This window comes from Dipodomys merriami, unplaced genomic scaffold (genome assembly GCF_024711535.1).
Source record: "Dipodomys merriami isolate MVZ:Mamm:240054 unplaced genomic scaffold, mDipMer1.0.p SCAF_3, whole genome shotgun sequence".
NCBI classification, from domain to species: Eukaryota; Metazoa; Chordata; class Mammalia; order Rodentia; family Heteromyidae; genus Dipodomys; species Dipodomys merriami.
Window position 1 is genome coordinate 25,774,101 of NW_027204492.1, and position 72,089 is coordinate 25,846,189.

Here is a 72,089-nt window from a genome sequence, read left to right on the forward strand (position 1 = left end):
AGGTGAAAAATAGCAGAAATCACATTTGTTATTAGAGGGACTATAAAATGATATTGCTAATTTGAAAAGTAGAATTTTTATATGACGTAGTATTGTATCCCAGGTAGGCATATTTAAAAGTGAAAATACAACGTGCTGTCAGTAACTGAGGCCTGTAGTCTTAGCTACTGAGGATATGGAGGATCGTGATTCAAAAGCAGCCCAGGCAGAAAAATCAAAGACACTCCATCTCTAATCATCATCATCATCATCAACAACAACAGAAAACATGCATGGAGGTGCAACTTTTCTCATGGGAAAAGAAGCAAAGCAAGAATATGGCCCTAAATTCATGCCCTATTATCAGCACGTGCGCATACACACACAAACACACACACACACACACACACACACACACACACACACACACACACACACACACACACACACACACACAAAACCAAATCCTATTCTTATTTCCTCTTCAGAAAAGTTTCTCTTTAAGTCTTTAGCCCACTTATTTATTAGGCAGTTGTTTCTTTGAGGATTTGTTGTTGGGAGATTTAAAATCAAGATCTCTAACAACAACAGATGCTGGACAGAAGGGAACCCTACTGCATTGTTGGTGGGAGTATAAACTTGTTTAACCACTTTGGAAATTGTATAGAGATTCCTCAAAAGGCTCCACATAGAGCTCCCCTATAACATAGCGATCTCACTTTTGGGCATTTACCCAAATGATCACAAACAAGACCATACTAAAGCTACCAGCACAACTATGTTTATGGCAGAATTATTTACCATAGTTAAGAAATGGAACCAACCCAGATGTCCCTCAGTAGATGAATGGATCAAGAAAATGTGGTATACATACACAATGGAATTCTATGCCTCCATCAGAAAGAATGACATTGCCCCATTTGTTAGGAAATGGAAAGACTTGGAAAAAAATATATTAAGTGAAGTAAGCCAGGTCCAAAAAAACATAGGTCCTATGGTTTCCCTTATTTGCAATAATTAGTATATGTCTGAGACAAGCAGAAAAGCTCAGATAAGTTGATGCTAACCAAAATGAACCCCAAGATATATACACAAGTGGTTTTTTCTTTCTTGTTATTGCTTCTAATATATAAGGTGCCACATGATTTTGTGGTTGCTTTGTATATATCCCTCCCCCCCCCCACCCCGGTATAGCCCCTGTTTTCACTGTATTTGATGTCGGTATAATTTGAGGAGGGGAAGGGAAAAAAACAAATTGTTTAAACCAGGATACAGTTGGACCAATTGCAACAACGATATGTACAAGATGCTATGTCGAAAAATTTTTACAAAAACGTTACAACTTGGGCGAGGAGGGGGGATTGTAGTTGTGGAGATGGGAGGGAAGGGATGGTAAGGGAAAATCAAAGGAAGAGACAACAATGCTTGATAAGAAATGTACTCATTACCTTGCTCATGCAACTGTAACCCCACCTCTGTACAGTATTCTCACAATAAAAACTTATTTAAAAAAACAAATCCTAAAACATGTATTTGAACTAAAATGAATAAATGAATGTTCACAATAGTATCTAAATCTAAATATATATATGCTGATGATTAGATAAATAAAATATAGTGTAAATATATACTTACAATAGAAATGCTCACAACGTTCAGCAGAATAATATAAGATTATCCTTATATTATATTATATTATATTATATGCTAAAGCATGGATAAAATTTGAAAATATTATTTTCATTTTTAAAAATGGTAGCAAACCTATTCATTAAAAATGCATTATATTCCTGTGCATCTACCCACAAGCCAGATTACCATAAAGTCACATGCACATCCATGTTAATTGCTGCACTATTCACAAGGGCTAAGTTATAGAAAAGCCCAGGTGCCCTATAATTGATGAGTGAATCAAAAAATGTGGCATCTATGCATAATGGAATTTCACACAGACATTAGAATTAGTAATATTTATGTCATTTGCAGGGAAATTGATGGACCTAGAACAAATCATGTTAAGTGAGGTAAGCTAAATTCAGAGAGAGAAAGGGTACGTGTTTTCTCTCACATGAGGCAGCTGGATCAAAAATACACAGGGGCATGATAAATTATAAGGTTTCTAGGCATTCACACACAATGAGGCCAAAGGAGAATACTCTAAGGCGAGGAATACAAAGGCACATGCCTATGTGCCTCTGATAATACAAAATAATGATTAGCTAGGTGCCTGTAGTTCACGCCTGTAATCCTAGCTACTGAGGAGGCTGAAATCTGAGGATCACGGTATCAAGCCATCCCGGGCAAGGAAAGACACTGCGAGACTCTTATCTCCATTTAACCACAGAAAAAGCTGGGAAGTATGTTTCTATGGGCCTGGTTTATTTCACTAAATATGATTTTTTCCAATTCTTTCAATTTCCTAACAAATGGGGTGATGTTCTTTCTGATGGAGGCATAGAATTCCATTGTGTGTATGTATATATATATGTACATGTATATATATATATATATATCACAATTTCTTTTTTAAATTTTTATGATTTTTATGGTGAAAATACTGTACAGAGGGGTTACAGTTACATAAGCATTGTTGCCTCCTCCTTTGTTTTCCCCTATAATCCCTTCTCTCCCATCTTCACAACTACACTTCACCCCCAACACCCACTCCCCCCACCCCCCCACCCTGCCTAAATGGTAATGTTCATTGTTCAACAGTGTCTTGTACATCTCATTGTTACAATGGGTCTACCTGTTTCCCTATTTAAGCATTTTGTTTTTTTCCCTTCCCCTCCCCAAATTATACGGACATCAAATACAGTGAAAATAGGGGTTATGCCATGGGGGAGGTACATACAAAGCAATAAAAAAAATCACATGGTACACTATAAATATGTTAGAAACAATAGCAGGAAAGAAAAAACCACTTGTGTCCCTATCTTGGGGTTCATTTCGCTTAACGTCATCTTATCTAGTCATATGTTCATAGCTTTTGACCTTTTCCGCTTGTCCCAGACATATACTAGTTATTGCAAGTAGGGGAAATCATAGAACCTATGTTTCTTTGGGCCTGGCTTACTTCACTTAATATAATTTTTTCCAAGTCTTTCCATTTCCTAACACATAGGGCAATGTCATTCTTTCTGATGAAGGCATAGAATTCCCATTTCTTGATCCATTCTTCTACTGAAGAGCTAAGTCCAAGGAAACATAGGTCCCACAGTCTCTCTTATATTGAATAACTGTTATACGTCTAGGATAGTCTTACCAGACAAGAAGAAAAGGTCAAAAGCTATGCACATATGACCATATATGAGGGTGCTAAGTGAAATGAGCCCTAAAGTAGGGACAGAAGAGATTTTTTCTATGTTGCTGTTGTTTTTAAAGTGCTTATAATGTATTATGTGATTTCTTTTGTTTCTTTTGTATGCTCTTTCCCCATGGTATAACCCCTGTTTTCACTCTATTTGATTCCAGTGCCCTGCATCTTGTTTATACATTGTTCTAATTTGGGGAGGGGAAGGTAAATAACAAAATGCTGAAACAAGGATACAGGTTGACTCATTGTAACAATGAGATATACAAGACACTATGTTAAAAACGAACTTTACAACTTGAGGTTGGGGGAGGAAGGAGCTGAAGAGGTGGGGAAAGGAAGAGATGGTAGGAGGAAAAACAAAGTAAGGGATAACAATGCTCGATAGGAAATGTACTCATTATCTTACACATGTAACTGTAACCCCTGTGTACAGTATCTTTACAATAGAAAATATTGTTTTATAAAAAAAAAGCTGGGAAGTGGTACCTGTGGCTCAAGTGGTAGAACACTATCCTTGAGCAAAAAGGAGCTCAGGAAAACATCTAAGCCCAGAGTTTGGTGCCCTGGAAGGGCAAATCAAAACAAACAATCCATATATATCAAAATAAACTTCAGGAAAGGGAAAATGAGTATTTCTTCTTCATGGTTGTTTTTGTTATTGTATCATTTTGTCTTGTTTGCACATTTATTTGTATTTGCGAGGGTAAGGGGAGGCACATAAATGGAGATACAAAGTATGAACAAATGCAGCAGTGGTATTCACTAGATGCTATGTTCAAAATGAAGTATACAACTTGTGGATGGGGACTGGAAGAAAAAATTGTGAGAGAGGGAGGAAAGAGGTAATGTTATACAAAAAGAAATTCACTCAGTACATGATGTATATAACTGTAACCCCTCTGTACATCACCATTACAATAAAAATAAAAATTCAAAAATCTATTATGTGATTTTAATTATGTGAAATATCTGGAATAGTCAAACCCAGGAAGACAAAATATATCTTAGTGGTTCTTTATGTGCAGGTGTGGAGGAGTATAAGTAGTAGTGATTTCTCATCTGTAAACAAGATCTTTTAGAGGATGTTCAAAATATCTAAAATTAAATAATGTTGATGGCTTTATAACTACATCAATATATAAAAGCCACAGATTTTATCCTTCAAAAAGTAAAACCTGGAAGAAGATGTCATGTGAGAATAGAATTGAACATGCCAATTATATCTCATTGTTGAATTTAAATCTAATAAAGTAGGTTAAAAGACAAAACTAGAGATAAAACTAGAAGAGTTAAAAACTGGGTTTGTGTAAATGTTGATTGACAGCATCTTGTTGCATTAGGAGCTTTGCATTCTTACAGACATTTCCAGGTTATGTAAAAAAAAAAAAAAACTATTAAGGTCCTCTTAATCTAGTATCTGACCTATACCAATTTTTTTCTCCAAGGAATAGACTCCAGGAAGGCTTCTTTTTTCTGCTTCACAACAACCACAAATGATAGATTCTCTCTTAAATTCAAAATCTCCTTGATGATCTGCAATAAATAATGTCATATTAATATTTCTATGACCAATTTAGGATGCGGCTTATGATAATGAAGTGATCACTAAATTAATTTTTACATTGGTTAAATTCATACTGGGATTGGTTAACTTTCTAGGGATTAATATCGCATGGCTTTCTTAATGTTACAGCAGAAATTTTGATTCATATTCTCACCCCTCCTTTGCAGTCAATACAACTTTACAGTTCAACTATGACTATTCACAGAAATATATAGATGCTGAAAAATCTCTTAGAAAAGCACAGACTATGTTAAATACTAATTGTTCCCTGGAAATTTACCAAAAATATTATTAAAGAAACCACCTACAATCAGATAGAAAACAGTTACCACTATTTAAACCATCTTTGAGGTTGTATTACATAAAGATTGTATGTTGCCTTGGGCTTTAATAGACACATACCAATTTAAAAGTAGACCAATTTGTTTATAATCACCAAGTTTTTGTCTATTGAACTTTTTCTTACTCATTTTTCAAAGACTAATTCAACTGTCAACCTCTCCATAAAGTGCCTGTTCAAGTTAATTTCTATTCATTCTCTTCTGTTGTTGTCTCCTTTTGAGAAATTGGAGCTCCTCAGGGGCTAACACAGTTCACTGTATGCATAGCACCCAGATGCTGTCTGTGTTAGCTCATGATTAGTTAATGTTTGTTGAGTGTAGGATTGCAATCTTAGTCAAGGGGACTGTTAGGCTACAAAAAAAATTCACCCAAAGGAATTCAAACATTTTCTGAGGATTTTATTTCTCCTTTAGCTTCCATAAAGACAAACCTTCCACGTAGGAAGATAATTGAGTTGCATATTTGGCATGCTTTGAATTTACTAATGGGTTTAACTCTCCTTGCCTGATAGCCTAACAGAAACGTTAAACTGTGCATTCATTAGATTTTAATAAATAATAGCTTCTATTCTATGAATTAAGTACTTTTCACTTAGGTTCCACTTATTCTCTTAATATTCACTTTATTAAATTGGTTTGATATTTTTTATGACTCCAACTTCATAAATAAGAAAATTGAAGTGGAGAGATCATTAACCAGTTTCACAAAATCACAAGTAAAGAACAGTTGTGGGGCTGGAAGTATCATCTGCTTGTACAAGATTATGGCCAATAAATATATTCTCTGATAGTCTAAAAGTGTCTAAGAAATTAATAGTAAATTCTGGCTGACATTTGAGCTTTGAGGTGAGGGTTGTGGTGGTTCTTATTTCCAGAGACTAAAAGGTAGTCAGCTCAAGCTAGGGCTGTTAGCTCACGCCTGTAATTCTAGCTACTCAGGAGGCTGAGGTCTGAGGTTCATGGTTCAAAGCCAGCCTGGGCAGGAAAGTCAGTGAGACTCTTATCTCCAATAAACCACTAGAAAACTGGAAGTGGTGCAGTGGCTCAAATGGTAGAGTACTAACCTTGAGCTAAAAAGCTGAAAGACAGCACCTAGGTCCAAAGTTCAAGCCTCACGACCAACAACAACAACAAAAAAAGTGTAGTCACCTCAGAAAGACATGCTATTCCCTGGGTTGCCAGGGCATTCGTTATAAAGTTAACAATTTACTCTTGAAATATCCACTCATTGTTAGTTTTCAGATTTATTTGATTTCCAACTTGTGTAATGTATTCACCTACAAATCAGACCAACATAGCCACTAGGAGAATAAAGTATTCTGGATGCCCATTTATCAGTTGCTATTTTTCCTGATGAATTTCCCCTTATGTTAGCATATAGGCCTATTTCTTGATCCAAGTAAGATGTTTTCCATGTAGCTATGCCACCAGCGTCTTCTGAAAAATAAAGTATTCTAATCTAAGGTCAAAAAATAAAGAAAACTTACCTTCCGATCAGTAAAATATTGAAAGCTTGGGACTGAAGAGCTAAAGTAACTCATTTTAAGATTAAGCCCCCTGAGCTGTGCTGCCCTCAGAATAACACCCAAAGAGAGCTGTGCTGCCAAAGAGAAAAATAGCTCTCAGGAAAACCACAGGTTGCCACCAACCGTACCCACCCTTAAGGAACAGAACAGTTGCCTAGGTGTTCCATCAGAAAAAGGGAAGTGAAGTCAGGGTGGACTTAAACCCCTTTAACTTGTGAACTTGCTTGTGTGGAAACTCCTCAAACTTACTTGTGTGGAAACCCCCTAAACTTACTTGTGTGGAAACCCCCTAAACTTGTTTGTTTGATACTATAAAAGCTGTGCTGATTTTGATCTCAGGGCCTCTTAGCTACACCGGTTACCTAGTGCACAGAGGACCAAGCTCGAGCTTGCAATAAACTACTGTTTGCTGTTTGCATTGATTGTGGTCTCTGGTGGTCTAAGAGGGGGCGTCCGAAAATCGGGTCCTTCATATGGGGCTCGTCCGGGATAGCCCCCCAGACGCCTGATCAGCGAGTTGTCCAGCCCGCCGGTAAGAGGGGATGCAGCTGCTTTATGTTGAGTGTTTTGTGTCTGACTTGCAAGTGGGATTTTGGAGCTGGCAAGAAACATTGGCAGATGCGCTATAAAATAGCCAGCGGTCGGGTGGAAGACATTCCCCGGACACTTGGGGAAGCCCTCCCCAGTGGGGACTCACCAGACTCCGCCCTCTTTTGGGCTGTGACTCGTCTGGCCTCGGTCACTGGGTCTAGGGTGGGTTAGCCACCTCCCAGGTGGGGACCCGCCATCCTCTGCTGTTGAACAGGGACTCATCTGGCCTCTGCCACCAGGCAGGGACTCACCAGCCTCTGCAGTCCTTTGGGATGGGGACTCCTCCAGCCTCTGCCACAGCAGCTTAGGGGTGGATTCGAGCTCGAGCTCAACGTGTGTGCTGTCTTTGCATCACTTGTAGTTGCCATTTTAATTTGGCACCTCTCTTTCTTTCCTTTCCTTGTTCATTTTACTTTCATTTTCAGACCTGAAAGGGGTGGCCAGAGGCTTCTTTCACCCAGCTGCTCTCCCATTTTAATCCTTTTTGAATTTCAGGATGACATTAGGGGTTGACTTATTCTCTAGAAGAGGAGGGGGAATCCAGAACCTGAAGGATCTGGCAATAACTTGAAAGGGGCCTGCAGGGAGAACTTGCAGCTGGATGAATCTGCCACTGACCACCTGCAAGTGGCACCAACAAGATCTTAGCCTCGGGCCTTGGCCCAGGAGGTCTGAGTATGGGGGGGGGGAGACTGTCAGTCTGAGGGGACAGCCACTAGGGACTTTTTCCCTTGCCCCAAGATGACTGGGAGTTCTCTTCCACCTTGGAAGGCCCCTGGGTCAACGTTTGCAGGAATCTAAAAAAAAAAAATCCTCTGGTGGTGAGATGTAGCTCCATTCACTGAGATCTGATTTTGTCTTTGTGGCCACTTGTCTGTCTTGTTTACTTTTGTGTGGCTTCTGTTCTATTTTTTGAGGTGGGGAAGTTTTGGGTGAGGGTGGCCAGCTCACTCAGCAGACTCTGGATTCAGCTTGCTGAGTGAGAATGGAGCAGAGTTCTGGTAGGGTTGAACTGGGGGCCCATTAGTCCCCAACTCAGCCTTTGGTTGTTGTCTAGTTTTGTTTTAGAATTGGTGCCAGTTTTAAGTGTGGATTCTTGGTTTTTGTGTTTATTTATATTTTTGTTATTTATTTGAACACCTCTGGGGGAATAAAAGTTCCAGCCTCTGGCTGGGCTCAGCCACAGACCTGCTATGTCCCCCTCCCTGTGAGGCGTAGAAAGTTGCTGGACTAGTCTGGTTCCCTTCAAGCCTCATGCTGCATTTTCTCCTTGTGGAGGCTGCTGGTGGGGAGGATGTGGAAGGCTGTGTGCCTGGTTTGGATTTTTCAGCTAGTCCTGACAATGTAACAATTTGTAAAGTGCTTTTGTCTAAAATTGGATAAAAAATCAGACCAGTTTAGTTTCAGGTGACCCCCTCCCCCAGCCCTCCACCAGAAGGGATTCAAAAGACTGATTGGTAAAATGCCTTGCTAAACAAACAAGCTCTGGGAAAATGAAGCTTAACAAAGGTACTTAGTTAAAAAAAATACTGTCTTAAATTTTTGTTTAAAAATTTTAAAAATGTATGTACAACTGATTTTGATTTTTTCACACTTTAGGATCTGTGTGTTTTGTACGTGTTTGTAAACATGTTCAAGATAAAAATTGTCAACATGCTGTAAAAATTGGGTGAGTTTAAATTTAAAATGTAAAAGTTTATGAGGTTTAGACATTACCAAAATTTTTAAAGAACTTTCACATTGTTTTAAATGGCTTTTTAAGGATTCTTTAACTTGAAGATTAGAAAATCTGGTACTTTAAAATCTAATATTTTAAAATACATTGGCAGTTTGGGATTTAGTTCCCTTGGCTAAAATTTAGGGATAAATATTAAAAATTTAAATGTAAAGGTCAGCTTAGCATTGTCAAAAAACATTACCTATTTTGTTTGTCTAAAACTGTATTTTATTCAAGAACCAAAAAAAAAAAGAGGAAAAATCTTAGAAGCCAACAGAAGACCTGTCTTTGGGGGTGAGGGGTGAACGGGCAGAAGTGCGGTTCAGCTGGTCATGCATGGTGGGACAGACCCTGGGAGGAGTCCACACATGGTAAAAGAGGGCAAGCTGGCACAAATGCAGTTCATCTAACCCTAAAGAGTCAGATTGGGTGCATGCCCACTCCATTGGAGGAGTCAAGTGGCCCATCTTTGTTCTGTCCCTTTTCCCTGCAGATAGACACTGGAAACATGACGGTAAAAATTAAGTGATGTGATAATGTGATTAGTATTGCTAAAACTGTCCCTTGTATGTGTTAAAATTAAAATTAAAAAGGACTTAAAAAAAGGGTTAAAAAGTTTATTTGTATAATGTGACCTGCTTTCAATGATGTTCTACAATTAGGATGTTTTAAAAAGTTATAAAGGTGTTAAGCCTAGCTTCTTGGTACATTGATGGTGATTGTAATTCTTGCATTAAGGAAAAATCATCATTTGAGTTTAAAAGTTTCAATGTGTATTTAAAACAAGCAGCCAAGAGACAATGAGTGACACTTGACCTCAAGATTTTAAGGGATTAAAAAAAAATAAAACTAAAAACTAAAGTATAAAATATTAAAAAGAGATTAATAACAGGCTTAAAATTAAAAATGGATTTTTAAATATAAAGTTTAAAAATAAAATTGTTTTTAACATTTGCCTTAAAATGCACAAAGGAAAAATTAGGATTACGAAAATAATTGCTATTCTAGTTTGCTCCTATAAGTTTTTTTTTTTTTTTTAACAGTTTCCAGCAAGCCCAGAGCAAAGCACAGAGGATTCTTACAAGTTTGTCAGATGTAACTTTGGCATACTTGAAAGCTACTTCTATGTTAACCACCTTGTTGCTTTTAATTGGAGTAAAGTGGCCTTTTATGAGACTCATAGATCTGCAAACTGGTTTGGAGCCAGCCAGGGCAGACAAAGGTCGCTGTGAGACTGTCACCTCTACACAGCCAGCGGAAGGCTGAAAGAGCAAGCAGAGTTGCTTTGGGACTCAAAGTGGCAGAGTGCTAGCCTTGAGCTGGAGAGCTGAGGGACAGCACTCAGGCCCCGAGTTCAAGTCCAGTGACCAGCTAAGGGAAATGCCAAAGAGGCATTTATCCCAATGTGGAGAAGACACTCCTGGGACTAAAGCAATGGTGGAGCATCCAGAGGCAGTAAGCTACTGCTTGGATGGCAGAAATAATGTCAGATCCTAGAGTCATTTGTTCGAGGCCCTTCAAAAATTGGTCAGAGCCAGGAGGTCATGGGAAGGTGGTTTGTAAACATGCCTAATGTCCATGACTATCTACCTTGTAGGGACAGGACCTTTTCAGTAATCTGTGATAGTACTAAAAAGCTAAAGTTATAAAATATGGGGGATAGTTTAAATCCCAACCACTGTATGTGCTAAAAGCTCTAATTGGCAGTAAGTTTTGAGCTGACACCAGCTCCATGAAATTTATCTGTTCAGAAAAAAAAAATGGAAACCTGAGAGTGTGTTTCTATTGACATTTATCTGAAGGCCTGTACAGGTAACTTAGGCATTGTTAAGGTCACTAGAGATCACATTCCTAAGCCATCCAGAAAAATGTTTTTACAAACCAGAGTGCTAAACAAGCTACACTGCTGTAACTGGAGAAAAGATTTATGCATTTGTCAAAAGTTAAAATATTGTTCTTGATGACATCTACCCCTGGTAGCCTCTTTGTAAAATAGATTATGGGTTCCTGGCTAGTAGGATCAACACCCCTGAGTCAGCCAAAAGAAGTTACAAAAGATGAATCACCACCCATCTTCCCCTTCTAAGAACAAGGGACCAGAGTCATTAAAAAAATGTGGCAAAATAGACAGAAGGAAAAGGCATGGAAAATAGTAGTACAGGCCTGAGCCCTCTATATCTGCTTAGAAAATCTTAGCCTTATTAAAAGAACTATGTAGTTTTAAAAGTTGTCATCTTGGTAAATTGTCCTGGGCTATTATTATCTAAACAGTCTTAAAATCCAATGGGATCAAAGCCTGCCAAGCCTATGCAATGTATCTTTAACCAGTCTGTGTAGAGATTTGCAGCCTAGCACCAGTGTGACAGTCCCTTAGAGCCACTGAGAAACCCTGATGCTTCTGCTGCTGCTGCTGCTGCACACCCTAATAGGTAAAGTTTGAAAACAGCCTGATAGTCACCTGGAGGAAATCTACATCATCACCCAGATCACCTTCACCGTGGTAAAAGTAGACTGAACTCCTGTCTGGTTCCATCACCTGAGACTGCATCCCCATTAAAAGCTGTTAAAACTAAGATCTTGTGGGACATTCTTTTGGATGATATCCAGAAACCCCCTCTATTCCCACAGTAGATATTGGGGACAAGGACATCACTGGCTTTCTTGCCTAGGCACTTCAGTGCATAGTGACTGGAAATCCACTATATAGGCACAGCCTACTTTGGCACTGGTATGGAATTAATCTGCATGTGTTATCAATGCAGGCAGTAAAAAATGAGACCCAGCCCTGCTCTTAGACTTAAAATCTAGCAAGCTTCTGCATTTCAGTGGTGCCTTGAGGCTGTTCTGAGATAACTTGGTTCCATACACAAACAAACAAACAAACAAAAAAGGGCAGTTTTAAACTCTAGCCACAAAAAAGCTCAAGGAATTGTAAAGAAGAGGAAGGTAGTAAAGAAAACCTTGAAAAAGGAATTGGGAAAAAATTGGTATCCTCTGGATAAAAAAGGATTTAAAAAGTAAAAATTGTCTTAAAATGTTAATAAAAAAAGGAAGACAAACCTCAGGAAGTTTAAGTATGTAACAAATGGTACGAATATGTTTTCAAAACTGGAGCTTACAAGTACAGCTGGTAAATTAAGTTAGCTGTGATATATGGAGTCAGGACTGGTAAAAAGACTGTGCCAATTTAGGGGACCATGATTGGTCCCCGATGCTCTAGAAGAGGAGGGACTGAAGAGCTAAAATAACTCATTTTAAGATTAAGCCCCCTAAGCTGTGCTGCCCTCAGAGTAACCTCCAAAGAGAGCTGTGCTGCCAAAGAGAAAAATAGCTCTCAGGAAAACCACAGGTTGCCACCAACCCTACCCACCCTTAAGGAACAGACCAGTTGCCTAGGTGTTCCATCAGAAAAAGGGAAGTGCAGTCAGGGCGGACTTAAACTTGTGAACTTGCTTGTGTGGAAACTCCCCAAACTTACTTGTGTGGAAACCCCCTAAACTTACTTGTGTGAAACCCCCCTAAACTTGTTTGTTTTATACTATAAAAGCTGTCTTAATTTTGAGCTTGGGATCAAGCTCGAGCTTGCAATAAACAACTCGTTTGTGGTCTAAGAGGGAGCGCCTGAAAATCGGGTACTTCAGGACTTCATTAATAATAATTGACACTAGGAGCTTCCCCTTTTTCTTCGTTGTCTCTTTTACCTCTTCTTATTGTGTCTGTTACAAATATTTGCCTTTATTCACCCATTTTGCTTAAGAAATTATTATATGATTCTCGTCTCATATGCAGGTTCTTAACCTGTGTTTCTGGTTCATATAGCTGAGTCACTTTAATAGCTTGAGGCTATACCTTTTTCCCTCAAAGGGGCATTTACTTCACTAGTAGATTGTTTTTGTTGTTCATGGGGCTTGAACTCAAGGCCTGGGTGCTGTTGCTAATGCTCTACCACTTTTAGCCACAGCTTCACTTTATTTTTTCTGGTGGTTAATTGGAGATAAGAGTCTCATGGACTTTTCTGATGAGCTGGATTTGAACTGTGATCCGGAATAGTTCTCCTGAATAGCTAGGATCACAGGCATGAGCCACCAGCACCCAGCTTATTAATAGTTTTGAATAGTGATATTTTTACTTATGCAAAGAGAATGTCCTCAGGGACAATTAGTGGAAAAAACATTTAGAGCTGAATTTCAGACGTTAGCATATTCTTCAACTAAAGTGACTTTGGTTTATAAAACCAGTTTTATGTTCTATGTCTCCTTGTTATGTGAAGTGGTAAAGTTAATGTTTTAATTAACAGGGAAACTATCCTTGCAAAAGTGGCAGTGACATTCAACCTACAGATTGCAGGACTTCGGCTCCCTTCTGGGGTATTCTGTATTTCGAGAAATTCATTTAAACTTAAAAAATTAAAGCTTTCTTTGGTTTCAATTATAATTCTAAAGATTGTATTTTCTCACTGACAAGGCATGTTAACATTTTATTTTCAGTATTTTTAAAAATAAAACTATCATAAGGATAGTTATATATCCAGTTAGATATGAAGGTTTATTCAATTATTTTAATGTTTCCAAGTATATATGAAGTTTCTTCACATTTCCACCTCACAATTGGCTTCTTAGTCTTCTGTATGACTATTATACTTTGGAGTTAATTTAAAGTAGAAATTATCAAGGTTACTTTGTGTATCTTTGAAATGAAAATTGGTATCTAAATTTAGCTCAGGCTAATATCTAATCAACTTTGGCTATGGTATTTTTAATGTTTTATTGAGTTATGATTACACTCAGTAAAATGCACAGATCTTAAATGTATACTTTGATTAGTTTTGACAAATGTCTACACCTGAATCCAATACCCCAATCAAGATGTACAGTATTGCCATCACCATAAAACGTTCATGTGTTTTTTTTTGGTTTTTTTGTTTTTTTAAATTTTTTTATTGTAAAGATACTATACAGAGGGTTACAGTTATATGAGTGAGGTAATGAGTACACTTCCTCTTGAGCATTGTTACCCCCTCCATTGTTTTCCCCCCACCATCCCCTCCCTCCCTCCCTTCCCCAAGGTTCTTTTTTTTTTTTTTTGATTGTGATTAAGTGATTACTTAATTTCCGGTAATTCACAATATTGTGGAATAATGATGCTCGTTTAAAGTCACAAGTTCATTCTAACTTTCCTGGAGCAAATTGTCTATCACAGTCTGTAATATATAACGGTGCTCACATGTTATATACCATATATGTGATCAGCAGCATGGGGATATTTGGTAGTGGTTCAACCAGATGAGTGGGAGTTCTTTGTTTCTTAAGTCCTGTTAGTTTTGTCATATCACCTAACATTTTGGATTTATCATCCACTTATCAGGGAGACCATGTACTGTTTGTCTCTTCGTTCTTGGCTTACCTCGCTCAACATGATTCCTTCTAGCTCCATCCATTTCCCTGCAAATGCCATTATTTTGTCATTTCTAATGGCTGCATAATATTCCATTGTGTATAGATACCACAATTTTTGGATCCATTCATCTGTGGTGGGGCATCTAGGTTGTTTCCATATCCTAGCTATTGCGAACAGTGCTGCAATAAACATGGAGGTGCACGTGTCCTTGTATATTGGTTCCTGTTGTTCAGGGTAGATGCCTAGAAGTGGTATGACTGGGTCGTAAGGGAGGTCAATCTTTAGCTTTCTAAGGACCCTCCAGACTGCTTTCCAAAGTGGTTGTATGAGTGTACATTCCCACCAGCAGTGTAATAGCGTTCCTCGTTCTCCACATCCCCTCCAGCATTTGTCGTTGGCTGATTTGTGGATGTGGGACATTCTGACTGGGGTAAGGTGGTATCTCAGGGTTGTCTTTATTTGCATTTCCTTCACCACCAGGGATGATGAACATTTCCTCATGTGTTTCTTTGCCATTTTTATTTCTTCATTTGAGAAGTCCCTCTTTAGTTCCCTTGCCCATTTAGTAATTGGTTTGTTAGGTTTGGGAGGGATTAGTTTCTTGAGTTCCCTGTATATACAGGATGTTAACCCCTTGTCTGATATATTGCTGGTAAATATTTTTTCCCAATTAGTTGGTTGTCTTTCTAGCTTGGTTGTGATAGCTTTATCTGTGCAGAAGCTTTTTATTTTAAGGTAGTCCCATTTGTTGAGTCTCTCTCCAATTTGTTGTGACCCTGGGACTCTGTTCAGGAAGTTCCTTCCTGTGCCTATTAGTTCAAGTGTCTCTCCTACTCTGTCCTGCAGTAATTTCAGAGATTCAGGTTTAATGTTAAGGTCTTTAATCCATTTTGAGTTGATGTTGGTGCATGGTGATAGGCTGGGGTCCACTTTTAGTTTTCTGCATGTGGCTGCCCAGTTTTCCCAGCACCAGCGGTTGAAGAGGCTGTGTTCTTTCCATTGTATGTCTTTGGCTCCTTTGTCGAATATCAGCTGGCTGTAGGCCTGTGGATTTATTTCTGGATCTTCTATTCTGTTCCATTGGTCTTCGGGTCTGTTTTTGTGCCAGTACCATGCTGTCTTTGTTATTATAGCTCTGTAGTAGAGTTTGAAGTTCGGCATGGATAGCCTTCCCATATTGTCTTTATCCCCTAGAATTGTTTTGGCTATTCTAGGTCTTTTGTTGTTCCATATGAATTTTTGGACTGTTTTCTGTATTTCATTGATGTACGTCATTGGGATTTTAATAGGAATTGCGTTGAATTTGTATATTAGTTTTGGAAGTATAACCATCTTTACTATATTAAGTCGGCCTATCCAAGAGCATGGGAGGTCTTTCCATTTCCTAGTGTCTTCTGCAATTTCTTTCTTTAACTTTTTATAGTTCTCATTAAATAGTTCTTTTACATCTTTGGTTAGGTTAATTCCTAAATATTTTATTTTTCGGGAGGTTATTGTGAATGGGGTTGCTCCCTTTATTTCCCTCTCTTCCTGTACATTATCAGTGTATAGGAAGGCAACTGATTTTTGTGGGTTTATTTTGTATCCTGCTATTTTGCCGAATTGATTTATGATTTCTAAGAGTTTGAGGATGGAGTTTTTGGGATCGTGGAGGTATAGTATCATGCCGTCTGCAAAAAGGGATAGCTTAACTTCTTCTTTCCCTATGCGGATCCCTTGCCTTATTGCCCTGGCTAAGGGTTCTAGGACTATATTGAAGAGGAGTGGAGACAGTGGGCATCCTTGTCTTGTTCCTGATTTTAGGAGAATTGGTTGTAGCTTTTCCCCATTAAGTATAATATTGGCTATTGGTCTGTCATAAATGGCTTTTACTGTTTTTAGAAATGTTCCTTCTATTCCTATTTTCTCCAGAGCTTTTAGCATGAATGAATGTTGAATTTTGTCAAAGGCCTTTTCTGCATCTGTGGTGATAATCATGTGATTCTTGACCTTGGCTCTGTTGATATGTTGGATTACATTTATTGACTTACATATGTTAAACCATCCCTGTGTCTCTGGGATGAAGCCTACCTGGTTATAGTGAATTATTTTTTTTTATGTGTTTCTGGATTCTGTTAGCTAGAATCTTGTTAAGGATCTTTGCATCTGTGTTCATCAAGGAGATTGGCCTGTAATTCTCCTTTTTGGTTGGGTCTTTGCCTGGTTTGGGGATGAGTGTGATATTGGCTTCGTAGAATGAGTTTGGGATAGCTCCCTCCTTCTCTGTTTCTCTGAAGAGCTTGAGGAGTATGGGTATTAGTTCTTGTTTAAAGGTCTTATAGAATTCTGCTGTGAATCCATCTGGTCCTGGGCTTTTTTTTTGTTGGAAGACTTTTGATAGCTTCCTGTATCTCATTATAGGATATTGGCTTATTTAATTGGTTAACTTCTTCTTTGCTCAGTTTGGGTAACTTGTATTTCTCTGAAAATGCATCCATTTCTGCCTGATTTTCTTCCTTTAGAGAGTATAGCTTTTGAAAGTAGTCTGTTAGAATTGTTTGGATATCTTGAGTACGTGTTGTGATGTTTCCCGTGGCATCCCTAATCCTATTAATATGGGTTTCCTCTCTTCTTTTTTTAATTAATCTAGCCAATGGGCCATCAATTTTGTTTATTTTTTCAAAGAACCAGCTTTTTGTTTGGTTTATTTTGGTTATGGTTTTCTGATTTTCTAATTGGTTAATCTCTGCTTTTAATTTGGTTATCTGGCTTCGTCTAGTAGCTTTAGGTCCCATTTTTTCTTGTTTTTCTAGCTGTTTTAATTGCAACATGAGATTATTTACTTGGTCTGTCTCCATTCTCTTGATGTGGGCACTGAGGGCAATAAATTTGCCCCTCAGGACTGCTTTTGCTGTGTCCCACAAGTTTCTTTGTGAGGTGTTTTCATTTTCATTGAGTTGAAGGAAATGGTTTATTTCTTCTCTGATCTCTTCTGTTATCCAGGCATTGTTAAAGAGCGTGCTGTTCAATTTCCATGTATTAGAGAAATTTCTGCGGTATGCTTTGTTATTGAGAGCTAGCTTGATTCCACTGTGGTCAGATAGGATACAGGGGATTATGTCGATCCCTTTGTATTTGCTTAAGTTCCTTGCATGAACTATGATATGGTCTATTTTGGAGAAAGTTCCGTGAGCTGCTGAGAAGAATGTGTACTGTGTTGTTTTAGGGTGAAATACTCGGTAGATGTCAGTTAATTCCGCTTGAAGTATGGTCTCTCTTAATTCGGTAGCTTCTTTGTCAATCCTCTGGTTGGTAGACCTGTCCTTTGGTGAGAGTGGTGTGTTAAAGTCTCCTAGTATTATCGTATTGGGATCTATTTTATTCTGTAAGTTTGAGAGCATTTGTTTGACATATCTGGGTGCACCAATATTTGGGGCATATAAGTTGATGATGGTTATATCCTCCTCTTGGATTGTTCCCTTTATTAATATGTAGTGTCCATCCTTGTCTTTCTGTACTGATTTTAATGAAAAGTTTATTTTGTCAGATATCTGGATAGCTACACCTGCTTTCTTACTGGGGGCGTTTGATTGGTAGATCCTTTTCCACCCCTTCACTCTGAGTTTGTTTGTATGTTTGGCTGAGAGGTGGGTCTCCTGAAGGCAACAGATGGATGGGTCTTGTTTTCTGATCCAGTCCTCAGTTTGTTATCTTTTAATTGGCGAATTCAGCCCATTTATATTAAGAGAAAGTATAGAGAGATGCATTGTTGTGCCTGCCATTCCGTTTTCCTAAGTTTTTCTTCTTTCCTTTCCTCCTGTGCTTGCTCAGTTAGACTTTGAGTAACGCCTGTTTGGGGCAGGCCCCAGTTCCTGGTTGCTTTCTTCAGGTTGTGTCCCCCCTCTTAGAATTCTTTGTAATGCTGGCTTAATGTTTCTGTATTCATTTAGTTTTTCTTTGCTATTAAAAGTTTTCAGTTCTCCATCAAATGTGAATGCTAGCTTTGCCGCGTATATCAGTCTGGGTTGGCAGTTATTGGCTCTCAGGGCTTGTATGGTGCTTTCCCAGGCTTTTCTTGCATTCATTGTTTGTGTGGAGAGATCTGCAGTAATTCTTACTTTTTTCCCATTGTAGTATAGCTCCTTCTTCATTTTTGCTGCATGGAGGATTGTTTCCTTATTATTCAGATCTATCATTTTTACTATAATGTGTCTAGAAGTGTTTCTCCTGGGGTCTTGCTTGTTGGGTGTTCGATAAGCTTTTGTGATGTAGTTAAGATGGTCATTTTTGAGGTGGGGAAAATTTTCATTGATTATATTGTTAAATAGGTGTTGCATTCCCTTGCTCTGGAATTCCTCACCTTCGTCCACTCCAATTATGCGAAGGTTAAATTTTTTAGCATTATCTGCTTGCTCTTGAATATCCCTTTGGTTTAATTTGAGTGATTTTTCCATATCTGTCACTTTTTGGTCCAGTTGGTGTATTCTGTCTTCTGTATCTGACCCTCTACCTTCCATTTCATTCACTCTGTTGACTGTGGCTTCTATTGTGGTTTGCAGGGAGGAAATGGATCCCTTCATGGATTCAATGTTGGTTCTCAGAGTACTGATCTCACCTCTCAATGAGGTATGCATTACCTCTAAGTTGGCGTTTATCTCACTTCTTACTGAGGTTTGTGCAGCTTCTATTTTTGCATGCATCTCTCGTTTGATACCCTGTATCTCTTTGGATAGTTCATCCTTGTGGTCTTTCAATTTCTGATCAATTTCTCACTTTATTTCTTGAGTCATTGCCTCCAGCAACCCTTGGATGTAGCTTTTGTCTTCCATTCCTGCTTTGCTCCCACTGGGGCTCTCCCCTGCGTGGCTGCTGGCTTTTGAGGTGAGCTTGCTGTCCTGGGTGGTGGTAAACCTTGTGATTTTTCTCTGTGATTTTCGCATGGAGGTTCAGGAGACTGCTCTTCAATTTTGTTTTGGTGTGTCTGTCTTTGCTTGGTTGCTGATTCTGTATTGGTAGAGAGTCTGTGCCTGATCTGGGTTCTGTTGGGAGCCTATTTCCAGCTGCTGTTCTGACTTACTTAGGATTCTCAGCTCTCTGCTGTAGATTGCTGGCAGTTCCCGCCTTTGGAAGGGTTGAGCAGCCTAGACTGCTTGTGTTTGCTCCTACGGGTGCTCTTGTGAAGAACAGATGCTCTGGATGCACTCTCCCAAATACTGGAGTCTGCTATGGGCTCCTGATGTGTTTTTGTTTGTTTGTTTTTGGGCTGGTTGTGGGCTTGAACTCTAGGTTTGGGTGCTGTCCCTCAGCTTTTCAGCTCAAGGCTGGCACCCTACCATTTGAGCCACAGCACCACTTCTGACCCTTTTTGCTTTTGTGATGCTGAGGAATCAGATCCAGAGCCTCATACATCCAAGACTATCACTCTATTGCTGAGCCACCTTAACAGTCTGAGCTCCTGCTTACTATCAGGTGCTGGCAGCCTGTGTTGCCCAATTCCCAGTCTAGGGTATATGGGTGGAGTTTTGGTGGGGTTTGGGCTTCTCTTGTCCTGGGCCTCCAGGTCTTTTGTTGTCACAGGCATGCTTCCCGGGGAGTGTTGTTTCCTGGTTTTCTCCCCTCTGTTGAGGCGTATGCTCAGCTTTTTACTTCAATTGGGAGGAGTTGGTTGTGTTGTTCAGGCACCGGATCCCTGGGCCTGGTTCCGGCCCAAGCCTGGAGCGCGCTTGTTAGGCCTGTGCTGATGTGTGTACCACCTAGGTTATGCAGCCTGGGGGACACAGTTCAAATTTCTTCTACTATTGGTAGTCTTGACCCAGAGGCTCTGTTCCTGGCTTGGGCATTTAAGCTCCCTTCCAGGGGTGCTCTTGCTCTAGCCTGGCCAGCTGAGTGTGCTCCACGGGCTGGTGGAGCTCTCAAACAGTTCCTAGTTTTAGTGGGTCCTGTGGTCCGGGTGTTGGGGTAGGGAGTCTAGGTCAGGGTCTGGGGATTCCCTCCCCTGTGGGGTACTCACGCTGGAGCTGGTTGTTTCTGTGTGGTGTAGGTCATCAGTTGTTGTTGCAATCTGGGCTGGGTTGGGCGGTGGTGGCTCTGTGTGATTCTTTTCTGTCTCTGCCTCTGTCGAAGCTGTCGGGTCAAAAGTGTCCACGCTCAGGCAGCTTCTTCGCGGTACCTCTGGGGCCCAAGCGGCCCAGCCAGGTCGCTGCAATCGCGATCGGGCGGGCGGGTGGTCTGCTAACAGGTCCCTTTGTCGCTCTGCTGGTGCTGAGCGGCTTTGGCGGGATGGAGCGTCTCTGCTTGGGTGGAGAGTGGGGGGGGGGTGGGATCCTCGTGGAGACTCCCGGCTGGTAGGTTTCTCTGTTCCTGGCGATCCGCTGTTCTGCAAACCAGTACCTGGTGATCTGAAAGCGGCCCCCTGTGTCTCTGCTGTGACTCTGGGGCTCCCGCAGCCCCCGCCGGGCCGGCTGGCCGGCGGCTTGTCGCACTGCCGCGCGGCCAATAAAGGTTGGGGGAGGGGTCTTCGCTTTACTCTGTTCTGAAATTCTTCTTTTCCTCTCTTTCTTTTTTTGTTATTCTCCACCTCTGGTTTTTCTTTGAGTGTTCGTCTTTTTGTTGTTGTCGGTCTCTTGGGGAGATTAAGCTTGGAACTCGAACTCTCTTTTTGGTTGGAGAGAGCTGTGGAGTTTCCCTACTGCTCCATCGCCATCTTGGTCCCCCCTCAGTTCATGTGTTTTTAATCTATACTTCATCACTTCCAAAAGGAGACTACTTTTATGATTTGTGTCTCTAAAGATGTTTCCCCTATGATATAACTTCAAGGAATGAAATTGTACAGTTATGACTGTTTTGGTTCTATCATTTTTAACATAGCATAACATTTTCACACTCAACTGTTGAGTAGTAGCAAATGTATAATTGCAAGAGAGTTGTATATCCATTCTCATGATTGGTGTGTATTTTTCAAAATAATTCTATTATACCTAAAATGACTATGAATGTTTTTGTCTATATATGCACGTATCCATATATTTGTGCATATATACATACATGCATGTTTATACACATATTTAACACATCTGAATAAAATATTCATAGCTAAATACATAGATGTGCATATAAACATAGCCACATATATCTATGTATTTTGTTTATATGCATATACATATATATTTATATTTATATATACATGTAGGGCATATGGGAAGAAAAGATGACACTGAGAGAGAGTAGAGTGGGCTGAGCCCAATTTACCTTACATTCGGTGTGTAACCAGCCCGTGAAAGCTTAGGTGCATGATAGGGTGTGACCTTGACAGTGATTGGTTCTTCTTCTTCCCCTGCCATGCCATCCATCCTTTGTCCTTTTTGGCTTTAAAAAGGGCTGCTCTGGAGTTTTCTTCCTGCTTAATTTGGCTCCCTGCTGTGTCTGACTGTCTCCCGGGCTGAGGGAGGCTGGGGAACGGGCAAGTGCCGCACTAACCTTTCCTCAGACCCCATCCGTCTTTCGTGGGACAGACGAAGACCCAACATATACAGATCACTTGGAATGCTTTATGTTTCTTAGGAAAATAAGAGGAACTAATGTATCATGAAGTAGTTATGTGTTCACCCTCACCCATAAAGTCACAAAAATTTGCACTACTACTGTAAACATGATACATCAAGTAACCTCATATTTTTTCCAATATTTGGTAGTGTAAATTTTTTAAATGTTAGCCTCCCTGGTGTGTATATCAATACATCACCACAGATTTAACTTAAAAGCAGGCAAAAATGCTTGATAAGAAATGTTCTCATTACCTTGCTCATGTAATTGTCACCCCTCTGTATGGTATTTTCCATATATATATATATATGGAAACTATATATATATATATATAGTTTCTATAGAGAAATTCACTGTATTTGACAGCTGGTTTGTATCATTGAAAGCATGCATCATTTACTAATTTTTTGCACAGAATGTAACTGATACTAAAATTATAGAATATGAAGAACACTGGAACAGACAATGTTTTGAAGGCAATCAACATTCTTAAAAAACATCTAAAATAATATAAGATTGAAACCTGGAAATAAAGGAGTTATCCATATTAAACATAGCACCATGAGCACACGCACATGCTCCTTCATTCCTTGGCAAACAGCTGAAGTGGTAATAGGATCATTTTATAAAATTATCAAAAGTTATTGAGTTTTGGAAGTGAGATCCTAAAGAATTTCTTGCACAGAGAATGTCACTGAATAGGAAATAATTTGCCTACATTTTTGTTACTTATTTGAAAGAATAAAAAGTTGATTTGCTTTTAAGCTGGTAATTTTCCTTTTCAATTCAGGTGAATCTGACAAGGACACCAAGTTTCTCATATATTTTGCTCTTTGACTCTTCACAAAACCTTGTCATTTCCAAGGTTCTATTTAGGCAAAATCATGACATCAAACTCAGCATTAGAAACTTACTCATAAAAGTAGGGTAAAAACAAAGGAGGAGGTAACAATACTTGATAGGAAATGTACTCATTACCTAACTCATGTAACTGTAGTCCCTCTGTACAATATCTTTACAATAAAAATATATTTAAAAGGTACAAACTAATCTTGTATTTGTTATTATAATCACCACAGGTGTATGCTAAATTCCTGCAAAGTGTCAGAAAAACAACCCTAAGAGAAATGACTAGTGTTTACAATCTTACAACATCTTAAAGAATTTCTCTTTTGATCCTAACACTAAATGCTAAATTGTATGGATTTTCAACTCTTTTCCTTCCTGGTATTTTATAGAAATAAGATGCCCTATATTTACTTTAATAAATTTGGATAAGAAGAAGTAAACTCATTTGAGAATGTAAGACTCAAGGCAAAAATGTGTACAATAGTCCCCAGAAGAAACTGAAGAATTATAGTTGTGGAGGTGGGAGGGAAGAGAGAGTAAGGAAAAAACAAAGGAAGAGGTAACAATGCATGATAGGAAATGTACTCATGATATTGCTCACATAACTGTAACCCCTCTGTACTGTATTTTTACAATGAAAATCATATTACAAAAAAGAAAATGGTATTTACACTCAATAACTGGAAATTTGTTCATGGGTGGGATAAAGTCCACATGTGCACATAGCTATCAGTGTGTGCACAAACATGCAAAGATAAAAAATAAAATGTAATACAGTGAGACATCTACAGAGTTGAGTGGACTAAACTGCTCATCCCAAAAAAAATATTCATAGAAAAGGTAAGTTTATAGCCAGGTTTTGTGTGATGTAAAATATGAACATTGCTAAGGAAGTTCTCCCTGGACTCTCTCCTACAATAGTGATAAATGAACTATTGAGAATATTTCTAGGGAGAAGATAAATATCGACTCTTAGAATATGAAGAAATGAGATAGCCTTATCTGTAGGAAGCAAGACCAATAATTGTAACTCCATATCAAAAATCCAAGAGGAGCCAAGCACCTGTGACTCACAGGTGAGCCTGTAATCCTAGCTACTCAAAAGACTGAGATCTGAGGAGTGTGGTTTAAAGACAGCCCAGGAAGACTAATCTGAGAGATTGTTATCTCTAATTAACCAGACAAAAACTGGGAAGGGAGGTGTGGCTTAAGTGACAGAATGCCAACCTTGAAAGAAGAAGCTGAGCCAGAGGGAGAGGTATGAGATCAAGCTCCAGTACTGACAGGAAAATACTAAATCCAATGAGATATACATCAAGCTTTAATTCAAATAATAATCAGTAATAGAAAATTATGATCTATAAAATTCAAAAAGAGCCCCCTCAAGCCCTAAAATCCTTTTTTCTGTTACTAAAATATTTCAGTGAATTACAGGGTATTAAAACTCATCACCACTTACAATTATACAACTTGTCTCTCCTCTGATCTATCATATGATTTCTCATTATGTGATAATCTGATCTACAGGTGGATTTACACTAAGTAATTACTACTTTTAGATATTAAGAGGTGATCAAATACATTAATAACACATAACTTTACAATTCAGAAATTTTATATTATTTAACATCACATAAATATTAAATAATTTTAGTAGCATAATGGATAATTCAAAATATAATCTAATCTTGACAACAGCACATTATTCTGAAGATTCATTATTTGATTTTGTGAATACTAGTGGATTTGATATTTTTGAGCTTATGTCAAATCCTTTTAGTAAAGTGAAGAGCTCCTTGTGACTTTCTTACTCTTACAATTAGCTGTCCCTCAAGCAAAAATATTCCACCAATAAATATTAGTTTCACAGAAAATCCTACATATGTCCAAATAGAAATTAAAATTATTCTTATGAAATTATACGATAAAGAAATTAGACTATCAAGGAAATAATTCCAACATGTATAACTGGAAAGGAGATTTGTGTAATAGGCTTCCCTCATGTAATCTGGTGGCTTTTGTATAAACTATGATTTAGACAAATATTACTTAGTGTTCTTTACTCTTTCATGTTCATCATCAAGCTGATTGGTTTGTTTGACAAAAATGAAAAATTCTTTTAACATATGGCAAAAGAGTAAAAGAGAATGGATTACTAATGAAAGGTCCAATGTTTCTGAAGACATTATAGAGCAGGATAAATTTTCTGTCAGGGAAGATGGTGCCAGTATAATAGGAGTTTCAAATATTAGGGAAAATAGGAATATTCTGACATACACACATTCTAAAAATGAGTTTCAAAATACTAAGCTGTATTTATATTAATTTATCTAAGCACAAAGGCTTTATTTTGACCAAATCATTTATTAAATGAATATGTACTAATTGCATTTGAAGTTTTTCACTAGATACTAAACAATGAGCAATACATATACAATTCCTTTTATTAGGAAGCTTAATTTTAAAATACAGAAATGAAAATTAACAAAAATTATAGCCACAGACATAATGCATATATTACACAGGCATGGATATATGTGTGTGATATTGACACTTAGGAACTACAAATATACTCATGGATGGAACAAGCTGGATGGAACCTGTATGTGTAGGCAATTAGTGTGTGTGCACACATTGTGTATATGCATATATGTATGTATGAATGAAGGATGTTGCTAATACTTGTTGCCATGTATTGTACATTATACACCATGTACTTGGTACATTCTTAAACAATTATTTCACTTATTTCATCTACACAGTAACTCACTGAAGGGGATGCAAATCATCTTTCTTCTACAGATGAAGAAATCAAGTTCAGAAATACAGAGTATCTTTTGTAACAGTGAAGTTAAACTCTTAAACATGACATTAGGATTTGTTAGGATGGTGGCCAGATAAAAGATGCTCTACATAAAAACTATGCAATTCGGAATTGAGCTGTTGTACATACTTAAATGATTTTGTTAAGCAGGCTCTAGGAGAGTTGTTGTGGCTTGTAGCACATTACTAACAATACTGTCAAAGGGCAGATGTTGTTACTTACATGTTGCAAGTAAATATTTCCTGAACTTAAACACAGAACAAAGCACAGTCTAAGGTAAATCCCTTTATTGAAATTCTAGAACCTTATATTATAAACCTAATTTTTCACATTATCACCTTGTCTGACATTCATTTCACATTTTGAAAGAGATATTGAGGAGAAAAGCAGAAAAATAGGCCAGATTATTCTTCCCTAAATATTTTCGGTTTGTAATCACATATGCCTAAGGGAAATTGGAAAAAATATTGTTCCTTAGCTTTCTAGTCCTGTTGTAATCCTTCAAGAAATCTTGTTCTTGTCCATATTTCCATTTCAGCTGCTTCTGGGTGAGTGAAAGGAAGAGGTAACAAAGTAAAGAAAATATCAACCCTATTTAGTCAGGGTTGAGTTGACAGATGGAATACAATTGGACATTTCTCTCTTCATTTCCCACCCCAGGGAAGAGCATCTTTAGCTCTATTTCTGCAAATGAGAATGAAGGAATTTCATAGCAGGCCAAACATGGAGCCAATTGATTGTTGGTGGTACACAAAAGTAAAGTGGAGATTTGGGTTTTGGTCTATTATCCAAATTTATTAACTGACATCTTTTTAGCTTTCATTTTCTGATTGTCTTGTTTTTAATTAATTGAAATCATTGTTAACCTCTACAGAGGGATCCATTAAAAACTGGGTAAATTCTCTGATGAGATGAATAGGGAAATACTTAGATTACAAGTTTCAGGAATGAAAAATGGTTTCTATTATCTGTCATGTATTTTATAAAAGAAAACCAACCTGACATACATCAAACAAAATATAAGTCAAGGGAACAAAAGGCCTCCACAGCCAAGAGCGAAGTAATGATTGTTTACTAAAACACATGAAAAATACCCCTGAAATAAATCAAGGGAGTTAGAATTTCACACCCAATATTTCCAAGGCTGGAAACCCATTTATATTTACATAAAATGAGGAAACAGGAAAATCAGTTTTGCTGGAATAATCATCATTGGGAAAAGTATTGACTACATGTGGGAATTTTCACAAATAAATTTCCATATGGAATAGACAACAATGAGTCCAGGGTCATAAAATTATATGGGGCACAAACTTTATATTGTGCACCTGTGCAAACCAAGTTACTATGCTTCACATTACACATTAAATGATAATTATTCCTGAAAAAATGAAATTACTTGTCCAGAATTGAACAGCCTATAAAGTTAAATTTCAGACCCCAAATCCAGATAGTGATTCTAAGGTTAGTACTTTTCCCATATCACTGCTTTATGTTTGAATTTTCTACCAAACTATGCAAAAATGAAGAAGAAATTTTTATTTTTTTATTTTTTTAAATTTTTATTCCCACTGATGCCTGTATGTCTGGTTTTCTTTTTAGAACAAGTTATCCAGTGAATCACCAATACATTGCAAATATGACACAGGAAGCTTAAAAAGGCTCAATTAAATAATGTTCTTCTTTGAAGTGTACATCTTATACATAGAACATCATGCTTCTGAATGTGTTCACTATCCAGCTAGCATCACATTTCTTTCTATCGTAGCCTGAAAATATTTCAGATAATATATAAATAAGTAAATTAATAACCTATAATTTTTCAAGATATATTTTATAGCAGTAAAATGTAATATAGTTTTTCAAGAAATTTATAGTCAATATTTATTCAATTCTTAAAGATTAGACACATACTAAAATTACGTAAAAACTTTTAGTTAATTCTTATTTAACATTGTTCAGCTCATATTGATAAATATGCAATCAGACACAAAAATTATTTCAGTCAACTTTTACATACACACACACACACACACACACACACACACACACACACACACACACACACATACGAGTAGTTTCTTAAGGTTCTTTAATTGAGCCAGGTGCTGGTGGCTCACCCCTGTAAATCTAGCTACTCTGGAAACAGAACTGAGTATCGTGGCTCAAAATCAGTCCATACAGGAAAGTCTATGAGTCTCTTATCTCCAATTTGCTACCAAAAATCCCATAAGTGGAGCTGTGGTTCAAGGGGTAGACAGCTATCCTTGAGAAATAGAAAGTCAGGGACAATGCCAAGGCCCAATACTGGCACAAAAAATTAAGATTTTATTTACCTGTCTAGCTATTTTCATTTGTAAAAGAATATTTTATGATGTTTGTACAATGATAAAATCACTTAAAATGGATTGTTCCAACATACCCTAATTGTTAACCAACGTATGATTTCATATAAAACAATTTAAAACTATTTACTTTTATTTTCAACTTCCATTCCTATTTTGCTAAACCATTATATTAAAAAGTTAATAAATGATGTAAAACATACATATAACACAAAAGTAATGGTAAAGAAAATGATATAAATACTACAGCTCAGAATAAAGTCATCAATGCAATATTACAACAGGAGACTATATGTGACCTAGAAAATGTGACTTTACAAGTAAGATGATTTTTCAGGAAGCAGATTAATATGATGGAGAAATGGAGATGATTTTCTGTGAATTATTTTAAACAATGTACTCAATTGGTATACCTCAATAATGATCCATTATGAAGTTTTATATACTACATGTCTCTTCACTGATAAGGTAATATGTTTACTTTCATCCTTCAGCTCAGAGGAGGCAAAGGTGCAACTTTCTTCGGTCGTCCTGAATCCAGGTTCATCCAACACCAGCCACCTCTGTCATGCCGCCTAAGTTCGATCCCAAAGAAATCAAAGTCGTGTACCTGAGGTGCACCGCTGGCGAGGTCGGCGCCACTTCCGCCCTGGCCCCCAAAATCGGCCTCTGGGTTTGTCTACAAAAAAAGTTGGTGATGACATCACCAAGGCGACAGGTGACTGGAAGAGTCTGAGGATTACAGTTAAGCTGACCATTCAGAACAGACAGGCCCAGATAGAGGTGGTACCTTCTGCCCCTGCCTTGATCATCAAAGCCCTAAAGGAGCCACCAAGAGAGAGAAAGAAACAAAAATATTAAACACCACGGAAACATCTCTTTTGATGAGATTGTCAACACTGCCCGGCAGATGCAGCACTGATCTTTAGCCAGAGAACTTTCTGGAACCATTAAGGAGATCCTGGGCACTGCCCAGTCTGTGGGGTGTAATATTGATGGCCACCACCCTCAGGACATCATAGATGACATCAACAGTGGTGCTATGGAATGCCCAGCTAGTTAAGAAGCACAAGAGAAACTATTTCAATAAAAACATGACAACCCCCCAAAAAGATACTATGTTTATTTTATTATAGTATTATTTTAGACTTGAATGTGGTGCAAATAGCTCCTTACCAAGACTCTTTTGAAACTAATGTCAATATTCATTACTTAGGAGAGAAAAAAATGAATCAATTGCATTTCTTTGGGCATTTTTAAATACCTTATCTAACCATTGCTAAAGAATTCTATAATACTTTTAAAAGAACTGAAGGAAACCAGAGAAGTTTAGCGAGTAGTGTGACCTCAAAGCCATCCAATTTTTGTTCATGACATGCACAACAACTTAACAAATTCCAAAGTGTTGAAAGCACTCTTAAATGAGTAACATCTTTTTAAATGTTTTGGAAGCTATATTTGAAACAAATATCTACCAACATTATAGTCATGACATAAAATTGTACTTATAAGTCATAGCAATAACAACAATTTGGTATAAAACTTGACATAATTGTTCAAACTAGCTTTCATTGGATATGCTGTCTAGATGTATTTGTGAAAGTGGCTCACAATAAATTAATTTAAATCATGTCATCAATTTGCTATTTGAAATTATAATTACTTTCCAAACTTCTCTAATATTGGTAGACCTGTGCAAAACAAAGCTTTTTTACTTGAATATATGAAGCTAGAGGAGTTTCTTATGCAATCAAGCTCAGAGTTCTTTTTTCTCTCACTAGTCCAGACTTACTATGCTACTTTTTTGTTTATTTCATATTAATGTTTATTCTGTTAAAATCCCACTTCTCTTGCATCATCGTTTCTGGATCTTTTCCTTTTCAAAATAGGACACTGTGCGATATCTATCCTAGTTTCAAATTTTCTCAGACTCACGATTATATGTTCAAATGTTATCTAGCATTAATATGCACACCAGGTAATTCATAATATAGCTACAGCTTTCATGAATATCAGCAGCTCCCTAAACCCCTTTAACCTTCCACATGATATACTCAGGTAGGGCTGACTATTTAACAACATACACTATGACTTAGCTATTGTTTAAGAAATTCTGGTTACCATGGGACCTATGATTCTTTGGGCCTGGCTTACTTCACTTAATATAATTTTTTCCAAGTTTTTCCATTTCCTAACAAATGGGGCAATGTCATTCTTTCTGATGGAGGCATAGAATTCCATTGTGTATATATACCACATTTTCTTGATCCATTCATCTACTGAGGGACATCTGGGTTGGTTCCATATCTTAGCTATGGTAAATAATGCTGCAATAAACATAGTTGTGCTGGTAGCTTTAGTGTGGTCTTGTTTGTAAACATTTGGGTAAATGCCCAAAAGTGGGATTGCTGGGTCATAGGGGAGTTCTATGTGAAGTCTTTTGAGGAACCTCCATACTGCTTTCCAATATCTAGTATATGTATGAGTCAAGCGGAAAAGGTCAGATAATGTGATGTCAGGAAAATGAACCCTTAGATGTGTATTTTAATGTTTATTTCTTTCATGCATGTGTTTCTAAGGCATTTATAAGATTATCTCTTTGTTGCTTTGTATATCCCTCCCCCACAGTATAACCCCTGCTTTCACTATATTTGATGTCAGTATAACTTGTGGAGGAGATGGGGAAAAACCAGTTGTTTAAGGATACAGGTGGACCTGTTGCAACAATGAGAAGTACAAGTTGTCATGTTCAAAACTAGCTTTACAACGTCGGTGCGGGGGGGGGGGGGGGGCGGGGTTGGGGGGAAGGGGGGAAGGAGAAAGATTGGGATTGGGGGGGAGGGGGGAAGGCTGGGAAGGGATGTGAAGGGTAAACAAAGGAGGAGGCTGCAATGCTTGGTAAGAAATGTACGCATTATCCTGCCCACTTAATTGTAACTCCTCTGTACAGTATGTTCACAAATAAAATTAAATTAAATTAAAAAAAAAAGAAATTCTGGATAAAAAGAAAATCAAGATTCACAAGTCATTTAAAACACCAAGAAAACCCATCCCTTTGACTAACTAAACCATAAATGAGATGGGTTTACACACTATTGACTAGATGTAACACTTCCTTTATCTTACTAGAGACAAACATGTGTGCATGTAATAAAAGTATCTGCTAAGTACCATTACACATTACTCTGGACACAGTTGCTCACATGGCAGAAGTTTATTAATTAGACAAGCCCAAACAAAAGCATGAGGCTGCATCTGAAAAACAAACTGAAGTGGGAATGCTGAGTCTAACCGGCCCCATCTTGGCCATGTGGTGGATAAGGAATTGGATCTAACTGGTGCCATCTTGTCTTCATGGTAGAAGGGGAACTCCCATCTCCCAGGTGATGGGCATGCCTGAATTCCTAGAGGCCGGGTGGGATTTGGATGATAGGTTACTGGACTTGTCAGTTATGTGTCTTGAACTTGGGAGACTTTCAATTTTCCTGTGACCCTGCCCCCTGACTTGACCCTATTTTAGGGTCAGACCAGCTCAGATGCCATTATGCTAGGCCCCATGTGCTCTGTCTTGTCTTTGGCTCTCCTCTGGTCAACATGGTATCCCACTTGAGCTCTCCATTGGTGTTGATCTGGGTTGTTGGTATTGTTTTTCTGCTCTTTCTTTCCTCTCCCACACTCATGGCTCAGTTTTCTGACAGTGTTAAGTGTGTTGTTGAGGCTGCAAGTCTATGTGACAGGGGTCCACCTGCAAATGCCAACTATCTAATAATGACTCCCAATTCTACCTCTCAAAATGTGGCTTCTCTGTATCTCACTGACTGGATTTACCTTACAACAAAACTAAAAGCTAAAGGGCCTCAGGCATGTTTCAGGTGGTATGGTAGAATATTAGCTTTGCAAGTGCTTGGCTCTGAGTTCAATCTCAAGATTGCAAAAATAAAATAAAATAAAATTCTAATCTCATATTTTCCCTCACACAATGGAATTTTACTTGACCTCCATTTCTTTTTACTATAATTGCTAGGACCACGATATGAGCTCTAGAATTACAATAAAGAAAAACACTAGTTATTTCTTGATTAGCTCAAGGTATTTCATTTCTACTCTAAGGTTCTTCCCTCAGATTTAACCAGAACACCCACCTGTATCTACAATTTGCTAACTCTGGAGTTTTAAGAGTGTCATATTCCCCCTTTGTGTTTTCATTTATTCTTCTGAAAAATGGGGTTAATAACTCATATGCTGCCAAATTACTGCAACAATCATGGAAAAAACAAATGTGTTTCACAGAGAGAGAGAGAGAGAGAGAGAGAGGAGAGAGAGAGAGAGAGAGAGAGAGAGAGAGAGAGAGAGAGAGAGAGAGAGAGAGAAGAGAGAGAGAGAGAGAGAGAGAGAAGAGAGAGAGAGAGGAGAGAGAGAGAGAGAGAGAGAGAGAGAGAGAGAGAGACCACTGTTGCAAGATTAAAACCTTGCAAAGAAAGTTTTTCCTTACTTTCTTAAAGTAAATTTAAACAAGCTATTTAAAACACAACTAAAGTACATTTTGTGGTTGATGATCACTAATGTTCTCTACTATTGATTATCTTTCTTCCACCTTAATATATTTAGTCTTATTGTTAATCTGTGTGTGCTCGTGTAAATGATATCTGTCTTAAAATAGCCATCCTTTAGTCATTGCTCTTCTACAGAGTTGTCTTAACGCTTTTCTTAACCCACCCCTCACTTCCTCATTCATACCTAAAAATTCTATTATCAGCAATACAAGGATAATTCTGAAAATTTCATTTCTACTTTATATCACTTCTTCAAATTATTTTGGTTTTACACTCCACTCAACTTTTCATGATGCCTCAAACAACTTAAATACATCATGTTTAAAACTAAATTCATAATTTCTCTTCCATTCCCATGTAGATAAAATTTGTTTCTCTTATATTACATTTGCTATCATGAGGAATAAGCCATTATTAGTCTGGAATCCCCATAAGAATCTAATATACTTGTGTAAGGGTCACTTAAAATAATAAAAATGTTTATTCTCTCTCTTTTTAGTAATCATGAGCTATTTGATTACTAACTCCAGCCAGTTCAACAATAAAAGTCTTGTATTTTTCTTTTTTTATTCTTCAAATGACTTTTTAAAATAAGTTTTTTATTGTGAAAATACTGTACAGAGGGGTTACATGAGCAAGGTAATGAGTACATTTTTTTTTAATGAAGCTTTGTTGCCTCCTCCTTTGTTTTTCCCCTACCATCTGATAAGTTGGTTTTTGACCTTGTGCATTCCACCCTTGCTGTTTACTATTTATTTCTGCCCTTGACTGTTAAAGCCATCTTATTTTCAATTATATGGCAATACACACTTGCATTTCAAATCCATATCTGGGCTTTCTTATAATAAGCCAATGGCTTCACATTATCTACAAGACCACTTTCAAAGTCTTTAATATGGCATGTTGCCGGCCTACATTTTGCTTTCTCACACCACTCTCACACATGTCTTATGAACATAAGGATACTAATTGTTAACTGTATACTTTAGACTTATGCACTCAGAAAATTAGTTTAGGATAGGCATTGCAATTTCCCTGGGGTACAACTACTGAGGTAGAAATTCATCATATTTTTCAACTTCTCATATTCCAGACAGCATTTTTTCCCACTGAAGAGTCACTTGAGACTGCTTCCACTCCACAACAGTAATATTTAGAAATTTGCTAATAAGTAAAATATGCACTGAAATTGAGCTTTGAAATAGACTTGAGGAAAGGTTTAGGCAGATTCTTTAGTTTCATAGGCACAACTGGCTTATAACTGACCATAGAACATTTCAGCCTTTAACCCTGGATCTGGAGGTACAGTTACTGTCCCATTTCTGTAAAAAATAACAGAAATACCAAAGTTATAAAGTGGAACTGCGTATTAGTTAAATCACAATTTTAGACATTTCAGACTATGCTCTGTTTTCTCTGACTGCTTTGTGGTCCTTGTTGAGACACCATGCCATGGTAAGGAGCACATGGTAAAGTAAATATGCTCACCTCATGCCTGAGATGCTAAAGAGAGCAAAGAACAGGAAAAAGCCATAATCTCACTATTTCCTTTAAGGGCATTCCCCCAATGATCCAAAGGCCCCCTTTATACCCATGTATTAAAATTTCCAGACTTGCCAATAATGTGAGCCTTTCGGGGACATTCTAGAAACAAACTGTAGCACTAGGGTATAAACTCTGTTCATCATTTATCTTCTTTGAATTTCAATTTTCACATAAACAAATGGAAAAATAATATTAATTTTAATGGAAATAATAGTAAAGTAACAGTCATTTGAGAACTTGCTTGGAGACTTAAATGGAAAATATACATATATATATATCACATATCTACAACACAATGATCATTTATTTATGTTCCTATGTAAAAATAGTGTTGACAAATTGAGGATGTTTGGGAGGGTAAAGCAGTATTTAATGCATTTTCCATTATTTTTTCTGTGTGTGTGTGTGTGTGTGTGTGTGTGTGTGTGTGTGTGTGTGTGTGTGTGTGTGTGTGTGTGTGTGTGTGTGTGTGTGTGTGCTGGTCCTGGGGCTTGGACTTCAGGACTAAGTACTGACTGTCCTGGAGCTTTTGCGTTCAAGACTAGCACTCTAGCACTCTACCACTTGAGCCACAACTCCACTTCTGGCTTTTGTTAGTGGTTAATTGGAGATGAGTTTCATGGACTTTCCTACCAAGGATGGCTTTAAACTACAATCCTCAGATCTCAGCCTCTTAGTACCCAACATGAGCTACTGGCACCTAGCATTCACTATTCTTAACAATAAATATTCTTGGATCTATCAAAGCTGTCAGTCAATAACATTTATTTTTATGCATCAGGCACTGGACTTTTAGAATTGTTCAAAATACGACTTGTAAGGGTCTAGTATTAGAGCTAAGTACAGATGATTAAACCCTGAAGTAAGACTTTTATTCTTGTACTATATGCTTATATGAAATACCAATTCCAGGTTCCCAACTAAACATTTCACATTCACAGGTCTTTACTGTGTACTTAATTTCATGGTAGATCCAATTAAAATATTTTCCCCCAATTTCTGGCTACATGGACCAACTAATATAAAAGCTCTGGGAAAATGATCTTACTGATTTATAAAGTCTAATAATAAATATTTTTAAATACACATCTTTTCCTGAGCAACACATGGATTTAAAGCTGGCAATGGGAAAGCATAACAAGTTCACAAATGAACAAAAGGATTAACTGTGAGAGGGAAAGGCCCTTCCTCTGTGATACCTTCCAAACTCTCTTGGATGTTACCCAGTGAAGGAACTCATTTGTATAAACTGTCATTAAAGAAATGTTCATAATCTGGACAAAGAATTATCTTTACTTCCTTTTAAGCACAAAGTTTCATTCATGAGAAAGCAGCCAAGTACTTCTCAAAAGCAAAACAACAACAACAACAATGGTCAAGAAACAAAGCTGATGTGCTTGCCATTGTCTTCTCTCTTGCAGAATAAACTTAGAAGTTGCATTTGACTATTTGTTCCTATAACCAGCCCAGTTGCTCTCACCAGGATATTGTTCTGTCTGAGGAAACTGCCAGTGTGCATTCTACTTTAGAACTATACTTATCATTGTTCCTGAAATGCCATTTTGCCTCTGGAAACACTTACAGGAACTAGCATTCAGAAGGTGGAAAGATATGTGAAAGCTTGAAAATTTCCCAGCAGGAGTTCCAATGCTCAAAACTCCAATAAAGACCACAGGTTGGGCCACAGCTAGTACTGTAACAATAAAAAGCTGGAAACATCATTCACACCATAATATTATGGTAATAATAATGTTACTATTACAAAAAATAATTATTATCAGTGTTAGATAGCAGCCATTGCTTCCACTTTTGCACTAAGAGGTTTTCTCTGAATATCACAATCTTCACAACAGCCTACATAGGTATAGAAACTGAAACTCAGAAAGGTTAAGTAATATGTACTTGATTACTCACCTAATAAGTTGTGTAACTGTTCTTGCTACCCTAAACTGAGTACCATCCAGGATTTCAAACTAGTCCTTGAAACAGGTAGAGATGTGATAGTCCCTTGAAATAAGTGATATGAAATTTAAATTTATATGATAAAGAGAGCAGTTTCCCTTGATACTTTTTACATGTGAAATAATTTATCTCCAGCTTTTTTGCTTTTAGATTTCAAAATAAAATAGTAGAAAGGCAGAGTTCTGTGATGTAAAGAATCAATTTGTACTTATTATTGCTAAATTCATTTTAAATGTTCTTATTTCAGAACTGCTCATCAAGCTTATGTAGAATCACTGCTACTTAAACTAAAGCTTGGAAAATTGGTCAGAGATCTAGACTCTGAATACCTATATCCTAAAAATTTTGATGAGATTTTTGGTATTACAAAAACTTTAGGAAATTTTTAACTGATGCCCTTTTTCCCCAAACATTACGCTTATAAGGTAGACGTGGTCATTCATTAAGTTTAAATTAGAATTAAACAGAAAAAACCTATTGTGTAAGAGTTCATTTCAGAAATAATAGAGAATTATGAAATTTTTATTTACAATTTAGGACTTATATTTGTGTGCCAATTCATTTTTCAATTGTTATTATGGAGTTTTTATACAAATGGGTTACGGTACATGAATGAGGTAATGAGTAATGAGTACAATTCTTTTTGAACCATATCTTTCCTTCCATAACTCTGTCTTGGTTTTTCCCTCCCATCCCCACCCACAAGATACACAGTTCATTTTCCAGTGTCTAGTGAACCATTGTTGTATTTGTTCACCCTTGTTCCACCTTTTCTGTACCCTTCTTTACCCTCCCAAATTCTAATAAGACAAAAGGAAATGAAAACAAAAACAGCAACAATGGTAACTAAAAATGTCTTTTGTTTCCTTTTCTTGGAGTTCATTTCATGAAATATTATTTTATATGATCATATGCACATAGCTATTGAGCCTTTGTCAAACAATCCTATGCATACCCTCCTTTGCCCTCAATATGTTAATGTATAGAATCCTTTATAATTTATCATGTCCCAGTGTGTGTGCATATATATGTGTGTTTATATATATATATATATATATATATATATATATACATATATATATATATATATATATTCATTCAGTGTGCTTACTTGTAGAATTACAGGCACATTCTAGTTACCACAAATGAGGGAAACATAACTGAATTAATGAATATTTTGTTCAAGTGTTTGCAAATAGTTAATAATTGAAATGTACTTATTGGTATCAAACACCAAAGGATAAAAATTTTCATCCACAGTGTAACCCCCGCTTTCACTATATTTGATATCAGTATAACATGTGGAGGAGATGGGGACAAACAAGTCGTTTAAGAATTCAGGTGGACCTGTTGCAACAATGAGAAGTACAAAATGTCATGTCAAAACCAGCTTTACGATGTCGGTGTGTGGGGGGGGAGGGGGGTATGATTGGGTGGGAGGGAGCGGGGAGGCTGGGAAGGGAAGTGAAGGGTAAACAAAGGAGGAGGCTGCAATGCTTGGTAAGAAATGTATGCATTATCCTGCCCATGTAATTGTAACCCCTCTGTACAGTATGTTCTCAAATAAAATAAAATAAAAATTAAAAAAATTAAAAATAAATAAAAAATTTTCATCCTTGAGCTGGGTGCCAGTGGCGCACACTTGTAATCCTAGCTACTCAGGAGCCTGAAATCTAAGGATTATGGTTCAAAGTCAACCTGGGCAAAAGTCTGTGAGACTTATCTCCAATAAACTACCAGAAAACCGGAAGTGGCACTGTGGCTCAAGTGGTAGAGCACTTGAGCTGGAGAGCTGAAGAGCTGAAGAGCTGAAGGATAGCACCCAGGCCCAGAGTTCAAACCCCATGACCAACAACAAGAACCAAAAACAAATCTTTTTCTTGACTAGTGTGTAACACATTTTAGAAATTACTCACTGATACAATAATGCTTTGCAACAAATTATCACCAAAAGGCAGGAATTTTAAAGAAATAAATGTATTTAACTTATGGACCTATGAGTTGGCAACTCAAGGTGTACGCATATGGGATTATTGGCATATTTGATGAATAGTGGTTGATAATAGGGAGGTAGAGGTAAGAGCATCACATGTCTTTATGATTTAATAGTCAAAATAAGGATAATATCATGTTGAAGGAATAAAATGTAAGGAGAGAACAAGCAAAAACACTGAACACTTTAAAACATCTACTTGTATTGACCTTTATATTCTCTTAAGAGGCAAAAAAAAAAAAAAATCAGGCCAAGCCTACCATGAATAGTGATACAGAAGATACTAATATGGTTCTCCACAGAAAAGAATTTCCTTGACATAAATTAGACCATTACCAATTTATTGATTACTTACATTTTCAAGATTCAGTGATTTTTTTTATGAACTAGATAGTCTCAATGCTTTGCTTCAGAAAGATAAAATTAGAACAAAAAGCATTGTTACACAGCAATTCTTGCTGTGTAAATGTAGCTAGGACTCCATTCATGAGTGAGGAATGTTCCTAAACTACATAGTTATGTTTCATGGATGTTAACACTTGCCTATTATTTTCCATAGATCTTACATTTATTCTTAGAAACACTGGTCAGTTCTGCAGAAAGCATTTCGAGGTACGATTTTTAGCAACTTCTTACATGAATGCCAGCATAATGAATGCCAGTGCTTTTCTGATTGTATAGTATTGATCATTTTAAAGGCAAACCTAATAGAAGCATGCCATATCTAATGCCCTAAAGACTATTGCAGTTTCATATACTGGTTAAGACCACATTATTGGAAAAGTTATGATCATCACTTTTTTCACTTTTTTCCCCTCTCTTTCTTGAGAATTCATTTCTATTTCTTTGGATCTGTAAAGCTACTATACAGTGGCATTCTTAGTATACTTAGAAAGGTTTTTGTCTAATTAAGAGTGTCTATGCATTAATTATTTCAAAGTCTATATAGTTAGAAAATTGATTTGGGCCGGGTGCCGGTGCCTCACTCCTGTAATCATAGCTACTCAGGAGGCTGAGTTCTGAGGATCGAGGTTCAAAGCCAGCCCAGGCAGGAAAGTCCGTGAGACTCTTATCTCCAATAAAAACCACTAGAAAACTGGAAATGGTGCATTGGCTTAAGCGGTAGACCACTTGCCTTGAGCTGAAGAGCACAGGAACAGTGCCCAAGCCCAGAGTTCAAGCCCCAGGAGCAACAAAAAAAGAAAGCAAGAAAGAAAATTGATTTGGGTTTTAGTATTACAAAGCCCATTGAATTCAAGCATTTATTAGCCCAAGAGACTAAATAAAAGAAAAATACTTTCATTTCCTGAACCATTGTATATTCAGAAATTCTTCTTTATGCATATATCCTGAAGTACTTCTCCAATGTATTCTATAGTATTTTCAGATCTTACATTAATATCTATTCTGTATTTGTGTTAACATTTGTACAGGATGAGAGTTAGAGGTCTAGTTCTCACCTTCCATATGTGGAAGTTGTCATTAAGGATGGATGAACAATGGAATACTACAAGGCCTTCAAAGCAGAACACAAACTATTACTCCTCCAACTCTTCAATGAAAACGAAAGAGAAAGTTCACTACCGAACTCTTTCTATGAAGCCACCATAATCCTCATTCCATAACCAGGCAGAGACTCATCAAAGAAAGAGAACTATAGACCTATTTCTTTGATGAACATCGATGCAAAACCTCTTAACAAAATTTTGGCCAATCGACTTCAACAATTCATCAAAAAAATCATACAACATGATAAAACAGGATTCATTTCAGGGATGCAAAGCTGGTTCAATATATGCAAATCAATTAATATAATTCATCACATCACCAAGAACAAGGATAAAAACCTCATGATTATCTCAATAGATGCAGAAAAAGCATTTGACAAAATCCAACACCCCTTTATGATGTATGCTCTGGAAAAACTCAGGAATGAGACAAGGATATCCACTCTCTCCACTTCTCTTCAATTTAATATTAGAATGCCTAGCTAGAGCAATGAGACAAGATAGAAACCTAATGGGGATCCAAATAGGGAAAGATTAAGTAAAATCCTCCCTCTTTGCAGATGACAGGATCTTGTATTTAAAGAATCCCTTGGATTTCACTCCCAAATTACTTAAGCTGATTCAAAACTTTGGCCAAGTAGCAGGGTATAAAATTAACCTTCAAAAATCAATAGCCTTTCTGTAAGCTAACAATGAGAAGAGTGAAGCTGAAACCATGAAAGAAACCTTTTTTGTAATAGCCCCACAAAAAATAAAATACCTAGAATTAACTTAACCAAAGAAGTGGAGGACCTCTATGATGAAAACTTTAAAAACTTGAAAAAGGAAATCAAAGCAGAACTTAGGAAGTGGAAAAGCCTCCTATGTTGCTGGATTGGCAGGATCAACATCGTGAAAATGGCAATACTTCCCAAAGCTATCTACAAATTCAATGCGATACCTATCAATATTCCAACCTCATTCTTCAAAGAAATCGAAGAAGCAATCCAAAATTTCAAATCGAACACTAAAAGACCCCGAATAGCAAAAAAGATCCTTAACAGAAAGAATAGTGCTAGAGGAATATCAATACCAAATTTCAAACTCTACTACAAAGCCACAGTAATCAAAAAAGCTTGGTGCTGTCACAAGAAGAGACCTCAGGGCCAATGGAATAGAACGAAAACCCAGAAATGAACCAATATACCTATATGCACCTAATCTTCAATAAGGGAGCTAAAAAAAAGTAGAATGGAAGAAAGACAGCCTCTTCAGTAAATGGTGCTGGCAAAATTGGTTAATAACCTGTAGAAAACTAAAGCTAGATCCTTATATATCACCCTGCACCAGAATCAACTCCAAATGGATCAAAGACCATGAAGTCAAAGCAGACACCCTGAAAACATTACAGGAAGGAATAGGAGAAACCCTAGGGCTCCTTGGCACAGGCCGAAATTTTCTTAATATAGACCCAGAAACACAACAAATTAAGAAATGTTGGACAAATGGGATTGCATGAAACTGGAGAGCTTCTGCATGGCAAAGGACATAGCTAGCAAGATCAATAGAAAGCCCACGGATTGGGAGAAGATCTTCACTAGCAATACAACAGAGAAGGGACTCCTATCTAAAATATACTTGGAACTCAAAAAATTAAATCCCCAACAACAAATCCTCAAAGAAACAACGGACCGATAATAAGTGGGCTAAAGACTTAAAAAGAAACTTCTCTGAAGAGGAAATAAGAATGGCCAATAGACACATGAAGAAATGCTCAACCTCTAGCCGTAAAAGTAATGCAAATCTAAACCACATTGAGATTCCACCTCACCCCAGTTAGAATGGCTATAATCAAGAACTCTAATAACAGATGCTGGAGGGGATGTGGACAGAAGGGAACCCTACTACATTGTTGGTGGAAGTGTAAACTTGTTCAACCACTTTGGAAAGCAGTACGGAGGTTCCTCAAAAGGCTCCACCATAGAGCTCCCCTATAACCCAGCAGTCCCACTTTTGGGCATTTACTGAAAAGATCACAAACAAGGCCATGCTAAAGCTACCAGCACAACTATGTTTATTGCAGCATTATTTACTATAGCTAAGATATGGAACCAACCCAGATGCCCCTCAGTAGATGAATGGATCAACAAAATGTGGTATAAATACACAATGGAATTCTATGCCTCCATCAGAAATAGTGACATTGCCCCATTTGTTAGGAAATGGAAATACTTGGAAAAAATTACATTATGTGAAGTAAGCCAGGCCCAAAGAAACATAGGTCCCATGGTTTCTTTTATTTGCAATAACTAGTCCATGTGTAGTAGAAGCAGAAAAGGCCAAAAGCTATGACATATGACCATATAAGATGATGTTAAGTGAAATGAACCCCAAGATAGGGATACAAATATGTTTTTTCTTTCTGGCTATTGTTTCTAATGTATTTATAATGTACCATGTAATTTCTTTGTTTCTTTCTATGTTCTTCTCCCATGGTATAACCCCTGTCACTCCATTTGATGTTAGTGCCCTGTATCTTGTATACACAGTTCTCTAATTTGGGGAGGGAAAGAGAAAAAAACAAAATGCTTAAATAAGTATACATTGTCCCATTGTAACAATGAGATGTATGAAACATTATGTTGAAAACTAACATAGCAGGGGGGGGGGCAGGGGTAGTTGTGGAGATGGGAGGGAAGGGAAGGAACGGTAGAGGGAAAACAAAGGAGGATGCAACAATGCTCAATAAGAAATGTACTCATTACCTTGCTCATGTAACTGTAACCCCTCTGTACAGCATTTTTACAATATGAAACATACAAATTAAAAGATGTTGTCCTTTCACCAGTGTCTGTCTTTGATTTCTATGTCAAGAAGTACATAGCAATCCCTTCTTGGGTGTATTCCTTAATATTCTAGTCTATTTCACTGGCCTGTGTTTTGTGCCATGCTGTTTGGTTACTATGGATCTCTACTGTGTTCTGAAGTCAACTATTTTGATACCCCCAGCATTTCTCCTTTGTTTACTTTGACTCTTTGAGGTCTTCTGTGTTTCTATATTAATAGGTGTAGAATATTTAGGATAGTTTTTCCTACTTCTGTGAAGAATATCATTAGAATTGTACTGTGAGTTATATTACCATGATATACATACTGGTTTGGTAGTATGGTTTTATCAATTGTGGCAAATAATTCAATGAAGTTTAAAAATACTACTGAAAATGTCATTACTGTGTGGACTCACAAAATAAATACTTAGATTTTGCTTATGGGATGCCAGTTTGTGATCTCTGCTTTAAACATTACAGACATAATTAGTACTAAGAATAAAACACAAAAGCCTTACATGTGCTAATTTTTCTACCAGTAAGCTATATACACAGATTATTTAATAGCTTAATTTGAATTTTAAATTCAACACATCGCAGACAGTTTTAATGTGACAATGATCTAGGAACTGATATATAATCCAGGACTTTAATTTTCAGTTGATATTTTCTTGATTTCAGTATGACAATGACAAAAAAGCCAAAAACATCACTTCAATCTGGTAATGATTTATCAAAAACTTGGCAAAAGCATTATCAAGAAAACAAATAATAACAAATGCTAGTATTGATGTGGCCAAAAGGGAACATTGTTGGTGAAAATGCAAACTGGTTTAACCACTCTGGAAAATAGTATGGAGCTTCCTCAAAAGACTATACTTGGGGGCTGGAAAGGTTGCTCAGTGGTAGAGTGCTGCCTGGCATACATGAGGCCCTGGGTTCAATTCCTCAGCACCACATAAGCAGAAAAAGTCAGAAGTGTATCTTTGGCTCAAGTGGTAGAGTGCTAGCCTTGAGCTGAAGAGCTGAGAGCGCCCAGACTCAGAGTTAAGGCCCCATGACCAACCAAAAAAAAAAAAAAAGAGAGAGAGAGAGAGACTAAACATGGAGTTCTCCTATGATCCAGCAATCTCACTCCTGGGCATTTACCCAAATAATCACAAGTAAGGCCACAATAACACTACCAGCATAACTGTATGCACTGCAGCTTTATTTACCATAACTAAAATAGGGAACATGGGAAAAAAACAAAGGAAGGATATCAATGTTCAACTAGAAATATACTAATTACCTTACTTATGTAACTGTAACCCCCTAGGACATCATTCTTACAATAAAATTAAGTTAAATTAAAAATGGCAAAACATCTGAACCTACTTCTAGTTTACATGCAGAAATCTAGGCTCTTCCATGAATACACATACCTAGAATACTCTGAAGGAATTTATTAAACAGTAAATTTTCCACTTAGAAGTTTCAATAGGAAATTTGATCCAAACATCTCTACCTAACATCAGAAATCTAATGATAACATCAAGAATTTAGTGAAATCCTTAGATTTAATAATTTTTCATACTAATATGGGAAAATAAAAACATGAGGATGGTAGACTCTAATAAAATGCTACCAATAAATGCAGTTTACTGCCTACACTTACTTTAGTAAAAATCTCATATTTTAGTCTGACAAAGAAAAATAATTGGTGAATAATTTTGGCCTTGTGCTCAAATGTAATATGACCTTTGTCCAATTATTTGCACAAATTATTGGATAATATGAAATTTATGGTGGAGTCAATGGTGAGTTGTATTATGTTTACTTCTGGGCATTGCATTTCAAAGGCCGTGCTATACTAGGATATATTTAAGACAAAGTGACCAAAATAATTGGCAAACTACAACAACTTTTCCTGTAGTTTATTTGCTGGAGACAGAAGATGTTCTCAGGATATAGAACTTTCAAGCCCAAACCAAAAGACAAATCAAGATGTTGTGCACACTTGACAGAGAAATTTAATTTAAATTTTAGAAAAAAATGATAGAAAAAGATTTAAGCACATATGTCTTGGACAATATTTTAGAAACAACATTATAAACTTCTCTGTGTAAATGTGGAAACTGCTATCATTTCTTCTTTACATTCAATATTTTATGAGAGTCAATACATAAAGTTATAGGTAAATAAGAAAAAGTGATGTATCATCATACATGGCCTAAAGACTGAATGGGACAGATAAAGAAGTAGTTTTTGATTAAAAAAGCTGTCAAACAGTGGGATGCATTTACCGTAATCATGTCAAATATATTTTTGGTGATACTAATCCTACTGCACTAAACATTATTTTACTAAGTACTTGTAATACTGAAGAGAGAACTCAGTGTTTCCATGTTCTGGTACTATGGCTTGAACTCAGCGTCTTATGCTCTCACGTGGCTTTGTTGCTCATGGGTAGTGCCCTACCATTTGAGCATTACCTCAAGTCTGGAATTATGCTGATTATTTGGAAATGGAATGTCATGAGCTTTTATAGTCAGTCTGGCTTCAAACTATAATCATTTGTTTCTCAGCATCCTGAGTAGCTGAACATAGGTGTGACACACTAGCACCAAAGAGGAATTAAAATTTTGATAGAGTAGAAGTGGTAAAGATTATATGGTCTTTGCAGTAAATTCTGTTTTGAATGCCTGTGATTCTTTTAAAATAACATATTTTTAAGTAAGGACACCAGCATATGGTTGAAAACTTCATATTGACTATCAAAAAGGATAGAAGAATTTTGAAAAAGCAAAATAAGAAAATCATACGTCATGAATGAAATGAAAATTAATCTAGGGTAATATAACAAGTGATATAAACTGTCAAGCCACTTTTAAAGCAGTCTTAGATAAGAGATCAGCCATGGATGAAGAAAGACCATTTTAGTAGAGAATGAGAAACAGTCACAGAAGATGGCAAAGTAATTCAAGCATTAAATTAATTCTAACATGTTTACCAAAGAAATGATGAAAATATGCCTACACTTTTGTGTCTCAAGAAAAAGTGTTTCATTCACCAGAGTGATTGAAACACCAACTCTCTAAACAAGATCAGTGTTAAATTTTAACTCTCATTTTCCTTCACCACATTTTTGTATTTTCCTCTTCAAATATATATTTTTTATTTTAAAAATACTGTACAAAGGGGTTACAGTTGCATGAGTAAGGTAATGAGTACATTTCCTATTGAGCATTGTTATTTCCTATTAAGCATTCCTTTTGAGGGATCCTTTGTTTTTCCCCTCCACCCCTTCCCTCTCCACCTCCCCAACTTCTCTCCGCCCCTCCCCAAGCTGTAAATTCATTTTCAACATAGTGTCTTGTATATTTCATTGTTACAATGGGTCAATCTATATCTTTACTTCAGCATTTTATTATTTCCCTTACACTCCCGAAATTAGAAAAATGTATATACAAGATGCAGGGCAGCAGAATCAAATACAGTGTAAACAGAGATTATACCATGGGGGAAGAACATACAAGCGAAACAAAAAAAAATTACATAGTACATTAGACATACATTAAAAGCAATAGCAATCAAGAAAAGGTCAAAAGCTTTGTGCATATGACCAGATAAGATGATGCTAAGCAAAATGAACCCCAAGATAGGGACATATTTATGTATTTTCAAAGACAGAAATCATCAGCTTTTTTTTTTTTTGGTTGGTCGTGGGGCTTGAACTCTGCCCTTGAGTGCTGTCTCTCAGCATTTCAGCTCAAGGCGAGCGCTCTACCTCTTGAGCCACAGCACCACTTCTGGTTTTCGAGTGTTTTATTGGAGATAAGAGTCTCACGGACTTTCCTGCCCGGGCTGGTTTTGAAACGCAAATCTCAGATCTCAGCCTTCTGGGTAACTAGGATTACAGGAGTGAGCCACAGGCGCCTGGCAGAAATCATCAGCTTTATCCTTGATCCTTGCATTTGGATGTAGTAGTGCCACTGGCAAGAAGATTGCCTTAATCACAACTCATATGTCCATTTGTCTAATAAAACCAGTTTTACTACCAATAAGAGAGAATGGCCTTTCATGGAGTTGAATACAAAAGTATTGGCTGAACACCAAAATCTGAGGTAATACCAAAAACTTGGATTTTATTGTAAAAATCCATGCTCATTTAATATGCTTTTTTCCGAAGTCTTTCCATTTCCTTATGAATGGGGAGATGGTATTCTTCTCTTTCTGATGGAAGCACAGAATACTATTGTGCATATATAAGACTCAAAGAAACATAGGCTCCATTGTTTCCCTAATTTGTAATAATTAGTGTATATCTAAGATTGTCCTAACAGAGGATCACAATAGCTCAATAGCTCTGTACATATAACCATATAAAATTATGCTAATTGAAATGAACTCCAAGATATGAAAACAAGAGGGTTTTTTGTTTCTTTATTTTTTGGTTTTTAATGTATGCCTCAGTTATTTTTTTCTTCATTATTTTTCCCCTTTAGTTTATCCCCTGTTGTCACTGTTTTTTATTTGGTACCCTGTGTCTTGTATGTATGTTTATCTGATTTGAGGAAGGGAATAGAATAACAAAAATGGAGAGATAAACGATAAAGGGTGAACCAATGGAACAGCAATACTCACAATACAGTATGCTAGAAATGAACTTTACAATTTGGGGGGAAGGGGAGTTGGGGAGGAGGTTAAGTTGGAGAAAACAAGGGAGGGGGTAACAATGTTCAACAAGAAATGTACTCATTACCTTACTTATGTAACTGTAACCCCTTGGGCATCACCCTTACAATAAAATTGTTTAAAAATAGAAATTCATGATCACCTAACAAAGTCCACTTGAGGACACTAATTTGCAAAAGAAGAAGAAATTTGTGGTAAGAAGAAATTTGGTTTTCAAAGCATTCAAGATATAAAAGGTTACTATAGTCTGATCCACATAAAACTGTAAAGGAATGACAGAATTAAAACTCCCATCCCACTCTGACATCAAGAATTCCTTTTATTGCAACTTTTCTGATGAAATTAACACATGACCATATTCATGATAATCAATTTCTTCTAATCACATAGGCATTTTGTTGACTACCATGTTTTCTTCCAGATAAACAAAGTACACTTGGCATCGCTTTACTTTTTATCCATCTCTGGACTCTATGAAAATGTCATCTGTTCCTATGATTTTCTATTGTTTTGTTTTAATAAGTTGACAACATGATAATAGGGCCATGTATTTTTTAGCCATAGACCCTTATATAAAATCCTCACATTAACAGTTACTCCATTACATATATATTCAATAAATGAGTCATTATTACAGGGGAATTAATGCTTCTTTTTTAAATAGCCTCTTCTCAGTTCTTATGAGGTTACCAATAATAGGAAAGGACTATTTGTCATTATATTGGTCTAATGAGGCTGTAGTAATGAGTCGTATTCTCAGGTGAACTAGCTTTCTATGAAATACATGTCAAAAGAAATTAATATAAAGTAAGTACATGTATGAAAATAGTATAGTACAGTCCACTTTAAAAATGTTTAAAAGGCCTGGTGCTGTTGGTTCACGCCTGTAATCTTAGCTACTCAAGAGGCTGAAGCCTGAGAATTGTGGTTCAAAGCCAAGACTGGGCAGGAAGCCTGTAAGACTCTTATCTCCAATTAATCAGAGAAAAATCTGGAATTGGAGCAGTTTGCTCCTTGAGCAAAAAGAGCTCAGGGACAGTGCACAGGCCTAGAATTCAAGCCCTAGTATTGGCAAAAAAAAAAAAAGAAAAGAAAAGAAAAGAAAACAAGTTTTAAAAAGATCAGTGAGGAGGAAACTAATTTGTTCAAAGTATAATATATTCATGCATCTAAATATCACAATAAAACCCCTTTATAATATTAATTTATACTAAAAGTTTGATCTCTGGTGAAGCCACTTTATTTCCTGGGTCCTCAGCTCTAAAATGGGGTATCAGTTTTTCAGAAGTGTTTACAAAACTTATGAAAATAGTTTTAAAATGCATTACAGATGTTTCATAACAGATATTCTTTATAGAAAAAAGAAAATCCTAATTTTTTATCAAGTATGCAATTTACTACTACTTTTATAATTAGATTTTATAAGACTAGAACTTATAAATCCATTTATTCACTCCTAGATATTTGGCAACTTATTTTAGTTGTTGGTCTTATGTCCATATAAGCAGTTCCTAACCTTTAGTTTCTGCTCTAAACAGATGCATTTCTTATAGCAGTGTAACATTGCATGTCAGAGGGTTTCCACAGTTTATTGACAGAAAAGATGTTTTCTTATATATACAATGTAAAAATAAAAAATGGAATTATATAAAAATGTCTGAATGGAAACAATAAAAAACAATGGTTTACAAGAGTATGTGCTTCCAGGTGTTGGTGGCTCATGCCTTTAGTCCTAGCCATTCAGGAAGTTGAGATCTGAGTATTGCAGTTTGAACTCATCACTATAATGAAAGTCCACGAGACTAATCTCCAGGTAAGCACAAAAACAAACAAAGAAAAAACAACAAACAAACAAAAAACAGCGGGAAGTAGAACTGTGACTCAACTGCTAGAGTGCTAGACATGAACAAAAATTCAAACCTCAGACCTGGCCCAGAAAAATAATCAAAAGTATATGCCATTTATCAACTCTTACTTTCTTTTTTTAAGGAAGAAGCACAACTTTATTTTTGGAACATTAATTTAAAAAACTAAAAATTATTTAAAACTAAAATATACTGAAACTAACATTTAAATGTACTAATATATTTTTTTCTTTTTCTTTTTTTATTGTGAAAATACTGTACAGAGGAGTTACAATTACATGGGCAAGATAATGAGTACATTTCTTATCAAGCATTGTAGCCTCCTCCTTTGTTTCCCCTTCCCGTCCCTTCCCATCCTCCCCCCATCCCCCCCCCAATCCCCCCGCCCCCCCCCCCCTGCATGAAAGTTGTAAAGTTCGTTTTCGACATAACGACTTGTACATCTCATTGTTGCAATGGGTCCACTATGAATACCTCCAGATAATAATAATAATAATAGTAATAATAATACCTTATTTATACACATTTTTCTTTAGTACTCTGTGGGATTTTTTGCCCTTTGCAAATACAATTTTACTTATTGTGAAATTGTGCAGTACAGATTTGTTTACAGTTCTACAACTTCTATTCAGTTTCAATTCAATAGTTTTTGGTAGACATGTTTTTTACAATGGCCGACTCATTATTTTCAGAACAATTCTACTAAGTCCTCTATAAAGACACTTATAAAATCTAGATAATCTATTGTAACAACAGATAAAAATCTAGGTAATCTATTATAAAAGTAATAGATTATTTGTATTAATAATTTTTATGGCATTAATACATTTGTAGTATTAATAATTAATTTTGTAGGACAAAATTACACAAATAGAATATGTATAATTATATGTTAAGCAAATTATGTTAGAATTCAATGCTCATAAAAAAGTAAGCTTTCTGTTAGGCAATTCAGACATTCAGTTGGGAAGCTGAAGAAATACGCTTTAGAGTAAGACTGAAATTGATGAGCTAAGCCTTCACGAGGTCACTTATATGGTCATTAGATTACAAATATGTTATGTGAGTGCTCTCATCTACATATTTATTAGAATCAAAATTAAATGATCTCTGGAGGGGAAAAATAAAAATTTCTTTAATTTTATGTGCATTTCTTCATCTCTCAATAAATTATAACCAAATATAGATGAAAATAATTAGACAAAACAAAAACTGCTGTATAAATAAAAGCATAGGTGATTCCTATACTGAAGTTTTAAAATAGTGACCATGGAATAATTATGACTACTATTGTTAAAGAAATTTAAAACAAAAATTTAGAGAGAACTAAAATCTAAAATATAAGAACCATGTATAAATTCTTGAAGTAAAAAATTAGTTAATTGAAAGCATGAATGAAAAAATAAGTTTAGCTGGGCACTGATGGCAAATGACTGTAAACATAGCTACTCAGAAAGCTGACATCTGAAGATCACGGTTTGAAGCTAGCCTGACCAGGAAAGTCTTTGAGACTCTTACTCTAATTAACCATCAAAAAACTAGAAATGGGTGTGAGGCTCAAGTCTAGAATGCTACAACATTTAATGAAAATAACAGAATGACAGCACCAGGCCCTGAGTTTGAGCTACAGTTTCAACACACACACACACACATACACACCACCACCACCACCACCAAAAAGAAAAGAAGTTTGAAAGTGGAAGTGATAAAAATGAATAACAAAGTAGTTACTTAATGATTCATGTGAAAAAAACGTTATCCTTAAGGACAGAGAAATGAAAACGTAGGATAGTTCTGTGTTTAATGTTTTAAGGGGTTGCACATGTTTACATTTCAAGTAGTAATTCTATTTCTGGGCATTAACCCAAAAGATTACAACAAGGATACGGTAAAGCCAACAGTACAACCATGTATATTCACCAAAAAGATATATAATCAGACGAGATGCCTCTCAATGCATGAATGGATTGAGAAGATATCCTGTATATATACACAAAATGGAATTTTATTCACTTATTAGAAAGAATAATATTGGATTATTTATGAAAGAATGAAAAGACTTGGGAAAAACTATGCCACATGAACTAAGTCAGACCCAGATAGACAAAGGTACCATGCTTTTCCCCACATGTGAAATCTAGATTCAGCTTACAAACTCATAGATAAACATGGTGGATGATATATAAGTCTATACAAATTAACTGAAATATGGTAAATTCAAGGGAGATCTCAAATAGTGTAATTCCTTAGAAAGCCAAAATCAAAAAGTTTAGCAAAATTAAACACCAGGAAATGGGTACTCGAAAGGAGTGGGGTGGGGTCAAAGCAAAAGGGATAGATGAATGAAGAGGAGAAAATGAAGATAAGAATCCAATGTATATTCTAAAAAATTAAGAATAGTGAGGGAAAGGGCAGGGTAGGGGGTTAAAGGGTTGATAGTGATGAAAAGGATAACATTGATCAAGATGCATTGTCTTCATAAACTGCTTTGTTAAATGGAAACTCCTTTGTACAGCAGCTTAAAATAATAGCAAACATTTTAAAAATTCTAAGAAATATAAAAAGGGGTTTATATAGTGGATAAGAAGAATAATAGAGGGGGTAAATATAATGAAAGTGTAGTGTATGCATGTATGGAAATATCAATATGAAATGCTCTAAATTGTATATTTACTGTTCAATAATAAAAAAGAGGGAAAAATGAAACAAGCAGCAACATAAAACATCAATAAGAGAGAAAGAAGAACCTCCACACTGCTTTCCAGAGTGGTTGAACAAGTTTGCACTCCCACCAACAGTGTAGTAGTGTTCCCCTTTGGTTACATTCCTGCCAGCATCTCTTGTTTGATTTCCTGATTAAGGACATTCTAAATGGTGTAAGGTGGAATCTCAATGTTGTTTTGATCTGCATTTCTTTTGTAGCCAGAGATGTTGAGCAATTCTTCATGTGTTTCTTGGCCATTCATATTTCCTCTTTAGAATGGTCTCTCTTAAGGTCTTTAGCCCACTTTTTAATTGGGTGGTTATTTCTTTGGGGGGTTGTTTTGGGGAAATTTAATTCATTGAACTGTTGGTATATTTTGGATATGAGACCCTTGTCTGTTGTATGGGTGGTGAAGATCTTCTCCTAGTCTATGCAGCTTCGATATATTTTGTTAGCTATGTTTTTTGCCATGCAGAAGCTCTGTAATTTAATGCAATCCCTTTTATCCAGCCTTTCTTTGATTTGTTGTGTTTCTGGATTTTTATTAAGATTTCAACCTGTGCCAAGGAGCCCTAGTGTTTCTCCCTATTTCTTCCTCAAAAAACTACACATTGTGCACCCCTATGATCCCAGAAATCCCAGTTCTGGGAATCTACCCAAATGTCCACAAACAAGGCCACACTAAACCCACCAGTAGGACAATGTTAATAGCAGCATTATTTACCATAGCCAAAATATGGAACCAACCCAAATGCCCCTTGGTAGATGAATGGATCAAGAAAATGTGGTACACACATACAATGGAATTCTATGCTTCCATCATAAAAATAACATTCTTCCATTCATAAGGAAAAGGAAAGACAGGCAAAATTATATTAAGTGAAGTAAGTCAGACCCAAAGAAAAGCAGGTCACATGATCTCCCTCATTTGTAATAACTAGAATATGTAGAAGATACTCTAAACAGAGGACCTCACGATCCCAAATGCTTGGTTCGAAGGACTATATATAATGAAGCATATTAACATGAACTACAACTTATGGAAACAAGAAGCTCTCATTGGACCCTCTATATACTTTGTTCTTTTTTTCTCCATTGCTTTTTTTGTTCTTCATTTCTCTTGGCTTTTTGTACCTCATGCTTTATTTACATAATAGACAATGTAATATGTGAAAGGGAAAGGGAATCACAGAAACAGCAGAACAACATATGAACCACAGCAACATTGATACTCACTTGATACTATGTGGGATATGAGCATTACAAATTGGGGGACAGGGTGGGGTAAGTAGGAACTAAAGTGGGATGGGTTAATAATTATTAAAAACAAATGTATTTATTGTCTTATCTATGTAACAGTAACCTCCCAGCTCATCACCTTTTCAATTAAAAAATAAAACAATAAAATAAAATTTAAAAAAGAGAAAGAAGACATATTAAAGTAAACCCTAAAACTATTATGATTTAGTTTTAGAATATTTGCCAGTTCTAGCAAAGAACATAAAATTTATCAGATTGTAGATGTGTTGATCTTGCAGCTACCTTACTGGGCTTAGGAAATAATATATTTTAGGGTCACTGACACAGTTATTAGGTAGGGGTCAACTCTCAGAAATAAAGGGAACTACAGAGAACTCTCCCAAAGGTCTATACACAATTTTCCTGAGACATTTTTATGAATTCTGATCTGTACTTGCATGCAGGCATATTCTGAGAAAACAAACTAAAGTTTGGAAGTAAGGAATAAAGCAGATATTTCAGTCGTTTTATGGTACTAAGAAAAAATTACAATTAATAGATTGTTAAGGAACAAGTATTCTGGCAAGTGAACAAAACTTGCTGGTAAGACTATGAAAAGGATATATGAGAGAGAGAGAGAGAGAGAGAGAGAGAGAGAGAGAGAGAGAGAGAGAGACAGAGACAGAGACAGAGACAGAGACAGAGACAGAGACAGAGACAGACAGAGAGAGAGAGAGAGAGAGAGAGAGAGAGAGAGAGAGAGAAACAAAGAAGCAAAGAAACAAAGGAAAGAAAAAAGAGACAAAGAAAGGAAACAAGGAAAAGAAAGAAAATATAAATATACAGGTGATTTGATTATTTTCATATTAAAGAAATCCCTTCCCAATGAAAGATAACAGGACTCAGTGGCTCCATCCCCCCACCATTTTCCATGTCCAAATGTCCAATAAGTAATCGATAAATTTAAGAGGCATGGCATGAGACATGATAAATGTAATCAAAAACTAGAATAAAGTCAGTTGATAGGATAATACCCATTTGTGGTATTGAAGTTATCAGATATGGCTGGCTGTTCAAGAATATAAATAAGAGAGAATTGTACAGATAAATTCCATTAAAAGAATCAGATGGATAGCCTAGAAAAAAATTGAATTAGTTCAATTTTACAATTTTATAGACTTAAAAGCATATCAGATTAGATGAGATGAATAGTGAACTGGAAGTTAGGTCCTTAGAAAAGGTACAAAATTAAGAATAGAAAAATTAGAATAAAGCTTAGTACATGTATAATTGGAATTGAGATTATAAGCAAAGGAATCCAAATAATGTTTGAAATACATTAGTATTAAGCAACAATTTTCTAATTGGCAGAGAGAGAGAGAGAGAGAGAGAGAGAGAGAGAGAGAGAGAGAGAGAGAGAGAGAGAGAGAGAGAGAGAGAGAGAAATGATGTTAGCCATGTAGCAGTGGTTCATACTTGTAATCTTAGCTGCTGAGGAGACCAAGATCCAAGGATCAGAGGTCCAAGGCAGCAATGGTAAGAAAAATACACAAGACACTACTACCATTTACTCAGCAAAAGATCCGGACTGGAGGTGTAGTTCAACTGGAAAGCATACCAGCTATGAGGGAAAAAGCTGAGTGAATGTGAGGTCCTGAGTTCAAGTCCAGTTAATAGCACTAAAACACAAACCTAAAAACTGTTTTTCATTCTTACTTTGAATTAACTTATTTTTAACTTTGAGAATATACATATGATCTTTAACTTTTAGTTTGTAGTTCTCTGTAAAATTTTATTTTTAGTTAATTTATTGTGCTTTAAATTATGTGATAAATCAACATTCTTCACAATAATGTCAAAATTTTAAGGGAAAGCTGAAAATCAGTAAATTATTAGAAGGTCCTTGCATTATTTGAGAAGTAGTAAAGTCACTAAATTATATTATACTTTAATGAGGAAAGAGTCCTTGATACACGTTTTATGACTATAATAAAACAACACAAATATTTATTACTAATAAGGTAATAAAATTAAGAATAAAAGCATCGCAATAATCCAAAAGATTTTGAGGAAGAAGAGCAAAAACAAAGTACATACTAAATTTGTTGATATAAACCCACATACATCAGCAACTATATTAAACAAAAGTGACGAAAGGTATCAAAACAAATATTTGCAATTGCTTCTCTTGCTTTTGCATAAGATCATGTGTTAAAGACATATATTTTCAGTCTTAGAAATGAAAACAAAATCCAAATGCATGCTTTTTACCAGGAACAGACTTAGATACAAGGAGATTTAAGACTGAAAAGCAATTGAGTATAAAAATACAATAGTCGTAAACAAACTCAAAGGAGATGAATACAAGTACGCTAACATGAGACTTTAAGATAAGAAAATAGGGAAAAGATGAAAAATAAATTTCATCATGATAACATGACTATTCAACTGTAAGAAATAATTCTCGGTATTCATGCACCAAAATAGTTAAAAAAAATTCATAAATACTTTAGCCCATTTATTTATTGGGCAGTTGTTTCTTTGAAGATTTGTTGGAGGATTTAATTTTTTGAGTTTTAAGTTCATATTTTAGTCCATTGTATGGCTAGTGAAGATATTCTCCCAATCTGTGGGCTTTCTATTGATCTTGCTAGCTATGTCTTTTGCCATGCAGAAGCTCTGAAGGTTCATGCAATCCCATTTGTCCAAACGTTCTTTGATTTGTTGTGTTTCTGGGTCTTTATTAAGAAAATTTTGGCCTGTGCCAAGGAGCCCTAGAGTTTCTCCTATTCCTTCCTGTAATGTTTTCAGGGTGTCTGCTTATACTTTGAGGTCTTTGATCCATTTGCAGTTGATTCTTGTGCAGGGTGATAAATAAGGATCTAGCTTTAGTTTTACTACAGGTGTTTAACCAATTTTGCCAGCACAATTTACTGAAGAGGCTATCTTTCTTCCATTTTATTTTCTAGCTCCCTTATCAAAGATTGGGGGTCTGTGGGTTCCTTTCTGGTCTTCATTTCTATTCCATTGCTCCCCAGATCTGTTCTTGTGCCAGTACCAAGCTGTTTTGATTACTGTGGCTTTGTAGTAGAGTTTGAAATTTGGTATTGATATCCTCAAGCACAGTTCTTTCTGCTAAGAATAGTTTTTTCTATTCGGGTCTTTTATTGTTCCATATGAATTTTTGGGTTGCTTCTTCTATTTCCTTGAAGAATGAGGGTGGGATATTGATAGGTATTGCATTGAATTTTTAGATAGACTTTGGCATGCCATTTTCACGATGTTAATCCTCCCAACCCAGGAGCAAGGGAGGTTTTTCCACATCCTAAATTCTGCTTAAAGAGAAACTTCTCTGAGGAGGAAATAAGAATGGCCAATAGACACATGAAGAAATGCTCAACCTCTCTAGCCATAAAAGAAATGCAAATCAAAACCACATTGAGATTCCACCTCACCCCAATTACAATGGCTATAACCAAGAAATCTAATAACAACAGATGCTGGAGGGGATGAGGTCAAAACGTACCCCTATTGCATTGTTGGTGGGAGTGTAAACTTGTTCAACGACTTTGGAAAGCAGTATGGAGGTTCCTCAAAAGATTTCACATAGAGCTCCCCTATGACCCAGCAATCCCACTTCTGGGCATTTACCCAAAATTCACAAACAAGGCTATACTAAAACTCCCAGCCCAACTATGTGTATTACAGCATTTTTTACCATACCTAAGATATAGAACCAACTCAGATGCCCCTCAGTAGATGAATGGATCAAGAAAATGTGGTTATCTATCTATCTATCGATCGATCGATCTGAATTTTATGCCTACATCAGAAAGAATGATACTGGTATATTTGTTAGGAAATGGAAATACTTGGAAAAAATTATATTAAATGAAGTAAGCCAGGCCAAAAGAAGCATAGGTCCCATGGTTTTCTTTATTTGCAATAGCTAGTATAGGTCTAAGACAAGCAGAAAAGCTCAAAAGCAATGTACATATGACCATATAAGATGATTTTAAGTGAAATGAACCCCAAGATAGGGACACAGTGGTTTTTCTTTTTTCTATTGTTTTTAATGTATTTATATGGTATAATTTGATTTTTTTTTGTTTCTTTGGTATGTTCTTCTCCCACGGTGTAACACCTGTTTTCACTGTATTTGCTTCCGGTGCCTTGAATTCGTATATATATTTTTCAAATTTGGGGAGGGGAAGGGAAATGACCCAATGCTGAAATGAGGATATAGGTTGACCCATTGTAACAATGAGATGTACTAGACACTATGTTGAAAATTAACTTTACAACTTTCGTGGAGGTAGGGGGGAGAGTTGGGGAGGTGGAGAGGGAAGGGATGGCAGGGGAAAAACAAAGAAGGTGGTAACAATGTTCAATAGGAAATATACTCATGAGCTTACTCATATAACTGTAACCACTCTTTACAATAATTTTTGCAATAAAAAATATAAAAAGGTAAAAAAAAGTTATAAATTAACAGACACAGATATACAAATTCAAAATCATATTGAGTCACTAATGGATCTCTCTCCACTAAGTGACAAAACATGAAAAGTTTGTAAGTATGTAGAAGATTTAAACAACTTGTCTGAGTTTTAGAGATAAGCATTTAAATACTAGTCATTGCCTTGGGATGTGGCCACTAGAGTGGAGAAATGTTAAAGGAAAGGAATGCCAGCTGATTACAATAGAGATTACTTCTTTCAGTCATTTCTGAGAGAAAAAAGTGTTAAATTTATGTGTGTCGCTCCTGGAGCTTGAACTTATGGCCTTGATTCTGTCCCTGAACCTTATTTTTTTCTTAAAGCTGGCACTCTACAACTTGATTCATAACTCCATTTCTGGCTTTTGAGTAGTTAATTGGAGATAAGAGTTCAAGGACTTTCCTGCTGGGGCTGGCTTCAAATAACAACGCTCAGATCTCAGCCTCTTGAGTAGCTAAGATTGTAGGCATGAGCCTTTGGTATCCAGCTTTGTTTTGTCTTTTAAATGTCCTCACTATTATCTTAACCAAGATTTCAGTGATAATAGACTGAGAATAGTTATGTACTTCTTTCCAAGAGTCATCAGTTAAAAGCTGCTTCATAGGTGTTTAAATATCCAGCACAGTTGGCTTGTAATATGTATATAAAAATCATGACCCTCCCCCATTATGTATGAAGTCCTCACATATAGTACTTCTAATTGCCAGTAAGGCAGAGAGTATGGTACTGTCCCAAGGATATGGGTGAAACACCAGCAGCATCTGTGCAACAATTACCAACAATGACCTAATTGACATTTATAGAACATTGAGCTGAAAAATGATATCATACACATTATTTCCAAGAGTGCATGGAACATTTACCAAAGTAGACCATATGCTGAGCCATAAAGTAGGTCTCAATGAATTTTAAACATGGAAAATCATACTAAGTATGTTCACTGACCACAAGAAAGTTAAATTTTTTTTCATTTTATTTATGTATATAATTGTAAATATACTGTACAGATGGGTTACAGTTACATGAGTAAGGTAATGTTAAATTATATTTTAAATAGGGAAATGACAGTCACATTAATCCAGAATAACATACTGCTCTACTTTCAGGAAAATTTAAATGTCTAGTATGGTTGAAAACAACTCTTTGATATAGAAAAATGTTGATCACAATGCAGACCTTACCCAGACAAGACGAGTAAAAAGGCATGTTTTATACAAAAGGATTAATTTATGTGAAGTTGTAGATATCAGATAAAACTTCTTGAAGGAAACATCTTAAAATGTCCCACAAAAGATTAAGATTTGGCTAAGCAGCCAGAAGGAAAACCAAAGGCATTGAAGGCAGAAAGACAACTGTAAGTAAAAGTAGAAATAAACAGAATATTGATTACAATGATTGAAATCAAAGCTGTTGTATAGCCAGGAAGAATTAACTTGAAGAAATAGGATGGAATAGGTTTTCTCTATGATCCAATACAAAAGAGATACTTGTGTATATACTTACATCACATGCTTTTTTCCTAAGGGAGGCTTCCGTAGAATATTATTTAAACCTAAGTTTACTCACAGAGATATTGAAAGCCATTGAGTAACTATATCCTTTTAATAGCACATGTAAAAATGATCCACCTTCTGTTACAGGGAAGGCTTTCTTCTGTTCAGTATATACTGTAACAGCAGGTTTCTATCAAGCCCAATATTATTCAATAACAGATTCTTACAGTAGACTAATCTAATTCAGTCCATCTATGGCCTTCCAGAAGACATTGGAATAGACCATTTTGTTAATTGAATATTCTGAACCTTTGTCATGCAATCCGGAGGGTTTAGCAACATTTACAAAACTTAAGCACAAGGCAAGTGCCAGGGGCTCACTCCTGTTATCTTAACTACACATGAGGCTGGGATCTGAGGATTGTGGTTCAAGGCCAGCTAGGGAAGAAATGTCCATGAGACTTTTATTGTCAATTAATCACAAAAAGGCCAGAAGTGGAGCTGTGGCTAAAATTGGTAGAGTGCTAGACTTGAGCAAAAGGAGCTCAGTGATAGGACTCAGGTCTACAGTTCAAGATCCAAGTGGGGTAGGGGAAAGAGACAACAAAAATACTTAAGCCAACTCCATTCTCTTAATACGAGGTTAGAACTCAGAAATACATATTTCCATTCTTTTTTGGTTTTAAAGTTTTTAAAAAATTTTTAAGGATTCAGCAGACCCTATGGGATCTTACAGATATGGTTTCATGGTGATCTATAGAAACACTGATGCTGTCTAGATTATGTATTCAGAGGCATTAAAGATAGAATCATTCAGAAAAGAACTTCTTACAAAATGCCCATTTAAGTAAGTATGAGAAAAAGAGTGATAATGTATTGGGAAAACATTGCAGAATGTCTTGTCAACAATTGTATAGCTTTAGAACGAAAGTTTCCAGTTGTTGACAAGAAGGATTAGAATCCCTGAGGAAGATAGTGCTTGACCCTAAATCAGACTGGATACTCTCTATAGTTCTATCTTTACTTAGCCCAATTGCTCACTGCTTTTCTAGCCTAGCACTTCATTCCAAGATGAGAATGCCACACCAATCCTGGATTCTTTTCCCTTAGGTTTCATATTGGAAGAGCTCTGAAACCCAACAAAATGGAGGAATTGAGATTGGACATTGGAATTGAGGTAAGAATTCAAAGGGACAAAAAGACCTTAAAATATATGCATGCAAGATGGCATACAGAATTTAAATAATAGAGGCAAAATACAATTTAATTTCTAAAATTAAGGTCCCATGGGATTTGGAGAAAGAATGAACAGAAAATTTGGATACTCACAAATATGATTGTGCTTATGATTCTTAATAATAATAAAATTTTAATAAAATGATCCCCATTTTTAAAAATAGGAAGCTGATGTTTATTGAGAGTAAGTAAGCCAATTATAGTCACACAGGTAATGAGGTTTGAAACGGTATTACACTTAGATATAATTAAAATTGTGCTGTCTCTCGCACTTTCACATTCATCAAGGCAGTAAACTCAAGAGAGTAAAAAAAGGAAAATAACAGTAGCCAATAAGTTGCATATTATGTGCCAGACAGTGAACTAATACATTCATAAACATGAATACACATATAAAATTCAAAATCACAATGGAGCTCAAGAGTTCTTTATTTAAATGGAACACATAAGTGGTGGTAGACCTTGATTTCACTTATAATTTTGTTCTCAACTCCAGAAAGAAAGTAGAGAACAAATGGAGAAGGATGCCAAGCCAGAGTTTACATAAGCAGAAGACTTATTGACTCTTGGAATAGCTTTTTTTCTTTTCATTTTACTTATTTTTCTTCTCTATACACTTCTATTCTAAATATTTTATTTCTGTTGGATCTAGCTCTTAAACTTATGTTACTGGTTTTATTATTCAGTAATCAAATAGGTTCTTGTTGGTTGGGCTGGCCAAAAACGTCATTACTGAAACTATTGAAACATTAGTTGTGTGCCAGTTTGATTTTTGTCTATTAGGGCAAATGTTTTTCCATGTGGAGGTTGGAGAATATTCACTATAGGTTTTTGGCTCAGTGCTAGATTAGACATAAATTTGAATGGAGTCTTCCTTAACATACAGATGGAAAAATGATGGGTTAAACCCAAAGCCAAAAGATGGTGTGTGTGTGTGTGTGTGTGTGTGTGTGTGTGTGTGCATGTATGCTTTAGACATTCTATTTCTTTCCAATCAAATGAGGACACATAATTCGTCTATCCTTGAATATCATGACTCACTCTGGGCTATCTAACTCTTACCTCCTTCTCTCACTGATTTTGGTCATTTTTTTTTCCATTTCATATCATTTCTGCCATTCAAATCAAAGCATTATAAGTCTAGATAAAGAATGTTGCTATCAGCAGGAGATAGCAATAATATCTTTTTCAAGTTGTTGTACAATGGAGTTGCCATTACCAACAGAATTTAGGAATACAGTGTATCTTGAACAATGTAAACCCTTTCAACATTCTCACCCAAACCTCCTAGGAACTACGGTGGATTCTTGACTGCATTCTCCACTCTTCTCCCTTTGTCTACCCCTCCCTCCTTTACCCATCTCACCCCTTTTGAGTGTCCACTTCCTAGTGTTTTATTTTGCTGAGCATTGGTTTTGCTTTTCTAAGGAATCACACTATTTGAGATTTCCCTTGAATCTACCTTATTAATACACTTATATACACTTGCATACCACCCAATGTATTTAATTATAAGTGTATAAGCTAAATTTAGAAAACATGCATTATTTATCTCTCTGGGCCTGTCTTACTTCACTTGACATAATTTTTCCAAGTCTTTACATTTCTTTATAAATGGTATCTTTTTATACTAGGGTCTTTCCAAGATTGCCATATATGCATCCTTTTGAGTTGCCATATATGAACTGCCTACTTACTTCACATGTTGTGGGGCACATGGGCAGCAAAGTTTGCGCTGATAGGAAGTTGAGTGGACAGAGCCCGAGTTGTTTACATTAAAATCTGATTGGATAAAGCTTAGGCGCATGATAGGTTTACAGTGATTGGTTGGTTCCTTTCCCTCCCCTTTTATGCCACGCGGTATTTTGCTTTAAAAGGTGCTTGCTGTGTGGTAATAAACGAATTCTTGCTTGACTTGACTACCTGCTGTGTCCGATTGTCTCCGGGGCTAAGGGAGGCTGGGAAATAGGTGAGCAGCACACTTACCTTTCCTTGGACCCCATCTGTCTTTCACAGGGCAGACGAAAGACCAACAACATGTAAACCTGATCTGTACAAATATATACAACTATAGAGTAAAATAAGGCACAGACCATCATGATTCAATTACAGTAGCTCAGACACCATATGTATCATAAATGCAATGTAATACAACTTTTAAATCACAGTACTCCATTACTTGATTAATATTGTGGCTAGATTTTGTTTAAAAAAATCTTAAAGCCTTCAGTTTTTGCTCACTTGTTTCAAGTAATCCACACTTATATAATCTTTATTTTTGTCACCTGAAAATCAAAGACCAGATCAAGACTGAGCTTTTTATAAGCTCTAATAAGGCTTCTGTATTTCAGTCCTGCAGTAACTGACTTTACAAGAATTCTATACTCATTTCTCCATTAATGATTCATAGCATGCCTCATGGCCACTATGAAAAAAATGATTACACAACCACAATGCCATCTCTGATGTTTTCCTGGAAATCCAGAGAAATACTGATGCAAGATAATCAATTTCCAGGTGAAATAGACAGGTACCTGTTAAGGCACCAGAGCACTCATTTGCTCTGGGTAGCTTGATATTTTTATATCATTACTTTTTTTCTGTTCTTGATTGGACATTGAGCTGCTGATTCTACTTCCTGGTCCATGTCATGATCATCACCTCTTTCAGAAATGAAGCCTTTATTACCCTTTTCTCTGGTAGTACATTTAAATTTCAGTTTTATTTCAGCTTTCTTCCTCTACTACCCACTTCATTCATGTATTACCTATCTGACATAGCCTCTGGACAATTTAGTCTTGCAAAGATGTAGATTTTTCTACTGATGTTTGGTGTACCCTTAAAAGGTAAGGAAGAATATCATAGTCAGATAAATCAGTGCTTCTCACACTTAAATACACATACATTTCCCTGGGGATATCTTTAACATACTGATTATCAGAATAGATTTGGGATGGGAGCTGAAAATATTTGTTTTTCTTTTCTTATTTTGGGCATGGCTACAGTTTAGACTCATGGCCTTGGGTTCGCTAGGTAAGTTCTCTATAACTTACACCATGCCTTCAGCCCTTTAACACTTAGCTAATTTTCTTTTTTTTTTTTTTTTAAACTTTTTTTTTTTTTTGGTCGGTCGTGGGGCTTGAACTCTGGGCCTGGGCACTGTCCCTCAGCTCTTCAGCTCAAGGCGAGCGCTCTACCACTTGAGCTACAGCGCCACTTCCCACTTAGCTAATTTTCAAGATAACATTGCACAATTTTTCTCAGGGCTTGTTTCATATCATGACACTCTATACCTACTTCTATGCCACTTCTCTACCTACGATGATAAGAGTGTGCTGCCACATCAGGTTTGTTCTTTGAGATATGGTCTGCCATTTTGCTTCAATCTTTCTATCTCCTCTTTTTAAGTAGGTGGGATTATAAGTGTGAAGCAATGCATCTGGTAAGAATCTGTACTTCCAACTTAACATTATTTCTAGGTAATGCTAATTATGCAGGTGCACAGTAAAATTAACACCTAACACCAAAGTATATATGTTAAATGAGCCAGTGAAATGCTAATTCCAAGTAAAAGTACTCAGGGAAATATTTCTTATTCCTTAATTTGAGAAATTCTATGATATTTCCATACATATGTTCTAGTTTAAAACTCACGAGAAATTATTTGCAAGCTATGATTAGCCTTATTTTAATGGTAAATGAGTAACACTATAGCTTATCAAGATCTCAAGGCTACAAATGTGTCCGACATAATATTCAGATTCTTAAGTATTGAATATTTAGTTTTAATAGGCAAAAGGGCCCAGACTGTGGTAATACTCAGGAGGATCAGATCTGAGCATTGTGGTTTGAAGCTAGCCTGGAAAGGAAAGTCTGTGAGCCTATCTCTAATTAACCACTAAAAATCCAGAAGCAGAGCTGTGGCTCAAGTACCAGAGTGTTAGACTTAAGCAAAAAAGCTCAGAGACAGTGCCCAGGCCTTGAGTTCAAGCCACAGGACAGGCACAAGAAAATAGACCAAAGGTAAAAATGTCTTTAAAGGTAAAACATGCAAACCATTCTTACCGAAGAAATACTCATATAATTGCTGGTGTTCTAAGGAGTTTACTGGGTCACCAAACCATTAAAAAATTGTTTGGGCAAGAAACAGATAAGCAAATAAGCATTTGTCTCAGCTACTAACACTCTGTACTGCTGTATTTGGTAATGATGGCATTTAAGGTGCCAAATATTTATTGCTATAGTGGATTGAAAGAGAGTCACAAGAAGCCAAATGGGGTTCAAATAATGTTTTATCTGTGATCAAATCAACACTGGAAAACTAGATTTGGATCTTAATCTGAAAATAATGTTTCTACTCTCTCACCAAATCTAACTCAAATGACTGACCTCTAATAAAAGGCTGGCATAATTTATTGTTTCAGATTCATGAATGAAAAAGCAAACAAAACAATGGTTGGACTGCCAAGACAGTATTCCTAGGCTGGATTGTCTTATACTCTATTGACTTCATATGAAGTCCAGTTCGTCTGAGCATAAGAGATCTAAGTGCAAGAAAAAGCAAAAAAGAAAAACAGAAGAAAGGAGAGGGAGAGATATCAAAAGAAAGCTAAATATATTAAGATATATATTAAGATATAAATATATATTATCTCTCTGGTAAAAAATGAAAAAACATATTCTTTGGGATGCAGTATGTAGGAATACAATACAAATAAACTATGTACTTTCTCTCCCAAATTCCTCTTCCTCTTTTTCTTGCCCAAGCAAAGAGAATAAAAGTCTCCATTACGAAAAGTCCTAGGTAAGAATCACAGAAAGATTAAGGCTGAAGACAGACTTTCTTGGCATGGCAGTAAAGAAAGCTTTCACTTAGGCTGAAGTTAAATTTCCAGGACTTGAAATCTGGTTTTGATAACTATTCTGCAGTAGGAAACAAGTAATTTCTCTCCTCATATGTCAAATTGCAGATGTACAAAATGATAAGAAAGGATTTGGGAAAGATAGAGAAAATAGCAGCATAGGATTTTGAATTACATTAATTCTCAGAAATAGAACAAGATGTCAAAATTAAAAATGTATGAGAAACACAACAAATGTAGGTGAAAGACAAACTCTCAATTTCAGAATGCAAGCAGATGGGCAAGATGTACTGACACTTAAAGAACAGCATGATATCAAAAGTGTATAGAACAAAGCAGAAGAAAGCAACTGGGCATCTCATGGACCCGAGAATAGAAAAGGCTCTACCAGTAAGTGTTACCTGCAAACACAGCACACTACATTCAGAATATCAGCTATAACTGAATGGTAATAGGAGAAAAGGAGTAAATATGTTATGAATAACTGATTCAGTAAAAATAAACAATCAAACAAACACTGTAACTGGAATTGAATATGATTCATGAGTTATATTTGTATTTTATTTAATTATTGATCTAAATCGAGTCTAGGAGTAAACCCAAGCATTCAAGCCAACTGTTCATTTGTTTTTTAACCAAAGTTGCTAAGAATATGCATTGAAGAAAAGACAGTCTTAAATAAATTTCAAAGGGAAAGTTAGGTGTCCACATACAGAAGAATGAAACTAGACTAAACCCCTATCTCTTACCAGTTACAAAATTCAGCTCAAATGCATTAAAGATAAATATAAGACCTGAGAACTATGAAAATAAATGTAGCAGAACAATATTACACTAACAGCAACAATGCAGTAGGGTTCCCTTTTGGCCACATCTCCTCCAGCATCTGTTATTAGATTTCTTGATTTTTGCCATTTTAACTAGGATGAGGTGGAATGTCAATGTTGTCTTGATTTGCATTTCTTTTATGGCTAGAGAAGTTGAGCATTTCTTCATGGTCTGTTGGCCATTCTTATTTCCTCTTCAGAGAAGATTCTCTTTAAGTCTTTAGCCCACTTATTGATCAGGCAGCTGTCTCTTTGAGGATTTGTTGTTGAGGGATTTAATTTTTTGAGTTATAAGTATATCTTAGATATGAGACTTTGTTTGTTGTATGGCTAGTGAAGATCTTTTTCCCAATATGTGGGCTTTCTATTGATCTTGCTTGCTATGGAGGTTCCTCAAAAGACTCCACATAGAGCTCCTCTGTGACCCAACAATCCCACGTTTGGGCATTTACTCAAATGATCACAAACAAGGCTATACTAAAGCTATCAGCACAACTATGTTTATCAAGCTAAGATATGGAAACAACCCAGATGCCCCTCAGTAGATGAATAAATTAAAAAAGTGATATATATATAGATATATGTATAGAGATATACATATATACACACACACACACACACATACAATGGAATTCTGTGCCTCCATCAGAAAACATGACACTGCCCCATTTGTTAGGAAATGGAAAGACTTGGAAAAAATAATATTAAGTGAAGTAAGCCAGGCCCAAAGAATCAGGTCCCATAGTTTCCCTTATTTGCAAAACCCAGCTTATGTCTACAACAAGCAGAAAAGCTCAAAAGCTATGTATAGATGACCACCTAAGACGATGCTAAGCAAAATGAACCCCAAGAGAGAGACACAAGTGGCTTTATTTTTCTTGCTGTTGTTTTTTAATGTATTTATAATGTACCATGTGATTTTTTTTGTATCTTCTTCCCCCACGGTATAACCCTTGTTTTCACTGTATTTGATTCTGGTTCCCTGCATCTTATATATACAATTTTCTAATTTGGGGAGGAGAAGGGGAATAACAAAATGCTGAAATAAGGATATAGGTTGATACATCGTAACAATGAGATGTACAAAACACTATGTTGAAAACGAACTTTACAGCTTGGGGTCGGGGAAGGGAGGAGTTGGGGAGGTGGAAAGGGAAGGGATGTTAGGGGAAAAACAAAGGAGGGGGTAACAATGCTCCATAGGAAATGTACTCATTACCATGCTCATGTAACTGAAAACACTCTGTACACTATTTTTACAATAAAAATATACAAAAAAGAAAATAAATGTGGCAAACTTAAGTCAAATGCTAAGACATTAAAAGAAGACAGGAAGTTTTAAGCAAGAATTCCTTGTTCACATTGCACAAGGTAAATCAACCTACAGAAAACTCAACTATCACATATCTTCCCTTATATGTCAAGCTAGACACAAGTATGTATATAATCATTTACCTGTATATATGCATACACACAGATCTATATATACCTGTCTATATATATGTATGAACATATATATATAAATATAGACATATATATTTAACAACCATATGAATAAGGTACTACTTTTTTTGCTGAGAGATTTACCTACATTTTGCACAAATACATACACATATATACATACATATACACACATACATATATGTGTATGTGTGTATTTGTGTGTGTGAAGGAAAAGCAAAGATGGAAAGTAATTTCAAAATATATTGCAATTACGTATGGAGATGGCATAGGGATATCAATGAAAGCTATTGATCAAGAACAGGTTAGGGTGGGAAAAGAGCAATAGACAGGAAAAAATCTGATTAGGATATAACAAATGCACATATAAAATGCCATGATGGAATCCATTCATACAGTTAATACACACAAAAAATAAATGAGAAGAAAATTTGAACGCTTCAGTGTGGTGTTGTAAGCAAGACAGGGGAAGGCTAATGAAGAGGATGAATGTTCAAAGTATTTTACTTGCATATAGGAAAATAGAGGGGAAAGAGAGAGTGATAGAAGGAATGAGTTTGGTCTGGATACATTATATATATATGTATGGAAACATCACAATGAAACTATTTATTGAGAAGTGATGTGCCCTAATAAAAATTCCTAAAAATAAAAACTAAAGGTTTACAAGGGAATTATATGTGAGTAAAAACAAAAATAAGTTGTATAAAATGAATAAAATGTAAATAAACAAGTCATCTCGTAAAACCAAGGTAAAAATTATTTTACAGATGAAGAGATAACTTAGTTTTTTATTTATTGAACAAAAAATATACAAGAAAATCTGTGACTAGACCTAGGCTCAGTACATGAAAACTTGCCTGATAATAACTGCTATTATGTTATACTTATCTTCAGTGATTGTTGTGAAGTAAAGCATTTAGATAAATTACTCCACAAAAAGTTAAGTTTCTATAGTAATAATGTTAATTCAAGTTTGAGGTTGTAAGAAGTGAGGGATAGGTATAGCTCAATGATAGAGCTCATTACTTCCTAGCTGTTATGAGGCCTGAAACTGATCATTAGCACTTTAAGAAAAGTTAAGATAAAATATATGGCATGTTTCAATATCTATTATTACTATGGCAAAATTTATTACTCATCCTAAAACCAATATTCAAATCTATACTGTCAATTTCGGGGGGTCTGGTCGTGGGGCCTGAACTCTGGACCTGGGTGCTGTCCCTCAGCTCTTCAGCTCAAGGCTAGTGCTCTACCACTTGAGCCACTGTGCCACTTCTGGCTTTTTTTTCTTTTTGCTTATGTGGTGCTGAGGAATCGAACCCAGGGCCTCATGCATGCAAGACAAGAGCTCTACCACTGAGCCACCTTCCCAGCCCTTATACTGTCAATTTCAATACCTCATTATTTTAACAGTCATAGGGGTTAAAGTATTGTTTTTTTGCCTGAGAGACTTAACCTAAGGTTTGCACAAACATTTAAGGGTCAAAGGATCTATTCTTTAATAATAATGATGAGTTTGAAAATTTACACTGCTTTACTAAAGAGACAGTTGATTTTAGACAAAGTACAGGCTATGTAAATTTTTTTATTTAATTTTATTGTTAAGTTGATGTACAGAGGGGTTACAGTTACATACATAAGGTAATGAGTATATTTCTTGTCATACATTGTTACCCTCTCCCTAGTTTTCTCCCACTTTACCTCCCTTCCAGTGCCCCCTCCCAAGTTGTAAAGTTCATTTCCAACATGTTGTGAGGATCGCTATCCTTTGTCTTACCATTTTGTTGTTCCCCTTCCCTTCCCTAATTCAGATAAATGTATATACAATACACAAAGCTATGTAAATTTTGTGTGTAAGAAATAAGTTGTGGGAGAGGCATGTATGTATTATTAGCTAGAACTCTCAATTAACATACTTGCATGGGGCCCAGAGGAAGATGGTAGAGGAGAAGCTGTAGGATAAACAAGCTCTCTCATAGAAGTTTTAGTGTTCCAGTGAACAGTCCTAGGCTAGAGAATCACACCAAGTATGCCATCACAGTAAAGAGAGTTTGGCCAGAGAGAGAAAATCCAGGCAGCATGGTCAAGGAGACAGATCTGAGCACTGGCTGGTAGTCGCAGCTGCGGCAGCAGCAGTGGTAGTGGTGACAGCTGCTACAGCCACCATATCAACAGAGAGAGTCTGGGACAAAGGCACCAGACATGGTGTATGAGTGGACTCTACTCACCACCAGCAAGAACTGATAAGGAGCAGAAATACTGATCCTGCTGATTGCAGATTAAGAACGGCCCAGAAACCAAGAGTCTGGCATGAGTAGAACCTTGACATCCTCACTCCTTCTCACGAAGTAGTGCTGAAAAGGAAGCCCCTCCCCCACCACTGGAGAAGATCTCCATCGTTGATACAAACAAAGGCCTGGCTGAGCAGCTAGCTCCAACTCAGGCCTTGGAAGAAAACAACAGGAGCCATTCAGCAGGTCACAGGAACCTGACCTGACCTGCCAGGCTCAGCTCCACCCAGGGGAAAGTCACCACTCCCAGACAGGGAAAGGTCCGCCCCAGAGGAGTGACTTTCTTCACTGGGTAAACATATCCAGAAGCTGCCCCTCCCTATAGCAGCCTAGACAATCAATTGAAACTCAGTAAACATAAACCCTGAAAATGGCTCCAGGTTGGACTCTGTGAGTGTCTCAGGAGCTAGACCCTTAGGGAAAATCTACTGATTACTGATAGGCCTCAACCTTACCAGAACCTAGCCTCATCACAGCACCTCCAAGCTAGAGGAAACTGCCATCTCCCTCTTTTGTGATACTCAAAGCAGATCTCCCTTCCACTGAACTCAGGATCACAAAGTTCTGAGTAAGGCAGACATTTTTCTGCCTGCTCAAACAAACTGACTTAAGAAACCAATTAAGTCACAGGAAAGCCAAACACCACAAGCAGACCAGAGAGTCCACCAAGAGACTGGTTACAGACACAGGGGAGATACAAGATCTTCCTCCCTCCCCAAAAGATCAAAGAAATCATTTTTTTACCATTTATTTTTAATTTAAAAATTGTATTCTATTTTTTTCTTTCATAATTTTTATTTTAGGTGTGTATGTGACTGTGTTTTTTAAAAATCTCTTTTCAAATTTTGGACCTTTTATTTTCTTTTTTCTTTTTTGCATTTCTTAATTGTTTTTCTACTCATCCCCAGATATATACCCGTCATCAAGTATTAGACTTTATCCCTCATTGTGTACATACTTAACCCAGAAATTTATTACTCAATGCACAACCTCTTAGGCCTAACTTCTTTTATAGTAGTATTATTTATTTATACTCATATAATTTTCAAGTAACTAATTTTAAGAATATTTATTTTTTAGTTTTTTATATCTCCCTTCTATCCCTCCCCTCCTCGCATCCTATCCTTTTCTTCTCTCAATATCATTTCTTTAAATTTACATAATTTTAAGTGTTTCACTTTTTAAATTTAAATTTTTGTTTTTCTATATTTCTTTTTTTTCTTTTTAAAAAAATCTCTCTCCTATCATTCTGTCCAATCCATTTCCCTCTCTAAGATTAGGACTTGGTTAAATTCACTCTCTTTTTATCTCTCCATGTCCCTCTAATCCTATTTTTCTCCACATTTCTCCTTAAACCTAATAATTTCTGGTTTGCCAAATTCTTCTTTGCTGTTCTTAGCCCATTAATCCATATTTGTTTGATGTTGAATAGATTGTATCTGTTGAACTAGATTTTATCTGCAGCCATTTTGACTGTGCAACTACAGGACTTTGGTTGATACTTGCCTTAAAATAGTGCTCTAGCACAAAATTGGTGTTACTTTCATAAGAAATGGGCAGAACAAGGCGGAGAAGCACAAGAAAAATGGCAAGTCCTGGTTTCTCAACTCCTACTCATAACTTCTATCTCTAAATGCTCCTCTAGAACAGCAATTAAGTCACCCAAAAAAGGAAAAAAAGAAAAAGAATAATTCAAAAAGGACCAAAAAGTCAAAAGACATAAAAAAGCAGACACACATATACAACTAAAATAAAAATTATGAGAGGAAAAGAAAGATTAATAAAAACAATTTTAAAAAATTAAAAATTAAAAAAGGTTCAAAAAAGAGTTCTTTGATTTTTTTTTTTGGGGGGGGGTGGAGGGGAATGGGAAGAGCCTGTTTCTTCCCCATGTCCATAAGTTAATGGTCAAGGAAATTTATTTAACAGGATCCTAGCAGAGAAATTCCCAAGCATGCAAAAATATAGGCCTATACAGATACAAGAAGAGTTTAGAACCTCAAATAGACCAGACCAGAGCAGAATATCCCATCATCACATTATAATCCACACAGGATCAATTCACACCAAGGAATGAATCCTTAAATCTGTGAAGTAGAAAAGATCAATCACCTATAAAGGGAAACCAATTAGAATCACCTCAGATTTCTCAGCAGAGACAATTAAAGCAAGAAGAGCCTGGAATGATGTATGCCATGCCCTAAAGACAAATAACTATCAACCAAAAATACTGTACCAAGCTAAACTCTCCTTCATAACCAAAGGTCAAATAAAAAACTTCCATAGCAAAGAAAAACTGAAACAATATATCTCTACCAAACCAGCCCTCCAAAAGATACTTAAAGATGTCCTACAAATAGAAAATCAACAAGACCAAATAAAGGCCAAGAAACTGCACCGAAACTGAGAATCCAAGAACCATAGGAAGAACCCAGTTGCAGCAGGAACTACCAAACACGACTCAGTCTGAACTATCAATATTAATGGACTTAACTCTCCAATGAAACGACATAAAACATCTACTTGGTTTAAAAAGCAAGATCCTTCTATCTGCTGCCTTCAGGAGTCACACCTTGCCCATAAAAACAAACAGA

At 36.3% G+C, this 72,089-nt stretch overlaps 1 pseudogene; it reads left to right on the forward strand.

Moving 5' to 3' along the window:
• Window positions 1-7,057: 7,057 nt before the first annotated feature.
• Window positions 7,058-29,605, forward strand: LOC138840086 (large ribosomal subunit protein uL11 pseudogene; annotated as a pseudogene).
• The last annotated feature ends 42,484 nt before the right edge of the window (window positions 29,606-72,089 follow it).